Source organism: Anas platyrhynchos, chromosome 2 (genome assembly GCF_047663525.1).
Source record: "Anas platyrhynchos isolate ZD024472 breed Pekin duck chromosome 2, IASCAAS_PekinDuck_T2T, whole genome shotgun sequence".
NCBI classification, from domain to species: Eukaryota; Metazoa; Chordata; class Aves; order Anseriformes; family Anatidae; genus Anas; species Anas platyrhynchos.
The window spans coordinates 73,292,248-73,364,336 of record NC_092588.1 but is presented as its reverse complement, the minus strand read 5'-3'; the positions used below and the strand labels follow the sequence as shown (position 1 = coordinate 73,364,336).

At 36.2% G+C, this 72,089-nt stretch overlaps 1 long non-coding RNA gene across 4 annotated transcripts; it reads left to right on the top strand.

Moving 5' to 3' along the window:
• The first annotated feature begins 25,626 nt into the window (after window positions 1-25,626).
• Window positions 25,627-66,054, top strand: LOC140001916 (uncharacterized). 4 transcript variants are annotated; one of them, XR_011807699.1, is made up of 5 exons: window positions 25,627-25,726; window positions 26,129-26,232; window positions 31,263-31,345; window positions 63,211-63,297; window positions 63,976-66,054. It is a non-coding gene; the product is annotated as an uncharacterized lncRNA (long non-coding RNA). The 4 variants fall into 4 exon arrangements; XR_011807697.1 differs by lacking the exons at window positions 63,211-63,297; window positions 63,976-66,054 and adding an exon at window positions 47,455-48,779; XR_011807696.1 differs by lacking the exons at window positions 63,211-63,297; window positions 63,976-66,054 and adding an exon at window positions 32,441-32,715.
• The last annotated feature ends 6,035 nt before the right edge of the window (window positions 66,055-72,089 follow it).

Genomic DNA, 72,089 nt, shown 5'->3' with positions numbered 1-72,089 from the left:
CTCACATGAAAATGGGTTGGTTTTGAATGTGGTAAATAGAAAAATGATGTCAATTTGATTTCTCTGTTCTCTGTTTATCTTATTCTTTGTCAATCACTTTATTTACATTATGCATCCAAAGCCCTTCAATTCTCTTCTTTTGTTCCATTTATCGTTTTTATTGCATATATACACACTCATCTCCCCCCCCACCCACAAACACACATATATAAAGTCTTGACACACAGCACTGACAAGCCCCTCAGATTACCATGATAAACAGAAGTGACACTGAAAATGTCACAGCTCCTCTATTCAAATAGTTCTTTAGCTTCAATACCAAGATAAAATAATTTTTGCCTTTTTATTTCCCCAATCTCATTATATGTGAAAGTGACTTGAAGTATGAAATCTTTTCATTCCTTAGTCATAGAAACTCCTTTTTTCCCCTGTAACGACATGTTTTGTTGTTGTTGTTTAAAACTGCTTTTCTGAACTAATCTGAAAGGTGTGACGTTAGAAAATACTCAGAGTTGAAAGTAGTGTTAATGTAACCCCACCTGATATTACAAAAGAATATTACAGAAAGGAAATTATTCACAGACGTGGCATAAGACAATAATGGAAAAGTTGAGGTAAGCCTTCACAAGAGCTTGGTGTCTTAGAATTTGGTCTCAGTCTGCTGATATCTTCACCTTTCTCAAGTTAGTGGGGGTTTTAATATTAACTTTAATGGTACCATAGTTTAAAAACAATTACTCATAATTACTATTTCTGCATATCCCTTCCCTAGTATTATTGGAAGCTGTGCGTAATGCTGCTGGTGAATCCTGAAAGGACAGCTAAGTAATAACATACTTTATACTTAATAAAGTATACAGGGAGGGCTGTCCTTTCAAAGTAGTCCTGCATTATTTATGTGTACAAGCTCCCTGTACAACAGTGCTATGAGGTAAGTTTTATACCTTTTTATCTACAGATAAAATTAGCTGGGGTTTGTTTCTGAATTGTTGTTTGCTGAATTCTGGAATATTCTGTTTAATTCTCTTTACACTCCAGGGGAAGCTGTACTTCCTCATTCTGACATTGTCACCAGATTCATTCCCTGCTGTCTGGCTTTCTGTATCATTTACCACTGCCGCAGATGTTTTGTTGCCTAGGTAACATATTCCATTCATTTCCACTTTTGTTCTAAAAAATCGTGAGGCCCTTCTTAGTGTATATGTGTGTCCCTGGAGGTGGACTGAGCTGCTTGGGTGTTTAATTAATGGGGCCAGAAGTCTGTGGTCCTGAGGTGAAACTTCAGCTATATTTTGAGTGTGTGTGTGTTTTTTTTTTTTTTTCCCTCTCATTTATTTAGTTATTTATTTATTTATTTATTTATTTATAAGTTAGCCCACCAAACTTGTCAAAACGCTACCAGCTATTAAAGGTTGGTTTATTAAGATTCAAGCACTTTACTGGAACAAAGTAATTCTAGTAACAGTAATTCTAGTAACTAAATGAAACTCTGAAAATAAATCTTTCCCAGGCCCATAGCATCATACCAGAGTGGCTTCAATCCTACAGCCTCACCTTGTAGCACTTTTGCTTTCTTCCTAAATTGAAGCAGCCCCTGCTGCTTCCCTTTCGGAAGCTAGGTCCCTTGAAGAGATCCCCCCTTTTGGCACCTCTTTCAGAAAGCGTACGCAGGCGTTTATGGTTGGGACCTGTTGTTACTGGTTGTACTGCAAAAGCTGTGCAGTGGATTCCTGCCTACAGCCTGCTGCTTCTTCTGGGGTTGTATTCTGAATTTTGAGGGCTTCAAAATGCCAACTGTATCTTTAACAGTTGATATGTGTATCCTTGAATTGCTAAAGAAAAAAAAATCAACTCCTCTGCTTTGCCTTGTATGCAGCAGTGTTTTCCTTAGGACTATTGGCAATAAGTTGTGAAGTGGTGAGAAAATGTCTTCAAAGTCCTAGTCTAAGCACAGGTACCCTTCTTCCACTACATTAGTTAGGGCTGAGATAATAGGATCTTCTTAGAAAAAATAGAAATTATTTTTCTTAGAGAAATAAGAAAATAGTGGGGAAAACTGACTTCTTGTTGTTGTTGTTAATATATATATATATACAGGTTTATTTCCTGCTTTTTCTATGCACCCTAAACTAGTAGTTGGACAAGTATTTTCAATAACAAATACAGTAAGCTTTAGAAGCTGTTTTCCCATCCTGGATAAATGTTAGATATATAGAAATGAGGTTTTACTCTAAAGAGAAGGAAAGAAAATGAAAACAAATGAAATCAGAATTCAAATCAACAGTGAGAGAAAAATAAATTAAATTAATGTAAGATTAAGTGTAAAAAAGATTCAGGACATTTTGTGATCTTAAGGTACTTACTGTTCTTTAATGAAGCAAAATAATCAAAACTGCTGAATGAAATATCTTTTTGACACTTATCATTCATTTATTTAATGTTCAAAACATGCACATTGACAATCAAAAAAACTTTTTTTTTTTTCTGAAGAGTTATAAAACTGAGAACGTAACGTAACCTAGCTTTTTCTTTTAATACAGCTCTTTATCTATTATTGTTGTCAGAAACATTTGTTTCCAAATCTTAAATTATATGTGAGAGAAGGAACATTTTATGTGTCTGCTCCCAACCTCTATCTTCTGTTCATGCATTGGACTCCAGCTGCACAATACATAGTTTGAAATTTTGAAAATTTCATATTTGAATATTACATATTTGAAATTTTGAAAAGAAAATAAAAAGAAACAAAAAACAGCCAAACAACAACAATAAAGAATTGATATAAATAGTTCTAAGGACTTAAATATACCCCTGTAATGTAGGAGGGCACTTAAATAATTTTTTTCAAGTCATGCACTGGAAGATAAGATCTTTATTCTACCATTTGCCTTTCACTGTAACTTTGTCTTTCATTGAAGATTTTATTATAGTGATATCAAAGTCACAGAAAGGTTTAGAAGTCTGTCCAACCTTTAAAATATTGCTTTCCTTTCTTAGAACCTATATGAGGATTTGTATATTGTAATAATACTTGAAAAATTATTTGTGTATGTATGACACTTAAACAAAATGTTCCGATACTTCCTTATTGAAAGCAAATAAGTAATGCCACAAACTCTTCAGTCCTCAACAACTCCACAGTAATGAATTAATGTGCATGCACAAATGAGATCAGTGTAACTTCAGTCACATTCTCATTTCCTGACTCTGAAGTTTTACTTTAAACATTGAAAAAAAACAGCTGAAATCAGATTTAGAATAATGAAAAATATTATGACATGTTGTATATGTTATTGTATTTATTCTTTAAATAAGGATATTTTATTTTACTGCATATTGCGTATCATTACATCATTCCATATTTTACTGCAACATAATAATTTCAAATTAATTGGGATATAAATCTGTAATTTGAAAATCGAGTTCAATTTGTAAAGCCAGAAAGCCTTTGGATGTTTTATATATACTAAAAAATTAGTATTACTTTATGAGACTCATAAAGGAAAGGAAGGAAGACTATACTGATGCATTTTAAATTCATTTTTCTTGCTTCTCAATGTAATAGTTGTAAAAATTAGCTAAGAAATAGGTTAAAAAGGGCAAATTGTGGAATAAATTCTGTTTAGATTGCCTTTAGGGTCCTCTGAGTTTTATTGCCTGTCTTGGAGTACCGTGAAGGGGCTTGATTTTCAGCTATGCTCAACACTTTGTGAAATCAAAATCTCTTATCACAACTTGACTGTCTGATAGTGATGAACACAAACAGTACTTAGGTTTGGAAGCGTTGGCCAGAAATTTCTCATGGGCTTGATATCTGCAGATCTTCACTCAGACCCATTACTTGGTGCAGTTCAGTTAAGATGGAGGCACCTACACTTGCTTTATCCTATTTCTGTATTTTATATCTACAGAGATATTACATACCAGTTTATTTCACCAGTCTATTTCATTTATGTTATTTTTCTGTTGAAAATTTTATTGGGTTTCAATCAATAGCATGAAATTTTTTTTTTTTTTTTGTTTGTTTGTTTCCATGCTTGCTTGTTTGCTTGTTTTGAATGTTAGAACATTTACAGTAACTATATCTTTTCTGTAAGATTTTTCTTTAGTCAAAAACCTAACATAGTGAAAGATTTTATTAATATTTCTGTTAGCATACCAAAATTAGTGTCTCATTACAGTAAGGATGGGTACTACCATCTGAATTTTCCATAATGTGGAGGTGAAATAGTATCTTGTACACCAAATATTTGGTGAGACTGGATTTTTTAGACAGATATCTGCATAGTGGGAGGTTTGTAGATAGAAAGGAGACTCTAACAGTGTTCAGTATTCATGTGATATTGCTTCATAAGACCTCCAGTCTTCCTCTGTGGAGGTCATTGAACACACTGTATAGCTTTTTTCCCCGTGCTCCAGCAGGCAGCAGAGCAGGGAGGCAGCACTGCTGGCTACAGTATAGGACAGGGTTGCCACCTGCTTTCAGCTTTGCTCCTTCCCTGCAGTGGGGTTAGAGCATGGGGATAGGGCTATTCCCTTCTGAGAGGTGCGGACAAAGAGGATGGAGCCACAAGAACTTGGCCAGGGTCACACAGGACAGCACAGAAGGTCACATAATTAGCAGTACAGTGTGATCCCTAAGATTTTACTGTCACTTAGTAAGTTTGATCTCTTGTGAATGTAGAACAGGGAATCAACTGTGGTTCATATATATACACAGACATTAGTCTCCACCTCTCTCACCGTTTGACATGTTAAATGGCATGCCTTCTTAAAGTTAACATATGCCTATCTAACACATGCAGGACCTATTCCTGTCTAAGCTCTTTGGGCCCTTTTGTCACCAGCAGCAGAAAAAAAATAGTGTTATTTACTGACATTTCTGGAGATGTTTGTTGCAGGTTCTGCCAAGCCTGCCAGTGCCTCTTACTTGAAACACAGTGGCTGATGCTGTAAACCTCATTCCAGAACTGCTGTCAAGAGGAATTAGTCTGTCAGCACGATTCAATTCTTACAAATTGTTAATGGATTTTTTGCATGTGTTATCTCAAGCTCCAATATTGCTGTTTTTGGGTGCATGTACTTCTGGAAAACTATGTTGTTAGAGATAATAATTCTATGTCATGTGTATGATTGGTAAGAATTTTTTTCCTGATTTTCTTTGTTTTGTTTTCCTCTTATTCCAGGTGACACAAGACCCTTCATTTCTGAAAATGAGGATCTTTTTATTCTTCAGTTGTTTCTTTACATGGAAAGGCAATATTTACTTGTTGTTGTTGTTGTTGTTGTTGTTGTTGTTGTTTTTTCTCAGCTGTGCAGCTGTATTAGCTAGTCTAAAGCTACACTTTGGATTAGGTAGTCTAGAGCTACACCTTGCACCCTAGGATAGTGGACAATGGAGGATGCTTAGGGAAGGGCGTAAGAACAGGACATGCATAGATCCCATTATCTTCTCAACTGTCAGTTTATGTTCTGAATGGAGAGCATAGGTGATGACTGGAAGGACAACACATCACCATTATTTTTTCACGGACAATGACAAAATGAGGAATAAGCAGATGAACAACTTCACCTAGAAATCCAAACCAATAACTGAACCATCTCTCTTAGGTCTTACCCGAGAAGCAATAAACTATCACTGTCAGAGAATATCTGATATTCATGTAAAAAAAAGAGATGTTGTGCTTAAAGTCACTCGCGTGGTTGGACTAGGACTAGATAACTTGTCTTATTCAGGATTTAATCCTGTATTTTCACTTGGAGCCACAGCACTGACTTTAACGACTTTAAATGACAATTCATAAACTTTAACGACAATTCCTAAAAAAGAACTACCTGATTCTTATGTAATCAACAGGTGCTGGGCTGTACCAAACAGATCCGGTCATGTTCATAGGACCTAAATTAGCATCACAGGTTTTTTAATTGTTCAAAATAATGGCAGCATCTAGTTTCCTAGGCAATCCAATGGTGATTTGGTGAGCTTGATATGTAAGATTTTATGAAAAATGACATTTATGAAAAATACTTTTATAGCTCTTAAATTATTAATCCTTATACTATTTATGGTAATATTTTCATCATAATTAACCTATTTAGTATTAATGAGGATGTAAAATGTGAAATGAAAGTCCTATTAATTTTGTAGTTAAAAAGCCATTCCATTTTATGCTGCAGTATCAGTACATGAACATTATATGGTAGTAACAGTGATAGACATGGTGGGAATATTATTTCAGCAGGCCACAATAAGAATAAAAATCTCTCCTTTGCAAACCTTCAAGCTTCATTTGCTGTCAGGCCCAGTCAGTAGAGTTCTGTAAGTTCATACCAGTCAGATGCCTGCCATTCACAGTAGTGAACTAAAAGCATGGTGTTTCTTTTTCTTTTTTTTTTTTTCTTTTTTTTTTTTTCATTTTTCTACTTCTCTGACCTATTGGCCTCTATCTTATTTCTTCTCTGAGGAGATCTTTAACGTGTGAAAGCAAAAGCCACATTTTCTTAATAACAATATCTTATGTTCCAGTACTGTGCACGTGTTACTCAGTAGAACCTGGAGCTACAGTCAATCTTTTTTTTTTTTTTTTTTTTTCAGTAGAAATTCCTGGTGCTGTAGATGGGGATTTTTACTGAAAACTTGATTGTTTGACCTCAACCTTGATTTGACTCAGACCTGTACACCTCACAGTTATTGCATTCCAGTGCAAAAGAGCATTGGTGGTTTTTGTTTGTTTGTTGCCTTTTTTAAAATTTATTTTTGCTTTTCAATGAAGAAACCTCACCCTTGATAAGCATATAAAAATGAAGAATACATTCAATGTGACTCATTTACAGAACTAACTGATAGCCCTGCCTGTTTACCGCACAAGTCTAATGTTAGGAGTAAGAGAGAGTCTTCTGTTCCTGGCACAACATTATGAGGCAGCATTGGCAATGCTGTTGAGAAGCAAGGCCTGAGGTCTTTTCACTTCATGTTCTCTTTGGAACTCCTAAGCTCTCTGCTTAATAGGTGTCTTCTTTGTTTGTGTCCTGCAGGGAAGTTTTCAATCACCATCAGTTTACCTTCCCTTAAAACTTACACCTATAACTTAAACCTAAACGAGAGAGTCCAGAGAAATAATAATTTGCTGAATTTCTTCAGGAAGCCTAAAAAACATGTGACTTACCTCCCTACTCTGTTGTTTCCCAGGACTGGCTTTTACCCCAAAGGAGAGAGAAGACTTACTCATCAAGTTCTGGTAAGTAATGTAATTCTGGTTATTCATTTATTCTTACCCAAATGCAACCACTGTGTTTTAGAATTCAAATTCACAAAAGCCCCAGCTCAGCAAGCTCTGTTCAAGATCAGTGAAACTACATAAATACTTCTCTTGTTGCTTAGGTTAATCAAAATGGAGGGAAAGATTTTTTTTTTTTTTTCTAATAAGACTACTTATTCTTGGTAGGTAATGCTACCGAGGTAATTTATTCGTATCTGTAATAAAATATGCCTGCAATAACTTTTAGAATATTAATTTTTCCATCTCTAATGCTAAATGAAAAACATATTTAAGACTCTCAATTTAGTGTTTCATCAGTCTAATATAGACTTTCTATGTCTATTTCAGTACCAACATCATAAATGTTTTTTTTTTTGTTGTTGTTGTTTTTTTTAATACATAACATAATCTCATATTGCATTAATATGTGAATTGTCTAGCTAATGCTAAAGCATTTTGGAGATTATCTTTTTTTTTTTTTTTTTTGTAAGCAAAAATAGGCATACAGCTGCAAAAATACTGTGTTATTTATCTCCATTTTATACAAAGAGCCTGTATACATACTGAAATTTATTTTCCGAGTCTATGACTAGCTTTACATACTGAGAGCTGAAGGAACTTAAGAAAAAAGATTGACGGGAATTGCTACAGAGTTTCAGAACAAGTGAATATCTGTTGAAACCACTTTTTGTTCTTTATTTTTTTATTTTTTTTATTTTTAATTGATCTTTAGATATTTTCTTTTTCTTCTAAAGAATACCAAAGCCAAAACATGGGGGGTTAGCTGGAATTTTATCACGGATTAATTCATAACACATAGCTTTTCTGTTTATGTCATAAGAACATAGCCTTGCTAATTTAGAAAAAAATGTCAAGTGCACTTACCTGGAAGTGGCACACATTGGCTGAGTCAAACCACACCACACTCCTGAAATGGCAATTTTGCAGCAATAAAGCAGTGAAAAGGTGGTCTCAGACATCACTGTATATTAAAATTAAGTATCTTTTTATTCTTTTATTCCTTTTTTTTCCTTTTTTTTTTTTTTTTTTTTTTTAATGTTTTATTGCTATGATGCTTGAACAGGACTTGAAGAGACTTACATTTTTCTGGTCCCTTTTTACCCCATACAATCACTTCAGAAATTGCTCTGTTTGAGCACTGGCTAGTTTTCTTGTTCCTGTTGCTCCTGCTTGGAAAGGTTCAGTAATGTTCAACCTTCCAGGTTGCCTGAATTGCCCAAAGCAATGTGTTGAGAAGAGATTCATCAAGCTGCAGAGGGTCACCTAGAATTTTCTTATCCTGTTTTGCCTAGTGAAATTTTCACAAAGCACTGAACCTACTATGTTCTTCGTACTCCAAGTGCAGTATTTCTAAAACATAACCACTTTCCTCAGCTCCATAATTCTACAGCCTAATTCTAGAGAGTGTGGGCAGGTGAGAACATTTATAGCTATTTGTTGGTGTACATAAGACTGCCCCATGCTACTCAAATAACTTGCAGAGTGATGCAGCAATTTTTCCCTCTGAAGCTATGACACATGTCTAGATCTTGCCTTTTTATGTTCAGCAGTCTCAGAGAATTAATTGAATTAAAAGGTTGATCAAAATAATTTAGCAAATGAATGATGGTTTTTCTATTTATCCCTGAAAAAAATCATTTTATTTCAACAGCGTAAAGAATTTTCTTCAGCAAAGCTTGACTATCAAGATCTTGTATCCTCACAGAGTACTTCAGAGCATGTTATCTCCTCTTTTGGGAGATAAATGCTGAGGAAAAATGTGATTTCTTTCCTTATTTCATTTTGCTGGGTTTGGTCATATACATGTAGCAGTTATGGTTACAGGTCATAACTTTATATCCTGCATGTGTAAGGAGGAAAAAGTTAGAGAGAGTATACTGAATGTATTCTTGATGTATTTCTGTAGCCAAAATATTTTATATGAGGTATTCTGTTGATGTCCCAAGCTTAAAAATCAGTACAGATGGGCTGAGAGGGCTAAATAAATCTTTTAATGTTCTCTTTCTGTGCACTGTGTTGTTTCATGAACTGTCATATGTGCAAGGAATTCAGACTGAAAAGATAAGTTCTTCCATCTTCTGCTGGACCACATGGGGTTGGGACTTCGGTCATGGTATAAAGGTGAAGTGTGTCAGCCAAACCAATTTCTCATTGTCAAAAAATGTGTAATAAAAATTTTAAAAAGTAGATCAGTGCAAGTTTGTTTTCATACTTCTTACAATTCTATTCCACTGTCTCTTCCTGTTAAATCAACTATTTTGCCACTTAGTAGACAGGAAGGGGAGGGTCATTCTTGAAGCATAACATTTTCTGCAAAGTTACGTGTACAATTGATATTCCATCTTGCAATAATGAAAAGCCATTTCCAGAAATAAATTACAAAAAATGTTTTATTTTTCTTCTGTCACAGATGAGACAGAGTAAATGACAACCTATAGTAGATCTGCATATTGGGTTTATTTAAGAACCAGTGGGAGTCAAGCTTTTATTTTGCTCAGAGTCCCAGAAGCTCACTCCCTTCATTTCTGCCAAAGCTATGTTCACTTGTCTTGTGTTTCCTGTCCCAGATAGAGATAACTGCTGCTCTGGGAAGGTTATGCAGAGAGTCATGTCAGTTCATGTTGTGCTGCTGCTCACAGTCTCCCATCCTGGGCATTAGTGGTTGAGGGTCCTGAGCATTCCTTAGCATGCATTTGCACACAATACCCTGATAGCCAGGATCTTCATCCACCTCTCTTTTCTGTAGGCAGAGTCTGCATTTTCATCTCCCCAAGACCACTTCTTCTTTTTGGGAACCCTTCTTTTTCAAACCTACTCTTCTTTCCCAGTCTGAATAGTCTCCGTGCAGAAACAAATGCGACATCCTAACTGGTGGTACTTTTCTCCATTTACTGAAGGGCTGGGGACACGCTGGTTTTGCTTCATCCAGGTGTTATGAACGTTTGCAGCCAACCCATTAGTTATAGAAGCTAGTTAGCAGCAGCCTTCAGCAAGAGAATTCAAACGTTTCAGATATACATTCCGTAACCTGTTACCTCTCAGCATTCCCAAGTTTTCTGTTTTTCACCTAAAATACCTTCTAATGACTATGATGTTTTATGTTACCATTCCATTCTTGATCCTATTTCTAAGGTCAGCCATAGTTACTCATTAATGACAAATAGAGAAGTCAAAGGGAGAGAATAGGAATTCCGTTCCAATAAATGTTCTGCAACTCTTTCATTACTTTAAGGTAAGTGTCAGTCAGATTGATCTGCCTGTATCTTCTCTGAACTTTACCTAGTAAAGAATAATCTAGTTCAGACTTGCACTATTGCCTTTGAATATTTCTATGGATGACTTGAAAGCAAATGGTATGACTAATGTAATTTGTCAGGCTATGCCTGAAAACAGAAGTTGATTTAATGACAAGGACTTTTTGTTTGCCATGAACAATGTTTCTTCACAATGAAGTAAATGTCATTTTAGAAGCCTTTCATGTACCTCTGAAAGGAAATGTATATACTTAGTTATTAATACTGTAACATTATTAATACTGTAACATTATTATTTTAAATACAGAATATTAAATACCATGGCTACAGCTGATATTTATATTGTTCAATAGATTTCTTCCTGTCTTTACCAAAAAATCTCAAAGTAATTTATTTGCTAAATCTAACAGTTATGGCAATAGAGTGACAAACAGAAATAAAATGTTGTACTGCAGCAAATAGCAATAGACAGACAACAAGAGATAATGTAGAGCAGAACTACAGAGATTATGAAAAGTTTTCAGCAGAAATACAAACTAAGTAATGTGAGACTTAAACTATATCTCCACTCTTGCATATCTTTAATTTTAGTGACAATTCCTCACCATTTTACTCATCCTTGCAAAAAGCATATTGTGAATAATGTAAAAGGGACCTGCAAATACAAATTTTTCTGAAAAGCCAGTACAGCTTATGTGACAATGGTGCTAAGTGTACTCCATGGATCAAATGCCTTGGGAGCTTTGGTGAATGTAGACATAGGTGTTGGATATTGATAGCTGAGAAGCAAGATAGTTGGGAGATTGTATTTGTTGCTCTGCTGCATACACACTAAAGTCAAGCACAGGTACTTTGGGAAATTACAAATGAGGAACAAGGGAGAGGATGAGGAGGGGAAGTGCATTTCTTCAGAGTTAGGAGTCAGCTAAATAGATTTCAGGACTTCTGTATGCAGTATAGTTATAAAAAATTGTGTCAAACCATGCATTTCAGGGATCTAAGCACTTAAAAAACAAACAAACAAAAACAAACAAATAAACAAACAAAAAAAAAACAAACAAGATCTGGTCATAATGGAAGATCACATTGTTTTCTTAATTGCGTAATAATAAGATATCTTTGAAGATTTTAAGACTTTTTGATCAACAATGTTACCAGTAATATTGTATGGCATAGTGTTATGAAGTAGTGAAAACAATTATTTACACAATCTTTTACATGTAAAAGAGCAGCCTAAAATTTGTGATTACAATCTTCTCCTATTCTATAATTGAGATTTCATTTGTATATAATGGATACCTTATTTTACCACACATTTGTTCCATGACATCAATAGTTTGCATATTCTTATTTTATACCTCTATTAACGGTAAATATTTCTGTTACACTGTGACAACTTCACGACTAGGACTGCTTTGGTGAAAAGTGTTGAAAAAAGAAGCAATCCATGCATCCATCCATGCATCCAATTTATGACCAGAATTAATTTTAATTGCCCAGCAATTTCTTAGCAGAGACTCCTATTTAAACTTTCAAACTTAGCCAGTGAGCTCAATTCCCTGATGAAGTCTATGAAATAGAAATCAAAGTACACAAGAACTGCTGAGTTATAATTTCTGAATTATAACACGTATAAACAATAAAGCTGACAGACCTATATTATGACAGAATTTATAATAACAATAAATCCAAAAGTCTCTATAATGTATTTCAGTTGGAGGATCTTAAACAGCATTGAATAAGTAAAGTAATCTCAACTAAAAAAATGACAAACTCCAAAATCATATTGGATACATTTTGTTATGTCTCTGCATTTAAAATAGTAATACATTTTCTTAAGGAGAAATTGAAATTTGGTAGTAAAACTAATAAAATGAAATAAAATGGCCATTTTCTGAAAAGGCCTATTTGTGTTGCTTTTGTAGTAAGGCTGATCATTTATGGTATGCTGCTTTTTGTTGTTATCCTCCCTCTTTTTCCTGTTTATCAAAATAATCTTTGAAATGATTACAGATTACAGATTGTTTAGATCTTTAAAATGTGTTGATTTTTTTTTTCACAGTAAATTGATATATGCATTATACCTGAACTATCATTCTACAGCTCTAGAGATCCATTTTCTTGCCCCTTTTGTACAAGTAAGGAGGATTAGTTAGATCTGAAGTAGGATTAGAAGAATAATCAGAGCAGGGATGAGTATGTACTTGGTATGGAACAGTAGTTTTAGTAGTGGCAGCAGCAAAGCTGAGCTATTCCTGTGGGAGAACTAATTCTTGTGATCCTAATGTTACTTAATATGCAGAGAATGATGGACAATGTATAAAACTAAAAATGGACAAGTAACATTAACTTCATAGAAGAGTAGCAGCAGCAGACAAATTAGAAGGAAGGCCTAAACCAGCAAACTTTATCTTCATTAATATTTTATCAAAAAGGTTTTACACTTTTGCCTTATAGTTTCTGGCTGCATTTAATATGCATTGCTATGCTGGAAACTGAAATGCAAGTTTTTCTACCACATGAAAAAAAACTTCATTAGGGATGAATATAGAAAAGCTACTGGTAGGAGAAAGCTTACAGATAATGCATGTAACTGTTGAAAACTCCAGGCTTCAATGAGTGCTGTTGTAATGATTCATAGGAAGTAATGAGAATGTTTTTAATTGGCAGTGGTCACGCATAGTCCTCCTGGCTAGATCTAGTTTAGGAGTAAAGTCCCTGAAGTTGGGAAGCACATGCATGAGGCATAGTATAGTTATAATAGTGCTTCTATTGCTTTTTTTTTTTTTTTTAAGCTGCTAAAGAGCAATTTTTTTTTTTCAAGTTAAACATTTACCAGTCAAATCCCTTAATGTAAATATGAAGCTGGTATTGCTAAAGAGAAGTGGTTGCTCAGGTGATCATAGTGGATTACAGTAGCGACATAAGTCTCTTCTCCCCAGCTACCAGTAGCAAGAGATTTTCTGCTCTCTGTTTTAAATGTGTATGTTTTTGCATTCAGTAAAATACCTTAATTCCATCCATTGAATATGGATTACTCTGCTCCTGCAGATACAAGGTGCTGAGACACAAGAAGAGTGATAATAAAATATACTTTGAGCAATATTGTGAAAGTTTGTTAGGATCAAGAAGTTGTTATTCAATATTTCTGTTGTATCCACCAAGTCAAACATAAGTCAAACATACATGATTTCAAACAATTTTGATCAGCCCCTTGTGATGGCAAATTCCACCTACTGCAGAACAGGGTCATCCTCATTCATGCTTAGTTAAACTGTGAAAAGAGAATGTGAAATGAATGTGATGCTCTAGTGCCTGAAATTCCACCAACAGGTTTGTGAATGTCACATAGAGTTTCTGAAGGTCCAATAATGCTATTTAAGTAATGTGGTTTTGAATTAAAAATACAAAAGATCTGATAATCTTAGGGAAATGAGAACTTTTGAGGTTAAAGTTCACCTAGTGATGTGTAAAGTCTGTAGTTTGAGATACTGGTATAAAGCAAGCTAGGTCATAATTATTTAACTATATTTTTTCTATGACATACATTTCTAAAAATATGAGAAAATAGTTTTTTTTAAATAATGTATAACTATTTATGTTCTTGATAGATTCTAGATAGGGATAAAACTCCATGTTCATCCATTTACTGGTGTTTCTGCTGATTTTTTCAACACGGGGTGCCATGGTTTAAGTGGACAGCTGTCCAGTAAGAAAGGAATGCCATATTTAACTAAATTATATCTACTTACTGACAGATGGCAATGAATTTTGGTCACAGTCTGAAGTACCTGAATTATTTAAAGGTGAGAAACTCTATATTGTATTAATCTCTTTAGTCTAATTTAGCTGCTGTCTGTAGCCATCTTTATTGGAAACAGACCTATAAAAACACAGTATTAGAAAAGAAGTGAAACTGTGTACTCTGAAAGTATTATTTCATTATTTCATGAAATACATCAATATAATATTAAGTTTAATATGACTAAACGACATCAGTGCTTCACAGAGTTGAGTAAGTGTTCCTGACTAAATATATAAAATATTAGCATGGATAACTGATCTGGCTTTTCTAAATACGAGGAGGACAGCTCAAGTGCAAGTTAGGTCAAGGAAAACTGTAATTGCATTGTATGGAATTGTTTTTGAGATGCTATTAAAAGTACAAACAGAGAAAGGCCTCCCCAAAAGACAAAATGTACTTTCACCATGAACCAGAAAAAAAGCAAAACAAAATAAAACTAACAAAAAAACTACCAGAAGGTCTCTTGTTTCTTCATGAAATAAACATACAGAGGAGGAGGTAGTAAATTAAGCTATCCTAACCACATCTAAGAAACAAATACCAACGTCAAAATCTAGTACATTGTGTTTCAGCCCTTGTGTCTAAAGTTATATGAGGGTGAGGATCCCAAGGAAATACATTGACATATATGCAGACATTTTTCTTTTTTTTACCATCACTTGTAGGATGCTTTTTTTTTTCCTGTCATTTTATGAATAAGAACAGTGTGTGTATGTGTGTGTGTGTATATGTAATATACAATAAATAAATAAATAAATAAATAAATAAATATTTGGGGGGGGAAGGAGAGGGGTCACCATCAGCAGTTTTCTAAAGGAAAGTTCACTCCTTGCATTTATCTCCAGTTTTGTTAACTCTGCTAGAAACAGTATTTTACAAAAGTTGAAACTGTGAGATATCCAGCAATTATTTCTGTTATTGTGCTGATGAGATTGGACAACAATAATACACTAATATACAAGGTGGAATAAAACTAGAAGAGTAAAAGTACATTTGAATGTGAGGGAATGGCACAAAGTTATACTATGAGAGATTCAGACTGGGCATGAGGAAAAAATTCTTTACAATGAGGGTGGTCAAACACTGTAACAGGCTTCCTAGAGAGGTGGTTGATGTCCCATGCCTGTTCAAGAGGCATTTGGATAATGTCCTCAGAAACACGTTTTAACTTCTGTTTAACACTGAAGTACAGTTTGCCTATATGATCTCTTCCAATAGGTCCCTTCCAACTGTTCTATTCTATTCTATCTTAACATTTTTATCTCACCTTGACTACACAGTAGTGTAAATAACTATAGTGAGGTTTAAAAAGTATTCAAATGGTCATTCATAAAGAAATGGGATAAATGTTTTTAATATTGTATGTGAAATAAATTTGAAATAAATTACAACTTCCACTACTAAAAGATGTTTTAAAGAAGTCATAGTCTTTTTTTTTTTTAGTCTATTTATCATTTGTTTTGGTGTTTTCACTATTTTTTTCTCTCTCTCTCCATTAATTTATGGCAATGCTATTATATGTCCTATGTTCATCACCATTGATGAATGGTCATAATGAGTTTATGCAGGTCCAAATTCAATATCAACTCAAAGGTCTATCTTGTTCATAGATGGAAATTATGACTCTAATAGAATTAAAATAAATTTAATTCCCAATATGAATTCCCAAATGATTTCACAATATAGGATATTTTTTCTATCAGTTCATACTTACTCACTGTTTATCAAATGGAATTTCAATAGTGAATAACGGAATATATTTCTTTTCTATGTTCTTTATGGTATCTTTCCTTCAGATTCATTGACAGTATGGTATTCTGTGATGTTTTGTTGATCATTCAGGGTTTTAAAGCCATCAAGGTTTGGGTAAGGCAGTTGTTCAGAGAAATGTGAGATGGGGAAGTATCAGTCAGTTGAGTGTCATATGCACTGCACAGTAATAAAGACCATGAATTTGTTAATGAAGAAGAGAAACACAGTCCCATGCTTCCATGCTCTTCAGTGCTCTTGACACCTGAGCAGAATATTAACCATTGAGTTCTTACTGAAAGTGTGTCTCCCCCATGCAGGTTTTGATGCTCTTATGGTTTCACAGAATCACAGAATCACAGAAGTTCTAGGTTGGAAGAGACCTCAAGATCATCGAGTCCAACCTCTGACCTAACACTAACAGTTCCCACTAAACCATATCCCTAAGCTCTACATCTAAATGTAGAAAATCTAATTTTAAAGACTTCCAGGGATGGTGACTCCACCACTTCCCTGGGCAGCCTGTTCCAATGTCTAACAACCCTTTCGGTAACGAAGTTCTTCCTAACATCCAGCCTAAAACTCCCCTGGCGCAACTTAAGCCCATTCCCCCTTGTCCTGTCACCAGGCACGTGGGAGAACAGACCAACCCCCACCTCTCTACAGCCTCCTTCAATGTACTTATAAAGAGCGATAAGGTCGCCCCAGAGCCTCCTTTTCTCCAGGCTGAACGAGCCCAGCTCCCTCAGCCGCTCCTTGTAGGACTTGTTCTCCAGGCCCCTCACCAGCTTCGTCGCCCTTCTCTGGACCCGCTCAAGCACCTCAATGTCCTTCTTGTAGCGAGGGGCCCAAAACTGAACACAGTACTCGAGGTGCAGCCTCACCAGAGCTGAGTACAGGGGGACGATCACCTCCCTAGCCCTGCTGGTCACACTGTTTCTTATGCAAGCCAGGACGCTTGGCCTTCTTGGCCACCTGAGCACACTGCTGGCTCATATTCAGCTGACTATCAACCATCACTCCCAGGTCCTTCTCTGCCTGGCAGCTCTCCAACCACTCATCTCCCAGCCTGTAGCTCTGCTTGGGGTTATTGCGCCCCAGGTGCAGGACCCGGCACTTGGCCTTGTTGAACTTCATGCAGTTGACCTCAGCCCATCGGTGCAGCCTATCCAGATCCTCCTGCAGAGCCTTCCTACCCTCGAGCAGATCGACACACGCACCTAACTTGGTGTCATCTGCAAACTTACTGAGGGTGCACTCAATGCCCTCATCCAGATCATTGATGAAGATATTAAAGAGGACCAGCCCCAGCACCGAGCCCTGGGGAACGCCACTAGTAACCAGCCTCCCACTGGACTTGACTCCATTCACCACGACTCTTTGAGCCCGGCTATCCAGCCAGTTTCTAACCGTTTTGTTTGTTTGTTTATTTTTTCCACCATTTGGAGAGGGTTGACCATCCTGTGATGCTTTCAGACACCAGTGCTCACCTATTTATCTTGTTTGGACTTAGTGAAGAAGTACAAACATATTTCATACTAACTTAGAATTACAAAGTTACTTTTAAAGCCGAAGGAGCTTGATATTCTGTTTAAAGCACACTACAAACTGTGAAAGGTACAAAAAAAATGCTTTATACATGAAACAATGATTTTTTTTCATGCTATAAATTGCTTCAGCTGTGAATTTTATCCAAGCATGGTTCAAAGGGAAATGGACTCTGGCAACAGGCAGATGTTGTTTTCCTTTCAAACTCAAGCTAACAAAGCAATCAAATATGAATGGTATCAAATTATCTTTGGCACATTATATATCCCAATACAAGTTCTTTAGATACAGAAAAAGAAGTCTGATCAAATGTCCACATTTTGCTGGAAGCAATGAAAAGAACGTGTTATTACTCAGAGCTAGCCTCCAGAGAAAGGCCTATACTACAAAGTAAACCAAGGTAGTTATCACTTGGATATCAAAGAAATAATATCAGAATTTATAATAAAGATTGCTGATAGTGGGTGTGATATTTTGTGGCCATTAAACTCTAATATTAACTTAATAGATCAATATGTCACATACTCTTACAGAACCTTATTCTGATAAATCACATTAAAATAATAACTGAGCTCTCTTGAATTCGGAAGACAAATTGATGTATGACCCAACTGTAGTTTCATTCCTCTGTCAGATTGCCTCCTGCTGATTTCAAAACTTCTGTGAGAAAGAGTTCTTAGTCTTTGGAGCAAAAAGGAACATATCTGAGCCTTTTCCAAGAAGTTTAGAGCTAGTCTGCCATTTCTGTCATGATAGAAGGGCTACACCATGTGACACATAAGTGGTTTTGAAATTGGTCTGTATTTTCTGGTACCATTACCAAACTGGGGAGTGCCTGAAAGACTTCGGGTTTCTCATTGCTACATGCAATGGGTATGCACAGGTCTACATCTACCAGATGAGTTTAATTTAACCAGGACCAAGCAAACATTCTTATGCTTTAATCCATTATTCTCTGATCTCTTGTTCTAAAACAATACTAGTAGTTTGTAAAACAAAAATCACTTTTGAGACCTTAACCAGTAAAAAAGAAAAAAAAAAAAAAAAAAGAGAATAAAAAGCTTTTTTTTTTTTTTTTTTTTTTTTGGCTGATACAATCTGTGCTTTTCTTTGTGTTCTGGTGATTAAGACATTGTTTTGTCAATTTATGTCACCTCATGAAAAAATCCAGAGTCATAACTTTAAATGCACCTTCTATATTTAATCTGCTGTACATGTTCATAGCTTTGGGATTTGGAGTTTATTTCCTATAAAATCAGTATTTATATTTAGATCAGATTTATCCAAGCACTCATTTACCATAAAGGCACAGAAATAATTTTATTAAAACTTGGTGTTATAGATAGATTACTAACAAATAAATTCTAGCAAACAAACAGAATGTTCTATCCTATTGTGTCTTTGTTTTCTACCCAATAAATGAGCAATATAAACTTTTTGAGTAATGGATAGCTTCCACACAGTAGTAGACCCACCATTCCATTTACCTAATAAACACACTTGTCAAGACTAATTCCTACATGCTTACTTTTCTGTAAATAATAGAAAAATAAGCCTCTCTAACGTCAACATCACCACTATTCACTTTGTTTAGTGAAACCTCTTCTTGGGCCAAATTCATAAAATTGAATTAATGATGGAACATAACTGGATGTAATGAGAGAAAAATATTTTTACTTTTTTTCACATAAAACTCTAACTCTTAAAGTTTCCACTAGGACATGAAAACAGCTCAGATTAATGGGAGGTTATATACATATAATATATTTATACAATATAATATATATAATATTGTATATAATATAATCTATATTTTGTTAGCATTCACTGTTTGCCACATGACTCTCCTTGCATTTTCTGACTTTTGTTTTTCCCAATCAATCAATTCAGTTTCCACAGATATCATATACATTTAATTTAAGTGCTCATCTTAAAAGGTCTTTTGTCCTTTTTCCTTTAGTGAGTTAGAAATTTTGTTAACAATTGCTTGGCCTTATTAGTTGATCCTGTTTAAATACTATTTTGATGGAGTTCTGCAGTTATTCAGTTACATTTTTTTCCCAGCAATGCATTGTAGCAGGAACATTTGTGTACAGTTCATTTTACAGTAGTTTTCCCATTACACCTTAGTAATCAGTCCCAATGTATAAGAGCAAGGTGTGGATTTTACAAGGCCATAAGGGAGCTGCTTACTGAAATCTGCTGAAGGTCTTAAGCAGGCTTCAGTTTACTGGGATTGCATATCCTGGGGCTTAAAGACACCTTGCTTTGAATCCCATAGTAGTAAAATGGTGTGTATTCATTGAATTTAGCTAATAATGTGAGAGAGTAGTTGAAAATCCCTGCTAAATTAACAAGAACATAATCTGTGATGATTCTGCAGTGGTGAGATTCTCTCCAGCTCATCAGATCATCTGTCTCTGCACAAGGTGCCTGATTATAATAATTCCTGAACTTCCTAGGTATTAATGAGGAGAATTTGTCTCAGGAGGTCGTTAATGATTAAGAAAAATCTTACACAGAAAGAATGTCATAATCAAGATGAAATGGTAAAAGATGAAGTAATGATTTTGTTCCTGAGTGACAGCCAACTTCAGCACATTTCAGTTTTCCAGCTAAGTAGTTCATCAGGCAAAACAGGCAGGGGCCAGCAGGCATATGCTAACAAACCTTCTCAGTTTACCTCTCTGCTGAAAAGCTACCCCAAAGTGTTAAACCTGAGGAGGAAGCTGAGGCAGATGAGACGATATCAAATAAAATTCCTTCTGAACTGTCAGCAGCCTTAGTCAATGAAGAATGATGATTTCTGTGTGCGTGTGCACTTCACAGGAGGAAGCTTTGTTGTGTGCCTGTGCCAAAGTTATTTGTGCACTAATTTTTTAAAGTGAATAGAACCTTTTCCTCTGTTGATATATATATTTTTTCCTTTTAGATAAATAAGGCTGTATATATCCCTCAATGTATGCAGCTCTGATAAAATCCAATGGTTTTGGTGGAACATAACAACACTTTAATTGAAGGTAAATTAAACAAGACTATGACCGAGTGCTGTCACACCAAATGAAAATTTAAATTACATCAGTAACAGACAGATCTGTCCGAGAATTATGTCCTAAAGAGTGTGACATTTTGTTTTCAGATTAATCAATGAAAGCTTCACAAATATTTTGAAGCCTTCCTTGATCTATTAAAGGCTAAATTAAATATAAACTTCTGACAGACACTGAGCAGAAGAGTGAAATGAATCAATTCACTTTGGAGAGGACAAAACATGTGGAATGCATTGGGAAGCTGTCTGGGAACTTCAATGCCCTCAAGGTTAAAGTTTCCTTCAGTCCCACCACCAAGACAGAGGTGCATTTATCTAGTACCTGATCACTCTCTTTACTACTGTGTTTTTGAAGTATCAAAGGAAACATTTTTGACAGGACCAGAATAGATCTAACAGCCTGGTCAAACTTGTTTCTGTTTCTCTTAGGCCTTATTTTTGCCACTACATTTCCCAGGGAGCATGATGTTACACTGTGCTGGCAGTCAGCCACCTACGTGCTGTGCGATGGCCCCACCTAGCCTATGTGGATGGATGGACAGATGGATGGAAGGGGGAAATAAACCCCACCATGGAGTTTTGCCTCACTCTCTGTTTGTATCAAAACACCAAAACTGCTTTGTTTCATCATCATAGACATGTCTCATCATTTTGTCTTGAAACTCTAGTAGGATGCATCCTGCACAATCTCCCATGCTGATCCAGAAGGAACACAGGCAGTTTTACTGATTCATGCTCTCCTCAGGATCACCAGCCTAGAGTCTTTTTCATCATCCCCCATAAATAAATAAATAAATAAATATAATTTATACAAATTTATTCTGGTTTAACTCACCAGTCATATCAATCCCTTACCTCCTTCCTGTTTCCTCAGATGTCAAGAAAACAAGCTTCTGAAAACAACAACAAAACAGCCCTTCATCAATAGAGCTTGTCAGCTGCAGACTGTGTGACTGTGTTTTCCTGCTTTTTAGCAGCAGATCTTAATATCTCTAAGAAAATGACTGCACAACTAACAGCCTGTACTTTTCATCCATCCATAAATGCACAGCTGGCATTCTTATGGGATTTTCTATTATGCATATTCAGCCCAGCATTTTCAAATCTTCGGATGGTCTGTGTTATTCTAGCTGGAGGAAAAAGCTCACCACCAACAAAACTATTGTAACAGAAGTCTGTTCTCTAATCCTCAGGGTTTATCTTAGGTTAACTTTGGGGTATGTACAGAAAAGACTTCATTTTTATTCACTTATACCTTCCATGGAATCCCAGAATCTATGTTGCTTGCAAAGAGAAAGGCTCAGCCTCACTTTAGGAAGCGTGCAGCCTCTCTTCAGCTGATGGATGGTGAAAACACAGGTTCCAGCCACCTGTTTAATATTATGTCTTAGCTCTCATTTTCTCTAGAGAAAATTGCTTGTTGAGTGGCAGTTGTAATAGTCCTGTTGATACAACCAGAGAGATATAAAAGGAGAAAAACGAAAATGAATGGAAGGAAGTCAGGCAGGCAGGCAGGCAGGCAGGCTGGTTTATCAGCTTGTTCCAATTTTACTTGCTTTTGTTTACTCATTTAGACAGCACTGTCAAAGCTATGTCTTTCTGGAAATACTTGCATATTTAATGTTTGTCCTTTTGCCTTCTTGAACTCTCAAAGAATTATTATGTTTGGCAGCATAATTTTTCATCTCTGGTGACCTCTTCAGTGTCATATCTAGACTGACCTCTTCAGTATCATAACTAGAGCAGCTCAGAAATGTTCACCAAAACAATTTGATATGAAACATTTTATTTTTCTTTTAGACAGAAAATTCTGATCTATTGAGGGGCTGTCCTGGAATTTAATTAATGACTACCAAGAGAAAAAGGAATTATCAGAGTCTTTCCAACTATATTTAAAATTGTATTTGCTAGAAGTATCATGAGTTACATTTGAACATTTCCTAACACTTAAGAATCTTCGTTTCTTTATACTATGGGACTGACTGGTTCTTATTTAACAGATTAATCTAAGATATTTCACATATGGTTATCTGCGTAAATTTTTGTTAGCAGAGACCAGTAACCCAGCCAGAAACTAATCATCAATATAAGTATTTCAGCTCAGAAGCCATTAGCCCTTTTACTTTCTATATAATAGCAGAGATAGTAACTTTACATGTATGCTTTTAGAGAGCCCTCTGTTGCTTTTCTCTCTCATAGCCAGCTTGAGTCAGCATAACTTTACAAGCCTATGTGCCTAAAAAGCAGAGATTTAGTTTATTATTTATTTGACTGAAAACTCTGGATTGTTACATCTTTGTCCAAATGCTGGTAAGATTTTAGAAGGTGTAGGAGAATGAGAGGATAACTCTGCTGCCTTTGTACCTGCTGAAGTCATTGGGATTGACTTGGAACCTGAGCCACTGAAAGAATAAGCACCCCGTGGACTTTGGGTCAGGCTTCGAAGGGACTACAAAATCTATAAGTCAGATAAAGCAACATCACTCTTTCAAATGCCTGACAAGATAGAAGAATCCAAACCCATCAGTTATTGCCTAGCCTCCTATATAGAGGGAGAATTAGCTGATTCTGAATGGGATCACCAAAGGCAGTACACTCAGTAGATCATCTCGTCAGCTCAGTTGGTATACAGATATGTAGCATAAGATGAAGCCTGAAATCCTATGACTCAGGATTTATCTTTCAATATTGTCCCTCTTGAGACTTATAAAGGAAATTACTATTATCACTACCATGGTCCTGAAATCACTTCTGAAGTTATGTTCTTATTTTCCTCTTATTTTAGGGGCTTGAACCACTAATTGGTGAGCATGAACATTGGAGTAGGAAGGTTTTCTCCACTTCTGTTGGGATGCTACAAACTACAGCACTGAATGATTCTATGATCAGGAAGTGGTAAAGGAAGTTTTATCGGCAGTCCTGGCTATCGGGGGAGGTCCCAGTTGACTGGCGGCTAGCAAATGTGACGCCCATCTACAAGAAGGGCCGGAGGGCAGAACCAGGAAACTACAGGCCTGTCAGTTTGACCTCAGTGCCAGGGAAGCTCATGGAGCAGATTATCTTGAGAGTCATCACGCGGCACTTGCAGGGCCAGCAGGCGATCAGGCCCCGTCAGCATGGGTTTATGAAAGGCAGATCCTGCTTGACGAACCTGATCTCCTTCTATGACAAAGTGACGCGCTGGGCGGATGAGGGAAAGGCTGCGGATGTGGTCTACCTTGACTTCAGCAAGGCTTTTGACACCGTTTCCCACAGCATTCTCCTCAAGAAACTGGCTGCTCTTGGCTTGGACTGGCGCACGCTTCGTTGGGTTAGAAACTGGCTGGATAGCCGGGCCCAAAGAGTCGTGGTAAATGGAGTCAAGTCTTTAAAAGACGTTTAGATGTAGAGCTTAGGGATATGGTTTAGTGGGGACTGTTAGTGTTAGGTTGGAGATTGGACTCGATGATCTTGAGGTCTCTTCCAACCTAGAAATTCTGTGATTCTGTGATTCTGTTCTGCTTCTTCTGCAGGAAGGTAGTGTGAACAATATATAGATAGGTGATCACAAGATAACCTGCAGAAACTGTACATTTAAGGAAGAGCAGGAACTCTCTCTCAGCTGTCCTCTGTTGCATTGTCTTCCTGGTTAAGAGTTTTCAATTTTTTGTAACATCTTGGAAGGCAGTTGGTGTGTAGAAAGTTCCACAAAATGGAGTGCAACCTTTAATTTAATGATTATATCACCCTGCTGGGCTGGAACAGATGCCAATTTGCCTTTTTGTAAGTAGAGAAAAGAGCTGAGGATGGTTTCCTCAGGACAATTGAAACCAATCTTGGTTTTCCTTAATGAGCACTCTAAATATAAGTTTTTTAACTAAATTTTTTTTAAAAAAAAGGGGGGGGGGGGAACTCTTCATGTATTCTTAAAAGAAAGTGGAAGCTGCTTGTATATTTGTAGAGTATGGAGTGAGCTACACAGGGGAATAAGCCAAACAGTCATACCATTTCATAATCCTGTTTGAGTAGGTGGTAAATTGGCAGGATAGTTTTGACTGTGATGCCTCAGACAGCACGTTTTTATTGTAAATATTTAAGATAAAACATGTAGGCACATATGTGACATTTCTGTTTTGCAGCTTGATTTCCAGCTTAAGACTACCTTCTACATCACGATGTTGCTTACAGACCTGTAAAGCCATGGAAATTACCTGTGAGAACTCCTGATGACTTACTATTTTTGTGTTTGTTCATCATCCAAACCTTTTGATTTGGTCACTCTGATCAGGAAAACACTAAACTCATCTGCTGTAGTATTTATGACAATATTAGAAGTTAAAGGTTGTTAAAACACAGTGGCCTGATTATCTGCATATGCTGTATTAATACTTATTTATTTATTTATGTTGTGGGGGATGCCTGGGGTGATTTACACTCAGTTACAGAGTGAGTGGTAACAACAGAAATACTAAATCTGGCTATAATGCCAGTTTTCCTAATTGTTGACAAAGCCCTGGTTACAGCCAGTGGAAGCCCAGGAGGCTGATTCAACAAATATATTGTCTCCTGGAAACTTCAAAGTTTGGTGAGCATTGAATTCAACAAACTGAACATGAACATCTTTAGAGCTCATATGTAGTTATGTAGGGCTCTGAGAGAAAACCGGGGTTTTAGAGAGACATTTGCATAGCTAACCCTATTTGCTCTAGGAGCGTGCAAGCACTTTATAAATGTAGATTTCTAAAAGCTCAATCCCATGACTATGAATTTCTCAGGACTACAAAAGGAAGCTGTGTAGTTAATATCATTTATTATTAGCAGTTACCAAAGGACAAGTTTAGTGGATGCCTTTTAGATATTTGCAGATACACCTGTTTTCAAATAACCAGGTGTCTCCAGTTACTTGTTATCACTTATGTAATAAAAGCAAATTGCAAACAAACAAAGATGGGTATCCTAAGACACTTTCCTTACTGTGATTTAAATCTTTCACCAGACTACATTATATGACATCTGCACAATGTATGTGTGCTAAATGATAATGAATTGCATCAGACAGACGGTATGTGCTCTAATGAATTGCATCAGACAGACGGTATGTGCTCTGTTGCTTAAAGTGCTTGTTGGTCATTAGTTAGTAATTTCATTTTTCTTTAATTGCTTTGGACAGTTTGGTGAAAGTTGCATTTGTAAGTATTTCTGTGAATAGATTTTCCAAATCCAAGGAGTATGTGTTTTAGCAATTCTCCTCCTAAGTCCAGAAAACACTGAAGGTGTTGGTTTTTTTTATTATTATTATTATTTATTTTTTGACCTGTGAGGTCATATATTTAATATATTTTGGTGGTGGTGGTGGTGTGTTTTCTCTTTTTTTTTTTTTTTTTTTTTTTTTCCTCCCCCCTAGCTATAGCAGCATATTCAGCCCAGTTCTTCACAAATGCTTCTTGTTTTGCTTTTATTCTAGGAGAGAAATTAAACCCCTGTCAGCTAGGAGATAGTGTCTGTAAGGAACTGCAAGGGAAGAGGAGGCAAACAAAGTGCTTGACAGCAGAGCGAAGGAAAAAAGTGGTAAGTTCATATGGGCAAAAATTAACAGTATGAGGGGCCAGTTTGTTTTCAAAGAGGAGAGAGTCTATACTTACTTTTAGTTTGTCATTATATCTATTTTACGTGAAATCTGGATAAACTTTAAAAATAGATGAGAAAGTGACCAAAACAAGAGATAAGCATGCATCTCCTTGGTACTGTGAGGCTTATCCCAACTGACAGAAGTCATCTTTCTAATTGCAGAGACCATTATTAGATGTAAAATGACTTCAACCTGATTTTGTTTAACAGTGACAGCCCCTGTCCTATTAAAAGTCCTTTTAGCCTACTCTCTTATAGCACTCTGCAGCTACATTGTTGACCTTTAATCATGTTCAGTATGAGAGTGTAATCCTAACAATTTAGTTAAGTGACTTGTGAAAGCTTGTTTGGGCTTAAAAAAAGTTCTGAGGCTTTGCAGGACTAACTATGTTTTTCCTGCCAAACAAACACCTCATGAAGTCAGGGTGACTTCTTTGCTTTTGGAAGAGTGAAAATTTAGATGGGGTGTAATCATCACAAAGTCTTTATTATGCCCCTCTTCAGCCTACAATCCTTTCTTAAAGTGAACATTAAACCTAGGAACTCTAGCTATTGGTATTTCGAAAAGGGGAATGGGATCACCTGCCTTTAGATGGAACAAAATATTGAGACACACAAATACCCGTGGAGAACTATTTGATAAACAGGTTTTAGCCATGAGTTGGTGATGTTTTGTCAACCTTTCAGAGGCTAAATCAGCTGTTCAGCTAGGTTTCACAACTGTCTGATTATAGTACCTATAATCAAACATTTATTGAAAGTGTCAGGAAGCCATTGGCCATTAAACTGACTTTTTTTCTCTCTTTTTAATTTACTTTATGGGAATGTGCCCTTGGAATTTGGGCAGATCCAGCCTTTGCAGATTGAGACTGTCCAAAAGAAGAGCATGAATTGGTGTCACAAATTAGAAACAGGTCTCTGTGCAGAGCACAGGGGCAGGTAAATTACATGGAGACAGAATTTGGACATAGGCCAAATCTCAGCCATCTCTTTGAACAGCCTGCTGCTCTTCATATGCAAAATACATACTGCACACATGCCAGCACCCCCAAAAATGCTGCTGCTGTCTTTATAGAATGCTAGCCAGTTTATGAAACAGTGGTGTCTGACTGGAATACAAGTCCCAAGTGCTACCTGTCGCAACAAGACAATATTTAAGGAAAGATTTCATGAACTTACATCTTCAGATATGGATACTATTCAGCAGCACTAAAGGAGACTAGAGTCCACTTCCCCCTTTTCTTGTTTTCCCAATTGCACCGTATGTTTAGGCATAATTGCCTCATGCTCCTTTAAGTAGTGGTTGCACAGCCTTCATACCGTGTGCTGGCTGCAAAGCACTGTCATGGAGGTTATCATACCAGATCAGCATTTCTGCCTGAAGAAGTCATAACTGAGCAAGCAGGTAGATGAGCTTTACAACACACTAGTGATTCCATATTTCAAAGCACGAGTGCAGTTTAGCACAGAAGATCTGTATGTTGCCCATTGAGTATGCCCATGCCCATGAAGGTTGAGAGCAGCCAGCATGCTTAAGGTTTGTGCTCTTGTTTAGTGTGCCATCGCTCCCCTATATAACAAACATAAACAAGCCCTAACTGGCAGTATGGCTCTCTGCTTGTGAGTCTAGAAATAGGTAACTTAGAACAACATCCTGGAGTGGTATTCGTACTGACATTTCTGTAGATTACCATGCTAGTGACAGTTTATCATAGCATGTTTAACATATCTGCATTTGACCCTTTTTCTAGATAATGACTTCTATAAGAATGCATTTGCTGTCCAAAGGAGTGTTCAAGCTTTTTTTTTTTTTCTTTTTTAAGGAGAAGAAGAGCTGTTTTTTTTTTTTTGTTTTCAGAAACTGTCTTGAAACTACTCATTTTCAGTGTATTTATTGTCAATATATTTAACTTTTTCCCTCCATCATAAACAAAGTATTATTTACCCTCTGAAAGAAAATATCAAACTTGACAGTTGTAAAATATAATATCTTTGAAATTGTTTGTGGCAATGATGTCCTTAAATCTGTCAGATTAGCCCATATCCCCATAACTGCAGCACCATTTGAGCAAATAACAGATGGGGACAGTATCAGACATATTATGTCTGTCTGCTTCTGGTGATGTTTCCGCAGCTCAGGACTGAATCACTGGTCTGCTTTAACAGTTACAGAAATCATCTGGTGCTGCAGATAGACATTCAGAATACTACTTAGTATATTATTATTATATTTTATTAATTTTATATTATATTATTCCTTAACAAAGGAAAGTAACCTTTTTGCTGACACAAGAATTGAACTCTCCCTTCATGTTTCTTTGAGTTTAGATAAGGAGCTATCACCATGAATACTATAAACAATTTTCTTATACCACTACTCTTTATAAACAAATGGTTGATCTTTTTTTGCATGGATATGACAAACCTTCATGGCCCATAGGAACCTGAACTCTCCATAAAAGAAGCACATAATACCATTACTAATCATAGACTAGGACAAATAGGATGGTTACAAGGCTGTAAGGATTGTTGATTTTATTATCAGAAGGATGTAATCAGCAGGTTAAGTACATGAATGGTACTGCATATGACACAGGTCTTGTATAAAATGCTGAAAAGGGGCACACACATTCTATGGTTGCCTTCCTTTTGTTTGTTTTGTTTTCTAGCTGATCACTGTTTTCCTGTTGTGCAGATACTGTTAGACATAATATAGATGCTAGTTCAGATGTAATTTAAGTGAAGCTCAGTTTTTCTTTTGATCCGTATAAAACATCAGAGTGTCTGCTTTTCATGCATGGGATCATGCATGGGATCATTTTCCAATAATCTCAGTCAAGGACATACTAAATGCATAGTTCATGAGGGATCTTAACAGCTGTGATTGCTTGAAGAATCCAGTAAAAATCAGAATGAATTAATTTTGGCCCACAATACATAATAAACCATGGAAGTAAGCACCTGTGATCAATGAGAGTGAATGGAGAAATGGAAGCAGAAAAAATAAATCACAATTTGTTGTATTATTATTTTTTATTATCATTATTATTATTTTACAATTCAAAACACCAGGACTGTTTTTTCAACTGTTAAATTTCAGACAGATTTCTGACTCCACAAGCTATTTCCTGCTCTTCAGTTACCTAAAATGTGAGGAAAATGGTAGTAGCAGTAAGATTGTGGAGAACAGTTGTCTTTTGCTTAGTTCTAATGCTGCAGTCATGAAAGTGATAGAGACAGGTAGAATTTACTAGGTAAGGAAATGATTTAGAGACTTCCTTCCTTGCTTTGTTTAGGTAAGTCTTGTGTTTATTCCAAAATGAATACATGAAACATATGAAATACATGATTTCCTGCAGACTCTACCTCTTCACATTGTACTACTATATCTGTAAGTCTACCTTATGTATCTGTCTTTGTAGGATAAATACCATAGTGCCCATTTCACTAAATCAGAGCAGCAAACTGGGACTTGGTGGTTATTCTATGCAGTTCTTGTTTCATTTGAAAAACTGAGTGAGCAAAATAGTGTTATCATTAAACCCTTCCAGAACAAGATTTTAATGTTTGCTGCTCATAGCATAATATTTATGCTCAGACAGTAAAGGAACACAGAATTACACTGTGTAGCAAGCATACTAACTGTGTATATATAAAAACAAACAAACAAGCAACAAACAGCAGTCTTTGTAGCCAGCATATCGATGATGATAGTATACTATCATAAACAGTGTTGTTTAACATGGGAGCAATTTTTGATATTTTCTTTTCCTCTCTGCACACTAAATACCCATGTATGTACCCTAACATTCAATATAGATAATGATAAGAAAGTAGATATTAATGTCTCTTTTCTGTTATCTGTCTGAGTGTGACTGTAGCAATATTTTGTGACAATTTTTAAATTTCACATCTTTGAGTTTTAACTGCCATCAGTAAGTCTAAAACGTAAGAGTGCCCTAAGGTTATGCTAAGTGCAGAAGAGTACTGTGTGCACAAAGCAATGTCAGTGGGCAGAGCTCCTGTGAGGAAGGAATTGGCATGTGAGTCAGCAAAGAAATACATGTCAACCAAGGCAGGAGCTTTACATGCCACTGTAGCTGAGGTCTTTCTGAGAATTATGTGTGAACATACTTTGCTTCTGATCATCTGCACCGTTTACCTTCTGTTAGCACCCATATAGCTATCCTACCTTCTCCATATAAAAAGGTGACTACAGAGTTTGTGGTGACATCTTTTTTTCTTAAATGAAAAGAAGGTATTTTTCCCTCTGGGCCTTACAACCTGTTACTGTTATCCTTTGCTTTTTTCATGTTTACATACAGTCCTCCTACATATCCTCCGTTTTATTTTGTTTAGTCAGCTGTACAACGAACTACATTCATCTTCTTAAGAGTAAATTTTATTTGCAAGACTAATGTTTAAGAGTTGGGTTTGGAATACTTTTTGGCCTGATTTTCTAAGGAAATGGGGCATATGGAATTGTACTACCAATCTGCCAGCTTTTCAGGCATTCATTTGTTTTTCCTGAAGGGATGTTTATGTCTGCTGGACAAGTTCAACCAAGATCAAAGACATTGAATTCCTTAAGATCGCAGAAAATTGGTGGTGAATAAAGAAGAGACTAGCATCACTGCAGTCCCCTGACATTGAGGCAACATGGTGAAACCAACCATTATCTGATCTATTTGGCCTAGCAACTAGCATGCATATACTAGCTGACTAATTCATACACATTTCCAAGCTGATCACAACACATGGCACCTTATCTCTGCTGGCTTCTTCTTGACTCTGGGATATGTTAGTAATATAGTGAGGCTTGGAAGTGTTCAGTCGGAATTAGTACAGCAATTCCTGTAGAGGGTACAAGACAATGACAACAACAGCAAAATAAAACAAAAGCCACTAGGCAACTAAATTTCAATCATTTTGATGCTCATTGTTTTATTTTGCTTTAATATGCTTTTCAGAACTTCTTGGGAGAATCTGAACTACAAATGTCCTCTCTGCACCTGAGTATAAAGGAGGATTGTCTCTGCCCATCTTCCAGAAGGTAGGAATCGCAGCAGTTAACCAAGAGTATGCATGTCTCATCCATTTCATAGTTTTCTGTTTTGTGTGTTTTGCTGATGGTTTCTGAACTTCGAAGTTTTCAATTACTATGAAAAATAAGAGAAGACGACATCATTTTCATCATAGGGAATGCCTGTGCACAGAAAAATGATTACCTGTGTCAATTACTGGAAGTTATTTGAAGAGTATTTGCTCACAGAGTGGCAAAGAATACAGAAGCAACAGATTATAACTTCAAAATAAAATAGAATGGCTGATCCCTATTTTTTATTTTAATCTGTTTACTTATTAGAGGTAAAGACTATAGAACCATTATTGTTAGGCCCACCTTGGCAATGATCTTCTAGTGTCTTTCTACGGCAATTTTTATAGCAAGAAACATGTCTCTTCCTTCATCAGAACTTAAGGAATGTACCACTTTCATGGTGTAGTTTGATAGTTTGAATGCTGTGGTTTTGTAAGATTCATGCTCTTTGCTTTTCCCCCACCCTGGTCTTACTTTGGCCCTTAGATCTGACCTTATTTTAGCTATTTGTACATGTATGTTCTACTCGTTTGTATGAGCTGCCCAGGCACTGTGATGGCTGTTGTCTTTGGCCCTATTCTTCATCTGGAAATATGCCCTACTCTTTAGCTTTCCTGCCTCTTTGACCTTCAACCTGACCTGGTATTCATCTTCATCTAATCCCTTCAGTAGTTCATGTAGACGCAGTTTTCCTGGAGTCCAAGTTTGGTTACATCCCGAGTGTGCTTACAGCCCAGAAAGCCAACCATATCATTGGCTGCATCAAAAGAAGCTTGGCCAACAGGTTGAGGGAGGTGATTCTCCCCCTCTGCTCTTCTCTTGTGAGAACCCATCTGGAGCACTGTGTTCAGCTCTGGGGCCCCCAGCACAAAAAGGATTTGTTACCTGGTCTAGTGGGTGGTGTCCCTGCAGGGGGTTGTAATTATATGATCTTTAAGGTCCCTTCCAACCCAAACCATTCTATGTTTTATGATTCTGTGTTTCTAACCAACCACTTCGAATAAAATAATCAGTATTCTCATTACAAGTCTTGACCTATCCTGATTTCAGCTATATGGCCTAAGTCTGAACTTCAGTTGGTCATCAGTACTGAGAAGGCACAAAAATCTGAGTTCTTGTTGTGGACTGCAAACTCTCTGCAAAAGATTCCAGTTACGCTACAGTTGAATATACAGAATGTAATAATGAAAATCACAAAAGATCAGTTGCGGAAGGAAAAAAGCAGGTCAAAAACAATCAGGTATCAAGACATGGACATCCCACAATATTTGCATTGTTATTTTTATAAATGGGAAAAAATAAAGAGACTTAGTTTGTCTGTCTTAGGTCTTGTATTTAACATTTTTAATAGTATGCAGGGATTCATTATTTTGGGAATAATTTATCTATTCCAGTGTTGGAAGGTAGTTCTGCCTGTCATTCCTATACTTCCACTAGACAATCATATTTTTACATAATCACATAAAATAGTGCCTCTGGAAAACACTTCTGTATTTGTGGGAGCAAATTAGAAGCAGCTGAAAACCCCATTGTGTGGCATTGACATGTCTACCAGTTCTGCCTCAGGTGTTATAAAAAGTGGTATGCAAGCAAACTCACAGAGGAGAGGCAATTAAGATCAAAAAAGAGAAGAGTTGAAAATTATCAGACAAAAGATTGCAAGGTCAGGATGCCAAAGCATGTCAAGGAACGGTAATAGAGATAAGGGAAGCCTACAATACAAACTGTTGGGAATTTTATGACATTTAAAACATGTATAAAAACATGTCGAAACACTACATTGTTCTTGGGATATTTTTATATCTTCTGAGGAGTATTTGATAAACTAAATCATCAGCAAATGACCTGTAGAAATGCAAGGTTCAGGGAAAGAAAACTGTCCGTATCTACATTGTTTTCACAGTTTTAACAGCGGCACAAACACAATATTATGTAATTAGTTGTTAGGCGCAAATTTGATAAAATATAAAGCATGCTTTATACATGAGCATGCAAAGTGGAGAGCTGGGATATGTAAGGAAATTTAAGCTAGATATTCTCTTTTTGCTTGGGCAGAATTCTGTTTGTTTGTTGTTTCTTTTGCCTATTTGTTTGCTATTATTTTTTTCTACTCTAGCAAAAACCAAAGACAAACATCCTCCAAATTCCATGTGCCTTAGTGGTTCTTTGTTAGTTTTGGCTCCACATCAGTCTCTAAATAAGGCTTCTCTGTTTTTTTTCTTAACAAAATACACAGACAGCCTCTTTCATACTATAGAATAACTAAACACCAAGAAATTACATTGCTTCTGTGTGCTGGGTGAGAAGCAAGTTAAGATTTTCTTCTAAGACTGAAACTCCAATCAATATATATTAAATTTTTTACCTGAAGAGGAGTTACTCCAACAGAGAACACTAAAGAAAACTAATTCTACAGCACATTGACTACAACTCCTAACTGGGATTCTGGTGAACTGAGCTGGACTCCCTGCTAGGATATAGATAGAGCAAGCACTGTCCTTTTATTTGACCTGAAATTTTACTTTCCATTTGAGAAAACAGTGTGATGAAAGTTTATCGAAAAGTTTTGGTATGAGGCAGTAGCTTCCAAAACAAGCAAATACACCCATAAAATCTTTTTTCAGATAAGTCCTTCTAGTTGGAATCTGAATAAATATTCAGATAACTTGGTCCAAATTTAGAGAGAAAATGTTTGAGTGGCATGTGCACTTGGCATATGAAATAACTAAGTTCGAGTCTGCGGTATCTGCTCTAGATAGAGGGAGGATATAAAACTGATCCTCTTTCACATTAAATGACTAACAGAGTTGAAACTGTTGCATTTTATTTTTAAGAATCTACATTATTTAAGAATTCAGGTGTTAATCTTTGGAAAATATTAATTTTTGGAAAAGGCTAGTTGTGATGTGGTGAGAAGGTAAATATATGTATTTTAAGGTATTGGTTGAATCACAATGCAAAATGAATAAGAAAGAAAGAAATCCCAGAAATATTCAAAAACTTCCCACCCCTAAACAGTACTGAGGTCTATTCTATGACGTTCTTCTTGCATTTAACTTTCAGTTTCTATTAGGTTCATATTTTAATAGAGTTGCTGGATTAAGGTATTGATTTAATTTTTCTATGTATTATTTAAAGCTGCAAAATTCTATCCTATGACCAATGGGTCATACTGTTAAATAAAAAAGGTTATTACTACATTAAATAATATAAAGTTTCTTATTTAAGAATACCAGTATTTAAAGGCTTAAGAAATGCATGAGAGGGACATTTAGTCATAGCATTACAGCTTCTTTTGAAAACGTAAAAATAAAAGCAACATGATATAATCATGAATGATTAATACAAGGGGCATTTAACTAAACATATAAAACAACTGGCAAGCACATCAGATAAAATATTGAAGTGTAAGCTATATGGAAGTCCGTGATTAGAGATTGAATAGGTGTTGGAGAAGAAAAAAGGAATCCAATTAATGTATGAATTATAATTAGAAAAAAAGTGGAAAAAAAATGCAACAGAAACATGCTATTGGTGATTACAATACACTGTACAACAGCACTGTAACATGGAAATCAGATGACAAGAGTCATCATACTTAAAATCCTGTGTGTGTCTGTCTGTCTGTCTATCTACCTATCTATATTTTAACCCTAGTACCATTATCCTAGTTTCTTCCCTTCTGTTATAGTGGGACCTGGATTTTAATTTGCAGCTGTGAAGGCTGATCATGAAACTTTAATTTGGCTCCAGTCTTAAACCTTTCTCAAAGTCACTGATTTTACAAGAGATTTATACTTACAAAACATTTCAGCCTCCTAGTATTTTCTTAGACAGTCTAAAAAATGTCCTGCCTTTAAAATTTTATTTTGAACATCAACTCCTGAAACTTAATACTGTGCTAGACAGGATCATTTTAAAGGCCCCAGTTTTTTTCTCATACCTTTGACTGGTGTGTATTTTATTGTGCCTATTACTGAATGTTCCTCTTAATCCCTGAACATATGCAATGCCTCACAAACAAGCTTTGTGAAAACTAATTAAAAATTGAGGGTTCAAGTGGGAATTTTCCACCAAGGCTCTTATGGTTCCAGTCATGGCTGTGATGTGCCTGCAATAATCAGATGTGCTAAGCGTTGTTTATCTGATGGTGAGATTGAAGGATCCATGTTAGGATGCTATTTCTTTTCTGTAAATAAAGGAAAATGTACATTTAGCTCACCTGAATTTATGAAGATGAGCTTCTAATTAATCCATTTAATAAAATAAAAAGAGAAATAGAACAGGAATTTCTCTATGTGTAATCCTCTGATATTATATGTATTGGGCATATGTATATACTGGGGGGTGCTGTTGTCAAGAGCCAACAGTGTAGTACTCCATAAACAGTGTGGCTAGTTGCAGATAAGAGATGCAGAGCAGTACCACAACATCATATGCTGTGAGTTCTTTACCTCATGACTTTATATTGAAGGCCATTACTCGTGTCAGCTATTCAAGACATCACAGCACAACTCTTAGCTTTTACCATGCCTGAGTGAAACGTGACAATTTCATGTGCAACAGAAGTGAAGAACTTGAACAAATCTGACTGATAATTCACAAGATTTCAGGATGCATTTCTGTATGTGCCACTTTCACTAGTGCATTCACAGAGCAGCACATTAATTGCATTAGACTATGAATCAGTCCAGAGCTAGTGGTTCAGAAGTTCACTTTTGCAGACAAGTATTGGAAAGGGTCTAAAGACCTTCTTTAGCTTCATCTAGAAAGGTTATCAGAGGTCAGAGATCAGTATTATGGGGCTATTATGGAAAAAGCCACTTCCTGGTATTATCAACTAGCTTGGAAAAGAGTATCACAAGTTGGCATAAACATCATCTGCAGCTGGACTCAGGCCAGGATTCTCTGCAAGATTTATTTTTATCTCCAAAAATAAAATCAATTAGGTCCTAGGACTAACTTGAACTGTTGCATATTGCCAAGAAATAGCATCTTCAAGGGATGGTTGGAGGGGGACTTACGGGAGGCCAGTCATACTGATTCCTCCTGTAGGCATGTTAAAGGACTAGTTACAGTCCTGATCTAGTTTGACAGCTGGGGTATGCCTGTCTCCATTTTCATCAACCTCTTCCCTCTGAACTTGCATTTTCACATAGGTGGTTGTGCTTTCATGACAAAGTTTTTCTGCAGAGACAGTGTTACAAAATTTCCACCTTATACATCAAATTTTGGATTACTTCACAAATGCTACTCATAAAGCTTCTGGTCTGTTGCCCCCATACAGATTAGATAAAGCTAAGATGTTTGCCTTGCTGAGATAAAAATCTTACATAACTGTCTGTCTTCCCACCCTAGCACATTCTCAAACTGGTGCCCAGCTGTGGCCATGCAGGGGAAAGAGTGAAATCAGCACATTTGCTGTCTTAATGAGAAAATATGGAAAAATATCAGTCTACACCCCTGCTCTGTTCCCTGAAACGTGCTACTAAATGGAGGAGTCAGATCAGTGTCTTAGATTGCCCAAATCCTCCTTCCCAGCTTCACCTGTGACAACCTCCTGAAACTGCACTGCCACCTCCAGCTTCTCGTAGGAGATGCTGTATCAGCCATATGTTTGCAGTCTGCTACTTCAAACTACTTCTCTCATCCAAATGCCAACCCCATTTGTGAAGAACAAAACTAACACATAAGAGTTTCACTCAGCCATGAATACTGATTTCTCTTCGATGTTTTTCCCCCTTGGCTGGAGAGGAATCTAACTGTGACAAAGCCCCTGTGCTGTCACACTGCTTGTGTGCTTCCTCTCATTCTGTCCATCAAAGTTGTCCTCACAAGAAGGAAGTTAGCAGCCTAATACATTTTTAAATTTAGTTTTTGGGTAACGTTTCTATTTTGTGGCATACTAGCATTTATTCCAAGGAAAGCAGGGTAATAATTTTGATTTCACAGAAATGGTAACATATTGGAAATATGCTTCATAACAAGACTTTGATTTATGCCACCAGCAATGCAATCTCTTCCAGCACTGAGTTATTAGCAAATATTTAGTGGTTAAAAATGTCCTGCAACCAGACAGCTAAATCCATTCATTAGGTGTCTTTATGCATCTGTGAGACAACAATGTCAAGTGAATAATAGTTTAGTTCCTAGAATGTTTCAGGCGATACTGTTTTCTTAATGAATATGCATCTCCACTTACTTTTGAATGGTAGACTTTATTAACTTCTTACATGTCCTTTTCTCCCTTTCTGGCTTTTCTGTTTGAAAGAAGGACACAGTTTTTCTGTTTGCCAGAAGTTTTCAAGGATGAACATTGTTTTATTTGCAATGCCTTATTATAAGTGCTGGACTTAATGCTGTCTTTGTTCATTAACTTCATGACTCGGCTCCTGTCCTCAAAATACTTGTCTTGCCAAGAAAATCTCTCTCACTTAATAAGAAGGCAGAAGCAACAGAACTAGTAAATGAATTCAAGGAAATTTCCTGAGTAGGCCTGCTCACCTTCTGAAATGAAGACAGGGTTAGAAGGAAAAGATAGGTCTTATTCCTAGCTTAAATGGAAAAGAGGGAAGGAAACATGGGGGAATTTGTAAAAATCTGTCAGCCATGGAGAGAACTGAGTCCTCAGGGGGAGAGGTATGTAGACATGGAACGAGAAGATAGCTTTTATAGACATGAAGCAGTTATGTAATATGATGAAATGCAGAGAGGCAGAGCTCTAGGGCACAATCATTCTCTGCTAGCACAATGCTCGGTCATGCAAAAAACATTTCCAAACAAGAAATTAACCCAACAGGAATAGAAATTGCAGCTGTAATGAAAAAATGCCATACTCAGCTTTAAGGTTGTTCTGACTGATAATTCTGTGTGTGAGGAGTGTTTCTCTTCAGCTCCACATTCCCCACCCATTCGGCAAAGTAAGCAACAGCCTGAAAGCAGATGCAGAAAAATGCTGGGACGATTTCTTCCTCTGAAATGTTGTATGTCCCTTTATATTTTGGGCTTTATTTCCTAATAGACTAAGGTTTATTGTGGTACTGCTGTCTGGATGTCCATTCATCCATCCACCTATTTCATTAATTTTTCTTCTGTTTCCAAAAGCTTTAGGACCTATTTCTTAGTCTCTGTCAAATTTGAAGGAAGGATCTTACAACTCTGTAAATTCATGGGCAAGCAGAAGAGACCTACTCTTCTGCTGGAGGGAAGATAGGCAGAAATCAGTGGTTATACTGGTGTTTGACATAAGATAGCTGGGAAATCATGATGACCGTATTTCTAAGACAATATTTTTTTTTTCCCCTTGGAATTGGAAGATGCCTCATAAGTGTAACATGGACTTGTCCACTCCTTAATAGGAGACCAAAAGCCAACAGTTGCAAATTCATAAGAAACAGGTTTGACTAGTTGTTGTTTGGACGGGACATTTAGTGATTTTTATATATCAAATAAAATATGTTATCCATAACCTCCATGCACACTAGGGAGATAGACTATATTTCTGAATGGCCAGGATGCTGGGTGCAGTTGTAAGCAGGGAAAGATTAAGGAAGTTCTCCTGTAATTTTATTGCAATGTCTAGTGCTATATGCCCGTTTTTGAAGAATCTGAAGAATCAATGCTCTCAAGACCAAAAGGAATTTTGCTGAAGGTATATGGACCAACAGGCAGAAACATATGAGACAGAGTGGAGACAGCAATGTTAAATTGTAGTTTCTCAACAGTATTTCCAATCACATATAAGTACTAGTCTCTCAGCAACACTTTCTAGGAATTGAAGAAAGACCTTTCAGAAACTGTATCTCTTTTTCTAATTCTACTTACAGTCTTTCTTGTTTTCATATGTCTAATAGAGTGTCTATTCTTACCTTTAAGTGACTGCCTTGAATTTACTCACCTTCCTAACATAACTTTATTTATCATGCTTTTTGATTCCACGTGTACTTCAAGAGATGTTTCATATGTTTCATTTATTTTTTATGTATTTTCTCACTCCAGTCTTGTCTGTCCAATGATCATCTCACAATAGCTGTTGTTTTATTAATACTTAATTGATTAAATAATATAGAGACATTTTAATCATTTGTAGATAATTCAGAGTTACAAAGCGTGAAAGATACTCATTTACTTACAAAAAATTTAATACAATAATATGTTGAATATCTAATGAGAATGTGAGGCTAAGCTAAATATTTGATATGTATAAAAGGTAACTTCTCTTTGACAGATGGGGGCTAATTTCCATTTCTTATTTCTGCATCAACATATTCTGTCTTTATCAAATCACAGCACTGTTATAAAGGTGAAAATCCTGATCAATCAGCCCTGAAGTGTTTTCTAAATTTGAGTCTAATTACAAAGTTTAAGATTTACAGAAAGCCACGTACAGCTGTCATGGAAGTCACTAGAAAAAAAGTACTAGATATTAAATCAAGAGAGCCATTGTATCCATGTCAGTAAAAAACTGAGAATGCGTTAAAAATATATTTAACCCTGTAGGCAGCTACGTACCAAACTTCTGTTTCCTTACTCCCCGCAGTTGGATAGGGAAGAGAATTGGAAAAAAAAAATAAACAACAACAACAACAAAAACGCAAAACTTGGGGGTTGAGATAAAGAGACAGTTTAATATGACAGAAAGGAATGGGACAGTAAAGATAATAATTGTAAAATAATATGCAAAACAAGCGATGCATGATACAATTGCTCACCACTTGTTGACTGATGCCCAGTCAGACCCCAAGTAGCAGCTGCCTCTCTGCCACCTCCCACTGGGGCCAACATCCCCAAGTTTTATTGTTTTGCATGACACTGTAAGGTATGGGGCATCCCTCTGGGCAGCCTTGGTCACCTGTCCTGGCTGTGTCCCCTCCCAGCTCCTGGTGCACCCCCAGCCTCATCATGGGCAGGGCAGCACCAGGAGCTGAAAAGGCCTTGGCTCTGGGTAAGCATTGTTCTGTGATAATCAAAACATTACTGTGTTCACAATGTTATTCTCATCCTAAATCCAAAACACAGCACCATACCAGCTACTAGGAATAAAACTATCTCTATCTCAGAACAAAATAAAATAAACAAACGAATAAACAAAGAGGAAACAAATATATCTGGGATATAGAAGCATGAAACAAGCCTGCCTCACTTCCAAAAATAAATGACAGTTAGAAAACTAACCTATAATAAAATCCACAGGTCTGCCTAAACACCTGATAAAATGCTTTTACGTATTGTGACTTGAAATGTTTTGTTTTCATTATTACTTTATCACTTTACTTGCATTATAACTCAGTTCCCAAACTGAATTTGATTTATGTATCCCAATAACATGCATAATGAGGAAATCACCCAATTTAATGAATAAAATCCTTTGTTGAGTGTCTATCTTATTATACCTTTCCTTCAAATTACTCACTTTTGAAATGCTCTAGTGGCTTTTAGTAACATGTTCTGGTTCATAAGGGTACTTAATCATTGAAATAACATGTGTGATGATGCAGTGGTTGATGAAAGATACAATCTTAAAGAGTTCTTCTGAAAATGAATGTGGAAAGGTGGATGATTTATAGTAGCTAGCAGAAGGTTCACTGTCTTAAGTTGCAATAGAGGGCAAGAAACGTTGTAGAAGGTTAGTGAAAGGTGAAACTGCCATATGTTTCTATTCAATTTATTGAAAATAAGAGATGTCTTAAAGCCAACAAGTCTTACATTTCCAGTAAATTCATACAACTGAACTGCTTTGGTAGGCTGCATCTTGTAAAGTGTTTGGTTTTTTTTTTAGCTGAAGTTGTTCGCGTACCTAGTAATACAGACTATATAGTGCTTAAACTATGGAGATGCTCCTTAATACAGTCTTTACTTTGCTATCGTAATCAAACCTAGTTTTTTCTTAAGGGAGGTTTTATTCATGCTATCAAGCTGGAGAAATTTTAAATGTTATTTTCAGATTAGACTGACTTTTATTAAACACAAAAAAACAGATTTTACTTCACTAAAAACAGATTTTACATTCCTGGATAACCATTATACCTCCAAGAGACCCAGACCAAACTGACTGAAAATGAATGTTGGAACATTCCACGTTCATGTGAAAAGCAGCCAAATAGTTTAATTTGTTTATTTATTTATTTTTAGCACAACCAGCCAATATTACGTTACAAGTGATGAAATAAATTTCTGGGCTATTGTGACCAAATAAAAAAACTTCCAAAAGCACTGCATGTCCTTTCAAACATTGTGCATTTTATCTTTTCCCCAATCCAAATTCTTGTAATTCATTACTTTAACTTAACATTAATTTTGGCACGCACTCATATAGAGACAAATTTCATCTGGAATGAAAGAAAGGACTTCTCAGTGATTGTGCATGCAGAAATCAGATCTCAGGATCTTTATATGAAGTGCTAAAAAAAATAAAAAGAATTAAATTCAAGAGAATAGATAATAACCCAAGTAAATTTAGCAAATAATGGTTCTGAGAATGCCACTAACAGTTACCATAGAAATATTAACATTTCCTGGCACTAAACATGATATATTATTGTTAATTTTAGATGCTGGTACAAGTCCATTATGATAGCATTGGGGCATAATCTGCATTCTTGGACAAGGGTTTGCAATTAACTTTAACTGAGGGCACAGAGAGATTTGATGGAGATCTGGTAATTTTACCACTTCCAGTGCTGCCAGGTCTAGTTCTGTATGCTCTCTTTTCACCCAACAGTGACCAGCAACTGCAGTCCAACAGATCACAGGAAGAATCAGAAATTCAGAATGTTCTTCAGCAATGTCAGAATAATTTATTGCTGGGACCCTATCAGACTGAATACAGTTTTCCTACAGATAGCCCAGCCTTAAGCTAAACCCAGCTTTAAATCAACAGAAAATATTGCCTGTACAAACCCTAATGTCTTTTAGGATTTCCTCAGAGCAGTGCATACCACACTTTTACTGATGTTAGTAGGATCAGCTTTTTATGATGCGTCCTCACATGACAGGTTTCATTTCAGCACACTGGATTTATGTACCAGTCAGGCTTCATAGTTTTTATTCTCAAGACAGGAGGAACACAGGATGTCACAACATAAATATACACACACAAGGCAATAGAATATATTAATTCTTATTTGAGATTATCTAATTCACCGAGGAAGCTTAACGTAGCTCTAGAGAAAGTCAAGTCAGAAAGAGAGATAGGGAGAAGGACTGATGCTGTGAGATGCAGAACATGTCCAGCCTCCCTGACGTGCAGCTGCAGTTAGGAATAGGTTGGCTCTTCAGGAGAAATCCAGTCAAGATTGCTGCATAGATGCATTATAGAATGAAATTTGTGCAGCTAAATTTGTGTAGCGTGGCTGTTTAGATAACCTGTCTTTAGAAGAAGTTTTATATATTTGGGAACATGACACAGACAATATCAAAAATAAATAGGATTTCTAATTTCCAGTGAACTTATTTAAAGTTTAATAAACCCTCAAATTACAAAGTTCGGTGCATTCAGGCTACTTGATGCTTTAAGCTTGAGGTTGGCAGTTTCTCAGTGTTTGTTGATGGCTGAAGCTATCTGGTGATCTGCCAAGCATAAATACCATGCAAAACATTCTTTGAAAGTTCACTGAAGAGTTGCTTCTGTTTCATTTTTATACAGTTAGTTTATTGATATCCATAAGCTATTAGTGTTTTGTTTTTTTTTTCTTCCCCAAATGCAGAGATTAATGTAAGCTTTAATAAGAAGAAAATACATTCCACCTAAATTTCTTTATCATTTGTATCTCTACAGTGGAAACAGTTTTATTAACCTGATTAATGTTTAATACCATGCTACTTCATCAATCTTTGTTATCTTTGCACCTCATATGAGTAAAGTTTCAATCACTATATATCACTTCATCATAATATTGTAGCTAATTCAATCTAGAGAGAAGTGTGTGAACTTAACTTATTATATTTTTCCCTGCAGAGATTTAGCATGTAGATTTCATCCAGCTAGGCAGCCATTACCTTGTGAATATTTATCTGAGCTGCTTAACCCTCTAGTGCTGATAAGTTGATGGGAAATCTTAGAAGAAAATATTTACTTATAAAACTTTCAGCACTCATTGCAGGTGAAATCCCACTCTCATTGGAATAAGTGTGAGTTTTGTTACTGAATTCAGGATTTTCCCTTGACTTGCTGGACACTTCAGGTGTGGCCAGCAGGTCAAGGTAGGTGATTGTCCACCTCTACTGTGCTCTTGTAGGGTCCCACTTGGAGTGCTGCATCCGGATGTGGGGCCCCCAGCACAAGAAGGACGTGAGGCTGTTGGAGCATGTCCAGAAGAGGGCCATGAGGATGATCAGAGGCCTGGAACACCTCTCCCATGGAGAAAGGCTGAGAGAGCTGGGGATGTTCCGCTTGGAGAAGAGGAGGCAGCCTTTCCGTACTTAAAGGGGGCTTATAACAAAGGTGTAGAGTGACTTTTAACTTGGCAGATAATGATAAGAAAAGGGTTTTAAAATAGAAGAGGGGAGATTTAGATTATATTTTAGGAGGAAATTCTTTACTATGAGGGTGGTGAGGCATTGGAACAGGTTGTGGATGCTCAAGTGTTCCAAGAAGCCTGGAACTGTTCAAGGCCAGGTCGGATGGGGCTTTGAGCAACCTGGTCTACTGGGAGATGTCCCTGCCCATGGTAGGGGGTTGGAACTGGAAGACCTTTAAGGTTCCTTCTAACCAAGCCATTCTTTGATTTTATGATATGATTTCACTTCACCAAAAGAACTCATCTTGAAGCATCTACAATAGCCTTTTATTAGGGACCTGAAGTACACCGTGTTTTGGGACATAATAATAAACAAAACCAAAATGAAACAAAACAAAAACACAAACAATCAAACAAAAGACTTTTCTGGCACAAACCAAAACAAAACTAAATGAACAAACAAATAAAAACAACATTTGGGACATCTACTAAGATGTGTCTGCAAATGAGCAGCCCTTTTGTTAACTGAAACACTTCTGTTCTTACTAATGATAGTAAGTGCTGAGATGATGTCAGAAGCATGTAGCAAGTCAAACTTCTGGATATATGAAAGGACTAGGAAAATGATGTATCTGAACTGAAATACTAGGGACTGGAGGAAATACAGAAAAAGTAGGTAATGGAGCAGATTGACATTTTCACTGTTTCTAGGAACTTTGTGTTGAGAATCAAAATGTTGTTCCTCCAACAATATCTTCTGATTTACTGGGGGATGGCAACAAGGCATTAGCTACAAATACTGCCCACTAGTACGAATTGCCCTCTACTCTTCAATCAGTCTGGTCAATATGCAATATTTTTATCATTTTTTAATCATATTTTTTAATCATTTTTTTATCATATTTTTATGCATGTTTCTTTGCACATGTTGGATGACAGATCCAGATAACCTTCTGGACAAGGCTGAGTTGATAAAAGTCTGCAAGTTGGTCTGAGATCTGATAATTTGATGTAAACCAGGTGAACTGTCCAGTCAAAAGCATCATATTCTCAGAAGATGTACTGGTGGGAATAGCCTTTGGGGCCTAGCCAAACTGTCTTTAGGAGAAAGTGATTTTATTGCTGGAAGTGCTACCATTTTGGCTCATATTGTGCTGCAGGGTATTTAAAATGTGTCATCTGTTCTTGGTATCAGAACTGGTCAAATCATCATTTTATTATCATCAAAGATTAATAATTTATGTGAGGAATTCTGTCTGTTTACATCCAAAACTATAGTTCTATGAAGAATTGTATTTTACACGGATACAAAGCAAAAGAATATGCTTCAAATAATTTATTCTTTTTCTCCATTCCATAAACTCTGTGCTTATATGCACATATAATTAGTCTACCTGATTCACTCGTAGCACTGTGCTACAGAATTCTACTGTAGCCATTCAGTATTTTCTTTCTCACTTATTTGGCTGCAGACTTGTTTTACAGGATTTTGCAGTCTGGGTGAGGTTTCCCGAAACCAGGAGAAACAGTTTGGCTTTTCAATTATGCTGTTGGAAGTAAAACTGCTGTGCATTTCTGTGGGAGCAGTATTCCATGTTTGGGTTTTCTTTTATCCACCATTCACAATCCTTATCTCATGGTCAAATGTAGTAAAGGTTTCTCAGTATGATAATAGAAACTTGCCTTTCAGAGTCATCTTTTCTAAAATGTGCTTGAAGATAATAAAAGGTTACAAGAGGCTAATACCTTTCCATATCATAGAATCAATATATCAATACCTTTCAACATATCAATACCTTTCTTCATCATAGTTTCAGTTCAGCATAGGTGGGAACAGGTATTCATAAAAGTGACCCGGATCCATTACTCTCTCTGAATTACAGGAAAGATTGCTATATGCTGGCTACAGATGACTAGGCACCCCCTTTCACTCTTTACACACTCACGTCCATAATACTGTCATGTACATTTGCATATAACTATATTTATAAGACAATGTCTTTTGACTTGTGCAGCACCTGTATATGGTGTGCATATGTGTATATTTATATGTATACATGTTTATATATACAAATACATTTGTAACCTCTATTGAAAATGTTATACCTAATTAGAATACGTTTAGGAGAAGTATATTTTTCCCGAGGGTTTAAATGATAATTAAACTTTCAAGTTATGTCCTCAATTTTTAATGGAGAAGGAAAATAGCAGCTTACTGATAGAAAAGAGGCACCTTAAGAGCCTGCAATATTTAATAGGTACTCCCAAAACAGAAGTGCTTCTCATGTGCAAATGGGCTGCTGACCTTTTATAGCTCATGAATTTCAGTAGGTGAAGTATAGATATTTTCTAGTATTCTTTGGCAGGATCATGCTACTTTATCTTCTGTTTACCTTCTAAATATTGGCATAGATTGCTTAGAAATGCCATTCACAAATAGTTGTCTTTACATCATTCCTTATTGATCATGATGATAGACTGCTGCATTTAGTCCTGATGTTGATGCTTCTTGTTTGAGGGCTGGAGAAAGATCCCAAATAATGGCGTCTACTAATAGGATGCTGCTAATAACATAAGAACAAACTGGAACTGCCTTAATAACACCAACAAAATTGCATCTTTCAAGATAATTCAAATCAAAATCACCTTCATTAGTTATTCAGTATAACAGGTACCATACCTCCTTCAGATACTACATTATAAGCAACAGCAATGAAGTAGATACATTGGGCAGAATTTGAGAAAGATAAAGTGTATATGAAATGCAGTTTTCTGTGAAATACAAAGGGCAGAAGAAAGAGAGAAAAGTGGGCATGATCATGCCCATCCTTCACTCATATATCATCACTATGTGAATTAAGTGAAATGGGATTTTGCAGTTCTTTACTCAAACAAATTTGTGTGGCACCTATAAAAAAAAATGCAGCATTATTTGGTCCAGATTACCTGAATTTCTTCAGAGAGCTACCACTCCGCCATTAGCAGATTCTGTATTTCAGTTGCAAGAAGGCTAATCTCACATCACATCATTAGAAAATCTTAGATACTGTACTGTCCACGCTATAACCTAAACAAAATATTTTAACTATAGAACTGATTATTTTTTAAAATATTTCAAATGTCAAGCATAGGGTTCTCTCTTCTTCCATCACTATTGATTTATTCAGTAACACATTGAGAGACTAGTTGGATGCATCTTTGAATAAGGTTCTATTTTAAAATTTTTAATGTCATGCTGCTTATTCATATATTGTTTAAAATTCAATATTTTCTTCTTTTCACATTTATACATTTTAAAAGGTTGCTGAAAACACACAAAATACTGTGTGAAATTGCTAAATGAGGCTATTATTTTCTTTTTTTCTATGCTAATGAATTCATTAACAGTTGTTTAGTTATCAGGGGTATTCTTCAGTTGTTAGATTAGAAAGATTTTAATCTTATTTCTACTGTGAAGCTGGTCATTAAATATCTGAGAGAAAGTAGATGATTTCTCCTGTAGTAAAATAATCCCCAAACCACCAAAACATGCTAAAAATACTCTCACAATTTCCTTGACGTGTGTTTGTTTAAACTCTTCAGTTTGCTTTTTCATATATTTTCCAGAACATCACAATGAACTGTGCCGACATGTCAACAACCGAGCAAGGAATAATATCAATGCTGTACTTATAACAAGCAATGTAAACAGTAAGATACAGTTTTCCCAGTTCTGTGTTTTGTCAGATTATCTTTTCTAAACCATAGAATAAAACAGACTTTTATAGCTATACTTACCTTGTCTTTAATTAGCGATGAAGCTGCTTAATTCATAGATTGTACTATTTTTGTTGCTTAAAGATTTTTAACACTTAATCATTAACATGTACTTTAAAGATATAGCACATTTAATCTAAGAATCTATAACTGTTTTGAAATCCTGTCATTAATTAATGATGCCTGGTATCACATCTACTTGTGAAAGTATTACAAGTACACTTCACTGTTTTACCTGATGATCCCCTATTTCATAGCTGTTTATTTTTATGTACTCTGTCTCTAGATTTTTAACCCCTCCTATCCATGAGCTCTTTGGAGGTACAGGCTGGTTATATACTTTTAAGGAACATGGTACAGTTTTAAGGAACTTTGTACAGTTTTTTTTTGAATTACAGATGGCCTTAATAGGTGACATTAAGGGAGAGTCATGTATATCAGATTATAGACAGAAATTGTCCTTTCCAGAAGGAAAGTTTGTACATGGTGTGAATGAGAAATGCAAACTGAAGACAGGGAAATGTTTTACATAATACTGCTTTTGATACTTTTCAAGTCTGTAGGGATTGTGTATGGAGTCACACGTGTGAAGTGCAATGCAGAAATGCTGTGAGATAAACACATACTGTGGGGTAACTATGAGTCATGTTAACAGGCTTGCCTATGCTCTGTTTTGCTAGTATGAAATCATTCTTTAGACTGCTCTGGTTTCTCTCTTTTCTGTTATGAAGCAAAGACATGTACCTTCTATATAACTGGCTCAACTGCTAAATGCCATAATCATGTAAATAACCTTATGACTGGAAAAATAAGAAGGTGAGGATTTAGGACAATCATTTGCCTTTCAAAGGCCATGATGACACTTAGCATGTCAAAAAGCCTGGGTGTTAAGTGCTCTGCTGAATAATAGCCAGAGCATTCAACACACTGCAGAATAACACCTCTATTTTCTCTTCCAGCAGCAACTAACAGTGTAGACAAATCAACTACACCTATCTTGCTTCCAATTCCAGACCCTTTCCCTAGTGACATTTCTCCTTCCACTCATTCTGAGGTGATCTTTAAGGCAAACAAAGGTCCCTGTTCGTGAGAAAAACAAAAAGTAGCCCCATAAATATACCGTGTGGAGACACACCACAGAAATACACCACACAACTCTGTTACTTACCCAGCCATTCACACCCTGACACCAAAAATTTGAAGATCAGGAAGATTTTTCTGCCCTTTGAGAAAGTGCCAGATGCTCTGGAAAGAAGGTTCTTCTCATGCATTACTTCCTACTGCGACTGGCAGAACCCGCAATGAGAGGTGGTACAGAAGCATTTACTCCTTGCTGTGAGGTCACTTAAGAAGTGGCCAGTGGAAAAGACTCAAGCAGTGTGGAAGAAAGAACATCAAATTCTGAATTATGTAGTAAGTGACACAGAAAATAAGGTTATTCCTAGAGAGCAGCTGTAGTGCTGGTGTCTTCTGATTAAGTAATTTGCTCGAGACTTAAAGGAGCCAGGAGCTTTAGCTAGCATTGACAAATGGCCACTTTTACAGTCTGTTTTGGCTTTCAGGATTTTGTGTCTTCTATAACAGAGAAGCTACCATTCAAATGAAAGCAATGGGCTGAAGCAGAAATTACTGGCAGAGTCTTCTGTGCTAGTGTTATGTGGGAAGACAGATGAAACAGCCAGAGAGGTCCCTTCTGGCCTAAAGAGATCTAGGAGTGGAGCATAAAAGATTATGGCTTCCCATATAAGCTAGGTCAAGTGTGTAGGATAGATCCTGAGGGAGTTTTGAAGGCAGAATTCTGGGGTCTGGCAGGTCAGAAAGAGTATCCCTTAAAAAATAAATTAATGTCGAGTTTGTAAAATAAAATCATTTCTGGGAATATTCACACAAATGATCCACGTGATTTAGTTATATTTGTTCCAATTTTATATGTGATTTACAATAAAGTTTGTATAAATACGTGGTTATAGAGGGTAAATTTTAAACTTTCCTGTGCAACTGATAGTGTATTTTAAATTCATGCATGCTGAAACGATATAATACTTGTGGGGCACAGGGGCTCCAAAGCACTTGTTCTCTATGCCAGAGTTTAGACAACCAAATAAATCAGAAAAGCATCTGGCCTCATTGTTGCAGTTAAAACCAGACATGAAGAATTACTTTATATGAATGTGATGAGACAAAATTAAATTTAAACTTCTAACGTAGTCAATAAATTTTGCAATAGTCTAATTTTTCAAGGAACCTTGCCTCAAGCAAGCACCACAATGAGAAAGATATATATATAGTTTTTAACTTCTAATGCTGAATATCTGTTTTCTCCACTTACAAGATTGAATTTCATCAGCTCTGTAATTGCACTTATCCAGTTAAGAACTAGAAGTAATATCACATGACTTTATCTATCTACCTGAGTAATTGTGACTGACAGAGGCCATATATAATTCTGAGGAATACCTACTTGTTCATGGACATTCTATCATTAGAAATCATATGCTAGCCTCTCTAGTTAGTCACACATACATTATTTTTTCATCTGTTCTGCAAATAATATGAGGAATGTCTGCTTAAGTGACTGAGATGTGATTTGAAAGCTTTGTAGTGTTTCTGTGTTTGAATGGGTACTGGCTAGGCCCCATATATTTTAAATTGCATCTGGTCTCTCTTTAAAGGTGTTTGTTGTCCATGATGTTTCAAAATTTTATAATGTTACTTTATTAGGATGCTATTTTTGATGTGATCATGTCCTATGGCAATAAATTGGCAAGCCTGTGCTTTGTCAGTGGACAGTTCTGGCAAAGGTAAGCTACAGATATGATTTCTTTTAAATGCCCTTATATAGGCCACCTCATTGTAAAAACATTTATAATTATCAAACGTCAGTGCCAACTGCAAAGTTGCTAATGAAACTAAAGTTTTTAAGAAAAACAAAACAAACAAAAAAACCAGATCCTTTAAAAGTTTATTTTCAGAAATGTAACCATAACTGAAATGGTGCAGTTTGTGGTTCTGAAATCTATTGCTTTTCAAAAGGGTTCCACACAGAATGATAAAGTGTACTGAATACCAGATTGTGTAACTGGAGGAAAAAAAAAAAAAAAAAAAATGAAACCGAAGGAAGTGTTGGTCCCCTCTAGCAGTAACAACACCCAGCTCACCCTGTTTTGTACAGTCATTATGCTAAAATGGCCTGTTATTTTCTGCAGCATGTTCATACTTTCAAGGCTACAGTTGCTCATCAATGTAAATAAACTAATTCACCTGAATAATCTCACTGAACACAAACATCAATCTATGCTACAGCAGATCCTGACCTTTGTCCCTCAAATCTGTGCCCAAAGGGACACTGCCCATGTGTTAGCCAACCTCTCTGCTTTCTTTGTGCTGACTTGTTAGTGGGTGGGTCTAGTAAACAGAGTATGTTAGAGGCTAGGAAAAAAAAATATAAATCTCAACCATTATGTATTGCCCTAGGAGAAGAGAACTAGGAGTTGCTGGGAGGGGAGTTTACAAGGGAGCCAGACAGCCAGATCTTTGCATTCATCATTTCAAGAGCTTCTCAATATGAATACAGAATATAGTCTAGGACCTAACAGGTTGTTATATCACTCTGGTTTACTTTTGGAAAAAATGTTACCAGCAGATTATTGAAAATATTGTTGTTCAGACTTGGTTTCCAAGGGAGAGATAGTCTAGCCTAGTTCCACAAATTCAGTCAAATGGCACTTCATAATACTCAGTCCAGTAGGATGATAATGGAAATAATTCTGTCCTATTGTAGGCAAGATTGCCTACCATTATCCTGTCATAGGTTCTGATGAAATCCTTGTTACCTGCAAGTCTTTCTCATGCAGGCTTTTCAATTGTTTAGAGCTTCCGATGTGAAATGCATAACATTTTTCACTATTGCTTCCCTAGTGCTGTGCATACCCCAGTGTTTGCAGCAATTTTGATGGCTATTTTCTAAGTGTTTCTACTTCCCAAGGATCTCTCTCTATCTGAAGAAACTTAAGAAACAATCTGTTTAAAATTTTATCAATTTTCATCCTGATTACCTAGCCCCCAAATTTATTCATACTAATATTTGTTTGAATGTAATTATAACCCTTCTTTCCTTTTTTCAGCCGTTCCTATAACTAAATATTACGTTTGTGTTGAAAAGTACTCTTGTTTTGCATTCAAACTTTTGATTACTTCTGTTGACTTTATATAAATCTTTTCTTTTAGTCTGGAAATTTCAAAGCACTTTCACATTTTTTAAATGTAAAATTATTTAAATTGGTTTAATTGGTTCTTTTTTTTTCTCACCCAGCTTTAAAAAATAATATCTTTTTAGACTCTGAATCAAAGTTGAAGATTCATGCCCATGCTAAGGGAAACATAAAAAAAATAAATTAAGCTTTCCAAACACTGTTGCTGTGAGGCATAGGCATTTTGTTGTGCCCTCAGCAGGATGGGATTTCATTCTGAGCACCAGAGACCTCAGACCACTTTGAAGACTTGCCACAGTTTGTGTCATTAATCCTTCTGTTTCTACCTCATAGTTTTCATATCCTCTGTAATTTTATTATCTGTATTTCTCCTTATCTATGCCAGAGTCAATAAAATTCATGTGAGAATTACAGTACTTCACCAGCCAGAGACATCACATTGGCTAGAGTAATTCCATGAGACTTAGAAATGCTTATGAGGCCCATGTTTATATGTTCACACTGCAGGCATGTCTGCTGACTGACTAATGCTAGCTACTGCCAATATAGTGGGCTGATGCTAAAGTCACTGCAGGACCTGTAGGGAGATTGAATAATGGGGTGGCAAGAGAGAATTAGCACAGGTGGGAGAGAAGTGCCATCACCAGAGGTCAAATCTGCATCCTGTTTACTTCAACACAGCAATACAAGCAATGAGAATGGTGAGCAGAATTGGGCTCAATGTCTATTGATTATGGTTGGCATCCAATTATCAAAGTCCACATGAGAAAAAGTCAGTGCAACTAATTACGGATAATGTTGTCCTACTCCAGATATTGGTCTGGAAGTTTTTCTCTGCAATTCATAGGTATTTGTAAAAATATTTATTTCCCTCTATTATGGGTAACCTCTAAGATCAGAGGCTAACTTAGAAGTCTCTAAGCACGTTCCCTTTCTGCCTGGCCCAGAAGAGCTGTGGGATTGTTAAATTCATGGCACCCATTATCTCTCTTTTTGGAAGGAACCGTAAATTCAACATTTTGACTTAAACACAGCATCACAGAGGAGGAACAGATTTTACTTTTTTCCTCATATAGTGTTAAAAAATGTATTCTTCTTATCAGAAAAATGTCTGGGAAAGTGATGAAAACATGTAAATAGCTACTTGTTAAAATAGGCTGTACTAAAACTCCCTGAAGTGAGTTAGTACATTATATTTTATCATTGAATCACTTTTTAATATAGGCTCCCGTAAAAACTGACTTAGACATTTACACCGACTTGAGAGGAGTATACGCTATATTCAATAACCCCTGTCAAATAAAGGTGCAAATCTAATTAAGCAATAAATCCATAAAAATCATTACAGACAGTTAATGAGTGGCTTGCATTTTTATAACAGCAATAGCATATTAAAAAAGCATTAGCTGTTGTAGTATGGCTGAAGTACTTGTACTGTTAAATTAGTCATTCTGGCATTTCATGACTAATTTTTAATCACTTGGAGCTGCAGAGATGTGCTTGGTTTAGAATTTCTGCTATTATTCATAAATTCTATTAAAACAGAGTTAATCTAAGTATCTATCCAAATTTTTAAGATACCAATTTTACAAAATGAGTTAGTTTTTCCTTTTTAAGGTATTCTCAGCACCACCACCACCTCTGGCTGACAGAGATCTGGATTCAATATTAGAAACTTGGTCCCGAAATCACCAGTTCATAATTACGAACTGTAACATCAGTGTTTGTAACAAAAATCAAATAAAGAGAGACACTGCTGTAGTATGTTAGTTCTACCCTACTTTCATTATTTCCTTACTAGGTGGGGTCTTTTGGTGCCTTTTTTTTTTTTTTTTAGGAAAAATGATTACTTACAGCCTTCTTCCTGTTGCATGCTAATCCTATTGAACAGCACCCAGCCTTATTATTTATTTATGTGATTTTGACAAGCACACCCAGCACTAGAAAATCCAATTGTTTATAAGGAACTAGAGAATAGCATTAGGGGACCAAAGTGTGATAGTCAGTTTGGGGCTGGTGGCCAGTTTTGGGGTCATGAATGGACTGAGGTAAAGGCATGAGGCTGCTGGTAGTTAGCAAGAGAGGAAGGAGGACAACTGCACGCAGGCAGAGGCTTGCAAGAAACCCTGAGGATCATCCACTCTTATGTCAGAGCAGGTCTTCACTATCACCTGGTAATTGTGCTACTACAGTTCAGGCCAGCAAATGTCTGTGATGAAGCCTCTGCATTGTTCTGGGCTGAGACAGTGCTATCTTCCCTAAAATATTTCATAAAAATGCTTTATGTTAATCATATGCCTTTAAATCACTGCTTAATGGAATAAAGGACACCAAACAATAAATTCAAAAGCTCTAAAAATGAATCTGTCACATATTCTATGGTATATCTATTTCCGCGATGTTTTTAACAGTGAGGAAGTACCAGGTGGTATTTTTATTTCTAACATATAAACATTATATGCAGCTGTTTTAGTTTGTGATGTTAAAAATGTGTATGGGACTTTTAGCTGTTGTAATATGCTTAGTAATAATACTTTATGTCCCTGCAGCACATTCCAAGTGGAGATATAAATGCTTTTACAGGCATTAATGAATTAAAGTCTAAAATACCTTTACTTTCATTTAACATTCTTTTTTTTTTTTTTGACAAGAACCCTTCTATTCCTGTCAAAAAAGAATCTATGATATCTATTATTTTAAAATAATAAGTAGTTGTTTTATTCATTGTTCTCATTAACAGAAAAATGTTGATAAACATTGTCGGTCAGCTTTGTTTATATCTCTTTTAGAGCAAGAGCCCATATTTGCTCATGAATATCATAGGTGAAAATCAAACTTCTGAAGAAAGGTCATGAAGCTTTCAGGATTTGTTAGAGTCTCAAAGAAAATCTTGTCTAGGATTTAATGAATAGGTAGGGTTTCTTGCGTGAAAAAGAAAGAACCACAGAAGCTGAGATGAGGTCATTCACTGTTGAGGAACTGCAGCTGAATTTTTTTCTTTTACAGATGTGTTGCTCTATAAATTTCCCCATAAAGTCACATTTTTAAAATTGTTTACTATTTTTTGTTGAATAGATTTTTTTTCTTTCACACACTGATGGGAAAAATGGGAGAATCTATACTTTTTAACCTGTATTAAATGACTGTTTAAAAGCACAGGTGCTGGGAGTAAGCCACAATATAACTTGCAGTATCCCACTGCTTCTGGTACTGCAAAGGTTGAATCAGGGGAGCTAACAAAGAACCAAAAGCCAAAACTCAGAAGCTAAGCTCCTCCTTGGATAAACTTCTCAAAAGGCAGCATGCCTTGCATTGTAACTGACTGTCAGAACTCATTTGATAGATGATTTGTAAGTTGTACTCAAAAAGCATGCCAGAAATATTACTATGCCCAACATATAAAGGGCAAGGAGGTAGGTGGCAGCTTCAAAATGTTCATCTGATCCCAGATGGGGCTTGACTGAAATACACAGGATGACTGTTTGTAGCACTAAACACAACCGGAGAAAATCAGATAAGAGCTAGGTCCAGTGACCCATGACATGCTATCTGGGTGGATGATGTGGATAATCTTGCTCTTTTCCTACTTGTACCTGCAGAAAAGTCTAACATTAATTAGTTCTTCCATATACTGGCTTGTATAGATCATGGCATCAGATGAAGGATTTCATGGCTTTACTATGGTAATAAAGACAAATTTCATGCTATGTCAGCTTATTGAGGATTAACAAGATTTTTATAAAACTACTGGAGAAGCTGATGTGTTTTAAAAGAAAGAAATCTCAAATTGTTTTAGGACATTTTAAATCCAAGAAAATGTTTCTTAGGTTAGCTTTTCTTTTCAGTTCTAGAAATTGCTAGTATTCTTATTAAATCAATTCTCCCATTAACCAAAGCCAGAAATAATTCAGATACGGATCATTCACATATGGGCAGTAAAGTCATAGAAAACCCATCAGCCTAGACGTGGGCTAATCAGAATACATTTTCCTATAGTTACTCTTGGACAAAATTCACCCATGTATGAATGGAGATTAATTAGAATTTATGTGATGTGCAATTGCCTTCATGAAGGCACCCTCCATAGGGGTGAATCTCACTGCTCTTTATTTGTGCTAAAGAAATTCCTAAACAGACTTCCTGGATTGCAGTTTCAAGCTATGTTTAATTTATTAGTCATATCTTCAACTTAACAAGGCATTTAAAAATACCTGTCTACTTTTGAGTGGTCCAGGGACAAATATTAAATCTATTTCTGTTTTACAATATCTATCACATTTCACCCACTTGAGATCTACATTAAAGAACTACCACAGAGACTGTCACATTTTGAAAAGTTTTCTTATCTTGAATAGTATAAACAAATATTCACATGAATTGACTGAGAACTGATGTTTTATTAAGTCTCCTCTTAAACCATTATATGTCCTTTTATATCTGGTCTAAACCTTAAAACCAAGCTATTCTTATAGTCTTTCAATGATATACTTTCAAAGTTTCATCTACTTTGTTTCTGTTAATGTTCTTATATGTAGTATAAGCATAGAACATCCTTACAAAGACCGTGACACGTTTCTATAATCTTTCAAATGCATCTGTTCAAAAACAACTCTAAATCTAAATGTCTATGTATGTTTTCCAATTGTTCATTGTTGGTTAGGGGACCAGTGGCTCAGGAACTTATGCTGGTACTCACAACACAGTTACCGGATGCTGAAGCAATACTTGTCTTTCTCTGATTGAAGGCAGACCATGCTCACTAAGGAGACGTTTTCCAAGTTTCTAAAGGGCTGACAGGAATTTGGGATCCCAGGGTGAAGAAATGACTTGTGTATCAAGTCAGAAGGCTGACCAGGAGATCAGGGATGTACATTGACTGAGAGAGAATAAATAAATTGCCATGGATGGAAAATGCAACTCATTCTTAGAAGAATAAAGAAGCAATAAAGCTTGCCACTTACAAAATTTCAATTCTGTATTTTCACTTTTCTTGTACTATTTTGGTTTACAGATCTCTTGAAGGTCTGTAATAGTTTACCTAGTGAAACAGAGGCAAAGTTACACAACTGGGCTGCATCAAACTGGGCCCTGAATTTATTTAGCTGAACTGTTCAACATTGTAGTGCCTGGAAAGCAAGCTAAGGGTTAAAGTGTGGACAGTCATATGCTAGCCCTACAGCCCCTTTCCTGGTCTTGTTTACTTTACAGATATGTATGTAGTCAGCTGTCTGCCAAATCTGTAGCTTTTACATAAAGTCATATTTATCTGTAGGATAATGAATCAGACAGAAAATCAATGCGACATTTCAAATATGGTCTCATTAGTGCCCTTGTTGAGCACCAGGAAAAAGATATCTAGCTGGTCACTCAGTGTTTCTCTTCTCACTTCCTGGAATTTCATTTGCCTTGCTTTATTGCCTTTACACAGTGTGTTGAATTTGATTCTAGATTCTAGCCACTAACCTTATAATCCTTAGCTTGCCCCATGCTTTATGGTTATGATTTTTGACTGGCTGCTTCTTTGTGTGTCCCTCAGATTTGTTAATTTGTTTTTGCTGCTCTGAGTTGTGTAAGCTGCTTACTCATCCTGTGCTCTTTCTCAGGAGGGGCTGAGGACATCGCTGCACACAGTGTATCACGCACTGCAGGAGAATGGTACCTGAGCAGTACTGTTTACTCTTATGTATTTACTCTTTACCTCTTCATGTAACTTACTATCTTTGATTAAAAATGCAGTCTGATCTCCCCACACTTGGCTTTTTTTTTCCTCTCATTACGCTTCATAGCCACTTTTGTGTCATTTACACAATGCCTTGCAGCCTAGGAGAACTGCTTCCTTTAAAGTGATTCCAGATTAAAGTACTTTGCACCTGTCATTTGCTGCCACCCCAACCGGATCTCTTTTTTTTTTTTTTTTTTTTTCCTCATTCCAGTTGGGTTTTTGTTTGTTTGTTTGTTTGTTTGTTTGTTTTATGGTGATGCACCAGAAGTTTAACAGAGGAACTGATCTGGACTACAAATAACTTCATTTTATTTTATGTTAAGCAGGCTTCATTAGCAGTCATGTTGTACGGTACTGTTGATGATTTTCTGCAGCAAATATGAAAACACCAGAAAAATGGTGTGTGCCTGATCCTGGGGAGAAAGAACAAATGTGACCGTTCAGTGCAGTAGCATTGCCATTAGGGAAAGGATAACTGGAAGCATCACCTGGTGAACATAGCTTTCTCATGATATTTTAAAATGACTGTACAAACTACATAAGTATTGTGGCACCTGTTTTACATAAGTAAATTTGAAAAACCAGTTAGTAGAAACTGACGCTAGGAGACCAATAGTCTGATTTTTCAGTTCTAATTCATAAGGGATTGTCACTTCCACCTTTGTCTCACTCCTTTCTTCCTTTTGTTTCTAGCTCTTCCAACTTTTTTTCTTTTTTTTTTTTTTTCACTCTTTTTTTTTCCTTTATATTTTATAACACCATTTTATCATTTTAAGTAAGTCTGCTACTGGCAGAAAAACAAGGACATGCTTATTAAATGTTCTTGACCTCTCCCAAAATCTGTTTTGTTGGTTTTGGTGGTGAGCTTTTTGATTGTTTGTTTGTTTGATTTTTCCCTGTCTCCTTTTAAGAGAAGTTTGTGGATATCTTACACCTTTCCAGTTATAAGTCTCTAAATACAGTAATGGTTGTGTATTTGTCACCTCATTAATCTGAATTTAACGAGACTCTTCACCCTCATCTAGGAAACACCACCTTTGTACTAGGGAACTAAGTCATACATAACGGTATCTTCCATTCATTTATGATCAATGGCCTTTTTCTGCATCTAGGTACCTATGAGTCATTTTTAAGGAACTTCTCTCTTCAGACTGCTATTTTTATGGCATTTTTTTAAAGTTAACTCATCCTTTGCTATCTAAAATTTCTGAAGCATGCATGAAATAATGAACAGAGTTACGAACTCTCCATTTTTGGAAGCATTGGACCTGAAAATTTGGAATACTGTAGATAATTTGGTAGGAATAATTTCTATTTGGAAATGTATGTTAATTAAGCTAAGTTGCCATAAATCAGTGAATCTCTACATAACTCATAACCACAATCAATTTGTAACATGTGTCATCTGAGGATTAGTCTCACTTTATTAATTGCATAGAATTCTTCTGACTGTATCTCATTAGATTTTATTTTTTACAGTCCAGTGAGTAAATATGTAATGATCTGAACATTCCCTTTATTGCATTCTTCCATTTCTCAAACAATCTATTTTAAACAGATTTCTCATTGTCTTCCTTCTAACTTGAGCCATTTCTGCATTGAGCTACTTATAGCGAAATCTTAAATACACTTAAGTCCATGAGAAGTTCACCTTGAAATTATGACAACAGTTGTCTTGCTTTTCATATTCTAGTATGAGGTTTTTAATTATGGTAGACGCTGTCCAGATAGCTTTTCTTGTATTTCAGAGTATCCATCAGGACTGGAGAAGGGCACTGTCAGTGTTGCAATTTCAGCTGTTGTCAGGCATGATTTCTTTCCAGTGTTTTTGTGCATAGTAAAATCTAGTCCTTCAATGTATAGGCACAGCAAGGCATTATATGGGTTAAGAAAATGTTTGATATGAAACCAGTGATACAGTAGTCACTGGGTTACTAAATTGTTAATTACACAATGCTGTGCTGAACACAGTCATTTTCATTTAGGAAGCACCATGAGATTAACATAATGACCTTCTTAGCAATATCATTTTTAAGCACTGGGTTTCCAACTGTGTATCACTCGCTACTTTTGAGATTTGATCATCCAAATTTTTTATAATGAAGGAATTACCTTGATATTCTTTTATTCCATAAAAATATATGTTAAATTAAATATTCATTATCTCCTCTGGGTAAATATCCTGTAGAAATGGTGTTTTCAAATTAATTTGTTAATTATTTAATATTTTTCTTTAGAGGACTTATATTCCATTTCTAGTTTTTTATTGTTCTAATGACTTGACATTGATATTTTACAGCCATTTACAATATAAAACACAACTTTTCTCATATACTATGAAAATATCATTTACTTGTTGACATTGTCCCCTTTTTTATAAGAAAAAAAAAAAAAAAACCAACACTGTTAATTCCATTGACTTAAAATATCAGCAATTCAGTTCAAATAGTTTACTTGAATGGTTTTGGTTAATGTATGTAATTGTTTCTGTTATAGGAACTTTGCACAGCTGGATAAGTATAGCATTTAGCATTTGTTTTATCTTAATTTCTTCTGGCAGAAAGCATTATTCACTATGAAAGCAGAACTTGGAAAAAAAAAATTAAAAAAGCAGAAAAGGTTACCTATAGTTCTGTATGATACAATGTTACATTTGTAACAAGGGTATAGCTGAAATTTCTAGTGAGTTGACATACAGAGAAGTAGATAGAAATAATTTTGGACATAGACAAATGTAGAACTGAAAAGATCTGTCTGGGAAGGAATACCAGCAGCTTATGTCTAACCTCCTTTGACACATGGGAGCAACTGGGTAAGAGAAAATGGATTCAAATTTCAATTTCTGCACCATAGGTTTTACCTATGAGTAGCATATCAAGTGGTTCACTACACGCAGGGGCAAAGAAATTTGGAAAACAAGACAAGTCAATCTGCATGCAAAAGTAATTTCTGTTATGTATTTACAACAGAGTAAATCTGTTAACTTTATTTGGCTTTATTCCAGGCTTTGATTAATGTGAAATGAGTAGCAAGCTCACACTAGATGTTATTAATATTGGAAAGACTATGTTTACAGGTAAGTAGCTATTGTGTTGGATATGGAGTGTTTTAGGAATCTGCACTAAGTAAGGCACAGTCAGGCAAAGCATTGTGTTTTTCCTTCTGCAGACCCTGACTCCTGTCAATACACTTTTCAAGCAGCACATACTCAGAGAAGCAGTGAAAGTAGAGTAGATTGTTTTCAATGCCAATAGACAGAGATCCAAATAGCTTAACTCCCAGAACAGCATTTCTAGTATCCCTCATGAGAGCCATGGCTTATGAGGGCAACATTAACTGAGCCAAATTGCAGTCATACTGCAGGAGAAGTTTATGAAGATCATCATCTCCTCCGAAGATTTGGATTTATGTAATAGAAAGCATATGGTAATTGGAGAAGGAAAAAAAATAGTAACCTTCTTCATCTTCCCCTGACCACATGGTAGATTCTCCAGTGCTTTCAAGGTTTCAGTAATTAACTGTATTTGTTTTTGTAAAGATGTTTTGTTGCAATTATATTCACGCTTAGGTAATTAGGATTATTTTTTTTTCTTTTTATTACAAAATACAGTATTGAGGAAAAAATACAAAAAAGGAAAAAATCCTATTTCTCCATGAAATAATATTGCAAAATGAGAGTAAGATTTGATGCTGTATTTGGGATTATATTATTTTTATGCATTTTACCATATACTCTGATTCAGATATTTTTATTACCTCTTCTCAATATTCTAATTTAATAATTGATGACCACAAAGAATACGTAATAATCCAGGTCCAAAGCAAGAAACATGAGCAGTATACTACTAATTACTTACTACACAAAAATATCACTGAAGCTATGATCTGCTTTTCTCAGAATCCAGCGTGGCTTCCACAGATAACAGTATGGAGATAGAAAAAAAAATCTTATGTTCTTATGTGCACTTTTTTATTATTATTACTTTATTTTAAATCAGTAGCATAATGAAAACTTAAACTGAGCGTTAGCCTTCACTAAATCTGTCAGTATAAGGAAATAAGAGTGAGTAGAGAAGGCACAAGAACTTTGATAAATAATGTGGTTTTAAAAGAAAGCACACTTTCTCAATTTATTTTTTTTGGATATCTTCTGAATTTTATTTTTTAAACAGACTTTTCTTATTGTTACTGATTCCTACTCTGAAACACCTTATTCTTTGTCAATGTTTAATTTATCCCACAGAAATTTATTTGGATAACTCAAAATAAACAATGATTAAATTAGCTCTAACCTTAATTACACCAAAGTTAACATGAACTGTATTTTGCAAAACAATTGTTCAAGTGCCTGTTTTAGGTGGTAAACTAAGATACCATGAAGCAACATTATTTGAATGGAAACCTCATTTCCTTTTTTCCCGACTATTAAGGTGTCTAAAATGAAGTTCCCTTGTAACTGTCATTGAAGATTGGATGAAAAATCTTACAGCAATAAAAAACATTGCTTCAACCCCTGCAGTCCAAGGCTTATACTGTATATTGTGGAATTCTGCCTATCGGAGGGTTCCTCACATGAACCTACTTCTGCAATGTTTGTGGCCTTGGGAGAAAAAAATAAAAAAAAAAAAAAAACTAGTGTGTTCATAAACAGTCACACGAATGGACCCAAATTAAAAGAGTTCTTCATTGACTTTGGGAACTAAACTAGGTCTCTAAAGTCATCTAGAAGGAAATGCAACCTCAGCAAGAGGAGCACCGTAAGGGTAATTTCTTACAGTTAATACCTTATGTCTTGCAGTGAATGCCTTATGTACTAATGTATGGGAGCAGGGAAATGGAGTCTCCTGTTGCTGCAAAAACACTTTGTAAAATGGTTTGTCTAGGTGGGTGGCTAGATAAATCATTATTAAAAAGACCACCATCAGCTGACATGTCTGAAGATAGGTACCGCCCTTCTGCATCGTTATCTATGTACAATAAAGTTACAGTTGTTATTTATCAAAATTGGCCTCCAGCACACAGCTTCTCTCGTGCAGATCCTAACAATCTCCAGGGGAGATTTCAACAGCAGCTGCTACTTCTAATACTGTAAGCAAGGAAGGAAGATGCTTTTGGCAGTGAATGCGAATGATTAGCTCAGGATGTAATTTGTATCTCAGAATTGTTTTGATAGCTCAGCGTTTTCTTGGGTATTTATCTTTCCCCAAATGAAATAACAGTCTTTTCAACTTCAAATAAGTCCTGTCTATCTTCGAGTTACAGAAATGATATCATGCAAAATTCAACATTGCCACTGCTCATATATTAAAACTTACTAATCAACAAAATATTTAAGACAAATTCAAACTCTCAAACTTCTACTTAAACCATCTTTTAAATATTCACAGATGCATGAGTCTAAGAAAAGCACAGAAGAGCCAAAGTCAGCTTTGCAAACATTGTGATCTATTGCGATATATTCAGATCACAAAAATTCTGTTTAAGCCTTTGGTTAGTATTTCTCATGGCTGCTTTTAGAAGATCCCTAGCTTCAGGCCTTATTGGGTCCTCCAGACTGTTCTTTCAGACCTGCTGAAATAAGTACTTGTCATCATTCTTAGGCCATCTGATTACTGGATGTTGTGACAAAATATAAGCTAGATGAATAAGGTGATCTTTTCGCTCTTTATGCAGGTGACAGGAGTACCATGCAACTGAATCAGTGGAGAAAAAGAAACAATCAATGAAGTAATTTCTCTAAGGACAAAAACAAAACTAGAGGTGAGGACTATGACTCTGGTAGCCTATGTTTTTTCGTCTTTACATGGCCTAATTCATTTCAAATTGCAGTCCCTTTGATTTTGCTGGATCAGAGGTTTCTGTTGACCTTTTCTGCATGCCTGCTAACACCAGGCATGAAGTTCCTTTCAAAGAAGTGCAGTGTTAATTGGAACACATTTAGTTTTTCCACAGAGAAGAATTACCTTAGGAGTACTGAAATTATTTCTTGATAGTCTTGATAGATTTTTTTTTTATTAATATTATTTTATGTCCTGCTATGGTTTCCTGGAATAGAAAACAAGCCAGAAACTGACTGCAATGCAGAACTGCCATAGGCAGTTCCCTATGCTGACAGGTGACAAAGAAATAGCAATAGCCTTATTAAATAAAAACAAATAAATGATTAATATATTTTCCTTAATAAACCTTATTTTTTCAGCATAGCAACATTAGAGCAGCAGTAGACATGTTTGAGGAAAAAATGTCATTCTCAGTGCATTTAGAGCCACGTTTTTGGTGTCACTTTTTTTTTTCCCCCTTAGGGTTTGCTTGCAGGGATCAGAGACAGGATGTTCTTTCACTAAACAATTTTCACCTGCTGTTGTTAACCCCATAGGAACAGAATAACCTTACCTGTTAAAATAATGTCAGTTGAAAGCTAATAACTGGCATTTATAGTTTTCAGGCATTGATGACTGTAAGCTGCCTTTCAAGAAATACATGAAAGGAAGACTTTCCCTCTTGACATCTCTAAGTGTTGCTGTTGACTGTATGAAGATTCTTTCTATCTATCTATCTATCTATCTATCTATCTATCTATCTATCTATCTATCTATCTATCTAAGAATACTAGTAGATTCTGAAGAGCTGTATGTTGTTTTGTCACCTGCATAAGGTTTGATAATGGAGATATTCTACCCCTAATTTGGCAGTCATTGACAAATTTTGAATTTTCGTATCTCACCAGAGCAGGGATGTTAAAATATAATTTAAAGGTTGAGGGGGGGACACACATGGTGTTATTGTTTGTTTATTTGTTTTATACTCCTGCTTTTAATGTCTGTAAGAATTAGATGATGGTAGTACATAAATTTTAATTTAACTATATTTGTGTTGTTGTGTTCCCCCAAAAAATAATTATAATAAAAAAATACAGGGATGGAATGCAGTATGCATGTGAAACAGTGGTATGATTATATAAAAATATACTAGTGATTGCAAGATATAGTTCAGTTCCTGTTAAAGTTAATAAGGGAAGTTATAAATTAAATCTGACTACATGCAACCATGTAATTCTCTAATAATCCTTTCCTTGCTAGTTGTGATGAATGGGGGAAGAAGCAGAGATGAACAATAGCTGCAAAAGTTCAAGCTGTTGTAAAACTCACTGACCTAATTCAAGTGGCCTAAATTATCTTCACTTAAGTGATATGCCTTCTTTGGGACTATATTTGAAGAGTATATCCAAAAAAAAAAAAGAGCTAAAGAAATATACATTGTGCATGTTAAAAAGCAAATAGGATAGATAGGATAGTTCCCAATTGAGAAATAGGAAAATAAGAAACTGAATCAAATTATTCTTTCTTGTCTTGAAATCAAATGCAGCTGTACACATGAATAGGGACCAAACCCTGTGTTTCGTTATGTAAGGAGTAGAATATCAATGATTACTGAATAGAAATTCTCTCTGTGGTCCTTCTCTTGTTCTTGATTTACCTTAGTAACTAGCTCAAAGAACTATTTTACAGGATGGAGCATCAGGGCTACTGGTGTTCCTGTAGGGGAGGGAAAGCTGCAGAAGTCCCTGTGGACACAGTCTGCAATAACCTGTGCTACTTTGAAGCTTTGGCTGAAAGAAAAAAAAAAAAGGAAGAGAGAATGGAATTATCTTTCAGTCTTACCAGTTATCCTTTTACAATGTGCACAGACATGGCCGTCTGGACATCTGACAGAGAAAGCTTCGTAGGGCATGGAGAGTTCTGGGGGGGTTGGCTGAACAAGTGGGTTTTCATTCCTGTCTTTTGAAGATGCACAGGGGACAAGACAAGAGCGTCTTGAGAATAGTGGTGAGAAGTTCAGATACGAATTTAAAACTGTAAGATAAGAGAGACTTGTTCCATAGTATCTTGTCATCTGAAACCCAGGAACAAGTCTCACCTCATCAACAGCACACAGAACAATCAGGGCAGAAAACCTGTTACTCATTTTCTGAATGCGGATGACCTTCTTTTGAAGTAGATTTTTTTTTTGTCCTTCAAAATGTTCTGCATCTATCAGATGCTAACTGTCATTTTCTCTTAGTTCAGCTTTTTTGTGGGTTGCCTTATACGTTGGCTTTCAACTGAATTTTTTTGCCAGACACATCCTCAACTGTACTGTAAGTCTACAGGTGTTAGTTGTTTCATTTAGTAAATTGCTTAGGGCTTTTAGACCAAACTAGACCTTGACCTATTAGCATTTTTGGCTCATTAGGTCTAATAACTTTAGGCAGAGGACCTATAACACTATTTAGCTTTTGGTTCAATCACATTGCACATTTTTATCCTTATCTGAAAGGTCTTTGGGTTCTGCAAAAGTTTCCCAACCCTTGATCTATTTGATGTTATATGCAAATGACTTTTTTCATTCTGTTATTTTCCATTGCTATACAATCAGTAACAACTCAACAGTCATGAACCTCATCACTTGCAGATCTGTTCTTACAATTATCCAAAGAACAACAAAAAAACAGCAGGTCATCTTCCTCTTTTTTTTTTTTTTTTTTTTTTTTTTTTTTGTGTGTGTGTTTAAAACTCCAAATGGTCTGGACATAATTATACCTGAACAAATTACAAGTTTCTTGGGAAGTATCCCCAGGAAAGACTTTTCGGAATTTACACTGGCTAATTAGAAAAATTCTCTTCATCTTTCACCCCAATTTCAAACTAAGGTGAACATTTAAATTTGTGGATGAGATCAAAACACAATCAAACCTTACATAGCCCCCCCAGTCAGGAAATTACCTTGATATCTTTTTAAGTAATACAATCAGAAGTTCTGACAAGCCTGAGATTAAGCAGAAGTTTTTTCTTCATTTAAAGGCTGAACCAGAGGTAGGACGTATATCCTAACTCTCTGAGCAGAGAATGCTCTCAAATTCCTGAATTTCAGGCAAGAGCCAGATTCTTCCTGGGATGAGACCACTGAAGCACGCAGTTCTTCCTCTCATTTCTTCCCTCATTTAGAAGCTCACAATAGAAGACAGTGATCATGAAAAGAAATGTGTGGGCCAGAAAGATGTTTGCAATATCCTCCAATCTATTTCCTGAGTAGTGGTAAGGAGAGGAATACCCAGTCATGCTATAAGTCATATGTGCTACATAGATCATGTGTAATACATGCACTTTACTATGTGTATTGCACATGTATAAGATATACGGTATTTTATCCTTGATCTAGAGATGTTCATATACTTTTGTGTAATTTGTTTTGAAAACAAATTATAGTTTTCTCTTATTCAATGACTAGAAAATGTAAATATGGTGGCTTTCTATGTCGGCATGCATACAGACTGGACACTCTGTTTGTCTCTGTACATGATCCAAGATACTTGCAAAGCTAAATTGTTTTAACAACATGGCAATAGCACTGGTGTACAATTGGTGTGGTTGCATAGAACTCATGTTTAACAATAGACCAACACTTTTTAAATGTCCGTTAGAGAAACCCTAGCTGAAGAAATGACTTTCTGAAATAGATATGAACAGACTTTTGTAAGAACTGCTTCTTCCCAAGATGAGGTCCTTAAAGTAATCTTGTCTTACCAAAGGGAAGAAAGACAACGATAGCTGCATTGTAAAAATGCTTACTTTGATTTTCACAAGAAAGCGTTAACTCAGGGCTTATTTGTTTTCTGATGTGCAGACATGCAGTTTACTTGCAGCAAATTCTTACATAACTGTTTAGGGCAATATAGTTCGCAAATGTTTAGCTGAAAATCCATAGGTTACCAATAAGCTTGTCGTTTTTCCACTAGCCACTCTCCAAAAAAATAAAAATAAAATAATAATAATAAAACAAACAATGAAAAAACAAACAAAAACAAACAAACAAAAAAACAACACTGGAACTCTGTAAAGGGGAGGGAAGTAGTTCTTTCAACTCACTTTCTGAAGTGATAGCACAGGGTAGAATAACGGAATCCGGCTGCATGGCCATGCCTGAAGTACAGTAGCTACTGAATTGTTAAGATGATCATTATCCAAGCATAACCAAATCTTTTGAGATTCCACTCTTTGATGCAGAAATTCCAGCTCTGAACCTGTCTCTCTCTCTCCAACTGCCAAAGGCAAGAGATATGCTATGGTGCACAGTTATTCCAACATCAATCAACTCCTAAACTGGTTAAAAAGTATTACAAAAATACAGCCTTTTGTTAACATGTTTTTTACTCATGAAAGTGTTGTTCCTTTCGGAGTTTTCAGCAGGACTTACAAGTGTTAGTGACAGAGACCCGTAGGCCAATATTTTAAAGTTATAGCTTTAGAATTGTAAAGTAGCATGCTGCAATATGGGATAATGATTGAAGACTTTTCAGCTTTCTAGTAAGAAAATTACCTAGAGATTTCTGAGTACTGGTATGTAATGAAATTGAACTGTGGCAGTTAAGAAAAATGCTTTTAGGCTTGTGTTATATGATCAAGTCACTAGGATACACATAAAACCCTTAACTGTAACTGCAAGGAATTGGATGGATTGGTTCCTACATTAAGATTCCCTTTTCCTCTATTTTTTCTTTGATGTTTGAGGAAAGACAAGAAAGGAGTTCTTTTTTTTCTGTCTGGTATATAGAAGGTCTGGTCTTCTAAGGGACTAAACAGCATAGTGCCCAGGTGAGAGGGTGAGGAGGTGAAAGGGATGTACTTGCCTCCTCAAAAATAGTGGGGACAAATGGGAGGCTTGCTGTGCAGGATGTAGAGCTGGAGGGCACCTCTCTTCCTCTGCATAGCTGGTATATGGCAGTCTCACCAGCCTGTGGAAGGCACAGCTGATTCATCGAAAAATCTACATGTCTATATTATCCATTTTTGTAAGATAATATACACATTTACTCTAAAGGACTGTCTCACAGTGGGATTTAATGCACGGTGTGGAGTTGAACAATGCACAAAAGCTGTAGACATGTTTATTCCTAAGGATTGCCTCAAAGCTGCTGTTAGCATACGGTGTAGTGCTGAATGCCATAGTCTGAAAAGTCTAATCTTAAACAATTGTTTCTGTCTCCAGGGGAAAGCTTGAACTAAGGCTGGAGCTACATACAGAATAATATGGGGGGGGAGGAGGGGGGAAGGTGCAAAGAACTCTCTCTGTATCAGTATCAGGCACTGAATGAGACAGAGATCGTATGAAAGAGCAATCAGGGATGACAGCCTGTATCCCAGCATGCTGGCACATCACTCTGCAGTTCCACAGGGTGCAGAGAGCCCATCTGGCCAGTGGCACAGAGGAGGACATCCCCAGCCCCTACTGCTGCTGTCAATCGAGTTGCCATGATCACGGATGCAAAAACAGCACGATACAGCTTCAGTCTAGTAGATCAATGACTGGTGTAGTTTATTGAAGCAACAGGAGTGCAGGTTCTTTTGTATTGCCAGTGATAAACACACTGTCTGCAAAGCACGTGCAAATACCAAGAATATGACTAGCACAACCCACTACATATAAGTTAACTTATGAAACAGCTCTACTGAGAACGTTAGGTTTCCTGGTGAAGCACTCAGATCTGAGATCTGAGGGTTCAGATCTTACCCAACAGGCATCCCTGTGGGAGAGAAGAGAGGTTCACCCTGTCGACTGATCCCAGAAGTCAGCAACGTCCTCCCAACTTGTCTGCAATGGTATCTTCCCAAACATTTTTCCACTCATGAGACATTTTTATAGTATTTTCTTATGTTCAGGTGGAGCTTCAGTTACTCTAGTCATACGTACTTCATTTTAATTGGTATAATTTTTTCTTCCTTTTGCTTTATAGGTTTAGGCTTAGAGAAATTCAGAGTGCCGTGCTCAGAGAGGGGTGGTTGCACCTTGGGGACAGGAACCCTTTGGGATGGAGATGTGTTTTGGCATTATAATGAAATTATAATGAGCAAACTTCACCCAGAGGACATGATTTTGTTATCAGTACGGCTCAGGGTTGGCCATGCAGTCTATCAGTTCCGTAGGTTCTCCATTACAGAACCATCAGGTTCTCCATTCCTGTGGTGGTATCACAGAGCCTGGCTGTGGTGTCTTCACTTCGCTCCACGCTCAATGCTATTTCTCTTAGAATCAGCACACCAAGCTCCTCTGGTGGTGTCAATATCTAAGGTTGCAAGTTATGTTGCTAAGGGGATTATCATGGAAGAGATTACTTGCATATCTGCATCTCTTTCCTCAACGCTGTACCTTAAGATGTGGACATACCTTTAGTCTCACTAAGTCACCTCCAGCAAATATTCCACAGGTATACTAAAATTAGAGTTCAAGATAAGTAACGGTCTTTGCTATACCAATGGCATTCATGAAGTAACTGATGTATTTTAAGCCTAGGCATACGTATTTATGCAGTATTTTGAAAAGCCCAACTCAGGCAGTTAGTACTTGATGCTTAGGCTCCAGGAGCTGATTGTAATAAAGAAGGAGAAAAGAAAAAAGAAAAAAAAAAGGATGCAGGAACGATAGCCTACAAGTATGAAGTGAAATGAAGCATTCCAGAATGCCTACATAATCTTTAGTGAGGTAATGGATCAGAGGCAGGAGACCTTTTCTCCATTAACACCAGCGACAGGACCCGCGGGAACGGAGTTAAGCTGAGGCAGGGGAAGTTTAGGCTGGACATCAGGAAGGGGTTCTTCACAGAGAGAGTGGTTGCACACTGGAACAGGCTCCCCAGGGAAGTGGTCACTGCACCGAGCCTGACTGAATTTAAGAAGAGATTGGACTGTGCACTTAGTCACATGGTCTCAACTTGGGTAGACCTGTGCGGTGTCAAGAGTTGGACTTGATGATCCTTAAGGGTCCCTTCCAACTCAGGATATTCTATGATTCTATGATTCTAGGTTAAACCTAAATATGAGTATGGGATGGACAATTGTGCTACAACTCATCCTGGATGCTTAATTGTTTTACAAGGGGATACAGATCATTAATTGTTTGATAAATGTACAGAGGATATTCCTATTGCCTGACTAAGGTGCCTTGAATCCCTATTATTTTTCTCTTTTTCTTCTGATTCTATAAGGGGACTAGCCAAGTGTCATATATATATATGCGTATATAAATACATATATGCACATATATAAATAATCTACCTTAGGTGCTGTTTTACAACTATGCAGCTTCAATAGATACTATATGATTTATAATGATTTGCTTATAGCTAGGTCTGTAACTGGCTAAGTCACATTCTGTAGAATGCAATGGGATGCCTAGAAGGAATTTTAATGCTGAGGGTCTGCCTGTGTCATTCAGCTTTTTACATTATCAGGCCACATTTGAGAACAAAATGGAACAAAAAGGAAAAAAAATCAAATAAAAACCAATAAAGCAGCTCTGTATGTGATTTTTATGCTAGACCTTACAATGAAAGAAATAATAATGATGAGATGCATTAAATTAGCGATTATTCCAAAAATCCTCTTAAGACTAGCTGGAGATCTCATGTAGCAAAGGAACAATTGTGACAGGAACCATCACAACTCAAAGGCATTGGCAGAATGATTGTAGAAAAGGATATTGAAAGCTAAATGAACAATTTTAGTGTGATGGACTTTAATTCATCTACCCATGGCCAATTTCAGCAGGTAGGTATTAATTAAATGCATACCGGTTGCTACCTAACCTGTGAATCTGTTGTACTCTTGGTATTTTTTTTTTCTGATCTCTAAACTTTGTCTTACTTTCATAAACCATCTTACGTGTAATAACAGTTCCCCTAGCATAACTTTTCAGTTTTTCCTTCTGATTCTCCTTGCATTAATGACAGCTACTATTGCTTTCTTAAGGAAGAAAGACATAACAAATATCATTTAGAAGGTTCCATTGGTAGTTATTATCAAAAGCCTAAAGAAAATGTTGTAAATTAAATACCATAGACAGATTGTACCACCTTAGCAACAAAGTCTTACAAGTCAGACAGAAGGGTCATTCAGTCTTCATCCTCTGCTTGTAGGCAGGATCTGCTATTAATATTTCATGCCACGTGTGACAGAAACTTGTCTGTCCTATCCTTAGGTACCTCCAAGCACAATGACCCTACTGTCCAGAAGACTCTCCCTTACCATCCTTTACGTTACTAAGATATTATCTCATTGATGCCATATGCTGGCTTGTTAGGATGCTGAAGCCGGTAAAGACCTATAGAGATGAAGAAATATTTGTGCACTTTATCCACTGTGTAGCAACATCAGCATTGTATATTTAACTGCCATATAGACCATCCGATTGTAACCGGAAGGGTTATACCTCAGAAACAAAGATTTGAAAGCCCAAACTGCTTTTTGAACTTTTTATAGAAATATATTTAAGTCAAAGGTATAGTCTCCAGCTTCTTTGGTATGTTCTAAATTAATTATGTGGCTGTTTTAACAGCTGTTTTTCTTCATGAGAATAGGAAGAAAGCAGAGACTGATGCCCAGAACTCACTAGATAATGGGAAAATATGTCACCAGCTAAAAATTGATGCAAAATTACTTCAGCCCTTGGTGGGAGGGAAGGTATTATATATTGGTGTCACAGTTCCTAGCTGAGGAATTGTGGTAGTTTTACCCAGCTAC